This window comes from Giraffa tippelskirchi, chromosome 5 (genome assembly GCF_054371585.1).
Source record: "Giraffa tippelskirchi isolate mGirTip1 chromosome 5, T2T-mGirTip1v1.2.pri, whole genome shotgun sequence".
Lineage (NCBI taxonomy): Eukaryota > Metazoa > Chordata > Mammalia > Artiodactyla > Giraffidae > Giraffa > Giraffa tippelskirchi.
The window spans coordinates 178,152,770-178,224,858 of record NC_137279.1 but is presented as its reverse complement, the minus strand read 5'-3'; the positions used below and the strand labels follow the sequence as shown (position 1 = coordinate 178,224,858).

Sequence of the window (72,089 nt, the reverse complement as noted above, 5' to 3'; positions counted from 1 at the left end):
TCCAGCCATGCCATCCTCTGTCGTCCCCTTCTCTTCCTGTCCTCAATCTTTCCCAGCATCAGGGTCTTTTCAAAGCAGTCAGCTTTTAGCGTGAGGTGGCCAAAGTATTGGAGTTTCAGCTTCAACATCAGTCCTTCCAATGAACACCCAGGACTGATCTCCTTTAGGATGGACTGCTTGGATCTCCTTGCAGTCCAAGGCACTCTCGAGAGTCTTCTCCAACATCACAGTTCAAAAGCACCAATTCTTCGGCACTCAGCTTTCTTTATGGTCCAACTCTCACATCCATACATGACTACTGGAAAAACCATAGCCTTGACTAGACAGACCTTTGTTGACAAAGTAATGTCTCTGCTTTTTAATAGGTTGGTCATAACTTTCCTTCCAAGGAGTAAGCATCTTTTAATTTCATGGCTGCAATCACCATCTGCAGTGATTTTGGAGCCCAGAAAAATAAAGTCAGCCACTGTTTCCCCATCTATTTGCCATGAAGTGATAGGACCAGATGCCATATTAGTTTTCTGAATGTTGAGCTTTTAAGCCAACATTTTCACTCTTCTCTTTCACTTTCATCAAGAGGCTTTTCAGTTCTTCTTCACTTTCTGCCATAAGGGTAGTGTCATCTGCATATCTGAGATTATTGATATTTCTCCCAGCAATCTTGATTCCAGCTTGTGTTTCCTCCAGCCCAGCGTTTCTCATGATGTACTCTGCATATAAGTTAAATAAGCAGGGTGACAATATACAGCCTTGATATATTCCTTTTCCTATTTGGAACCAGTCTGTTGTTCCATGTCCAGTTCTAACTGTTGCTTCCTGACCTGCATACAGGTTTCTCAAGAGGCAGGTCAGGTGGTCTGGTATCCCCATGTCTTTCAGAATTTTCCACAGTTTATTGTGATCCACACAGTCAAAGGCTTTGGGATAGTTAATAACGCAGAAATAGATGTTTTTCTGGTACTGTCTTGCTTTTTTGATGATCCGACGGATGTTGGCAATTTGATCTCTGGTTCCACTGCCTTTTCTAAAACCAGCTTGAACATCTGGAAGTTCATGATTCATGTATTGCTGAAGCCTGGCTTGGAGAATTTTAAGCATTACTTTACCAGCGTGTGAGAAGAGTGCAATTGTGTGGTAGTTTGAGCATTCTTTGGCATTGCCTTTCTTTGGGATTGGAATGAAAACCGACCTTTTCCAGTCCTGCGGCCACTGCTGAGTTTTCCAAATTTGCATAGTTGTTTACAGTAACCTTATTAATAATTGTCAAAATGTGGAAGTAACCAAGATGTCTTTTGGTAGGTGAATGGATAAATTGTGGTATAGCCAAACAATAAAATATTTTTCAGAAGTAAAAAAAAACAAAGCTATCAAGTCATGAAAAGACATGGAAGAACATTAAATGCATATTGGTAGGTGAGAGAAGCCAATATGAAAAGGCTGCATACTGTATGATTCCAACAATATGCCATTCTTCCTAGAAAATGCAAAACTATGGAGACAGTGGGTTGCCAGGAGTCAAGGGAGGGGAGATGAACAGGCAGAGCAGAGAGGATTCTTAGGGCACTGAAAATACTTTGCTTGATAGTATAATGATGAATATATGTCATTATGCATTTGTCCAAACCCACAGAATATACAACAAGAGTGAACCCTAAGGTACACCATGGACTTTGGGTAATTATGCTATGTCAATGTAGGTTCATCCTTGGTAACAAATGTACCTCTCTGGTGGGGGATGTTGATACAGGAGGCAGGGAGTATGTGGAAAATCTCTGCACCTTCCTCTCAATTTTGATGTAAACCTAAAAATGCTCTAGAAAAAATTAAGTCTTTTAAAAAAAATTATGGCGTATTGTGAAAACATCAACAATGTTTTACTAGTTGCAGTAAATTACTGGGTTGGCCAAAAGTTCTGTAATATTTTATGGAAAAACCAAAACAAACTTTTTGGCTAACACAAAACTTGTGTTAATAATGCAATCATACTGAATCCAACATACCAACGTGTCACCACACAAGAGTGAAATTTGCCACAGCACAGGATTTTGGTGTTGTGCCCCTGAGAATTAAGAGGTAGAACTTATAACAGTTATTCATTTTGGCCACATTAATTTAAAATCTACAACACGTATACAAGTCTAGGAATAATCTTAAGAAGATTGAGGAGGAGACTGGAAGAGAGAAAGTCCAATTACCATCTCACCACTTCCCATGGTGCAAAATCCAAACTCATGAGCAGAGCATGGACGTCCTTTGCAGTCCACTCACAGCCTTTTCTCTAGGCTCATCTTTGCCAAATCCTATATCCTACCTACTCTGTTTCATCTGAAGCTGATCCAGTGCCTCCCAAACTTTTTCAGGTCAAGGCACACTCAGAAAATAATAATCTTTGAGGGTACACAGGGATAAATAGACAAAGGTCAATAAGGAGGCAAACCTGTACCTCTTCAAGGCACCCCTGGTCACCACAGCTCACTCTGTGCTGGGAAGTTCTGTTCTAATACACCAGGATCGTCCCTGCCTTCGTTCTCATATAGGAAAGCCCTCTCACTGAATCCACCTTCCTCCACCTCACAAAGTGCTGTTTCTACTTCAAAACCCAGCTCAGTGGCCATTTCATCTCTGATGTCTTTCATACCTCAGCTCTGCCATCCCCCCCACTCCACTGCATCCAGTACCAAGACCTATGTCACGGCTCTTGCTATCATGCTGGACTGCCATTGGAGCCACCCCACCCAGAATGGGATCTTCTGTGGTCCAGGGCAAACTGGGTCAACAGTGATCCAGCAAATATTTATTAGCCTCCTATGAGAGGCAAGGCATGGGACCAAACAGTCATAAAGATTCAAGGATGAATGAGGAGAGGGAGGGTCCCTGGCCTCCTGGAGCCCACAGTCCAATAGGGATGATGGATATTAAACTTTCACTCACACAATTAATTATTTAATTACAATGGAGGGGCAAATTTCCAAATCAATGAATGCGTCTAACAAGTAGACCTGATCTATGTTGAAAGTCAGAGAAAAGTGCCTTAAACGGGTGACACATAACTGATGAGATCTAAAAGATAAATAGGAATTAATTAGCTACGGGTTGAATGTGTATGAAAGCAGCACTCCATGTTCTAAACCAAGCATTCTGGCTCTTGACATCTTCATATCCATAGGACCTGACTCAGGCAGATTCTAAATAAATACTTAATGAATTAAATTTTTAAAAATGTTTGAGTACCTCTAAGCACTTTGTCTGTGTGTGTGTGTGTGTGTGTATGTGTGTGTGTGCAGTCACTCAGACATGTCCAACTCTTTGTGGCCCCATGAACTATAGCCCACTAACTCCACCTAGGAAGCCCCTTGGTTCTTCCAAATAATAATTGTTACTTTTGAAATCCTTTTCAACAATTAAAATGTAAAAGCATTTATTGAAACATTATGATATGCAAGCATCTAAATGCTTAAGACATAAAGACACACAAGAATTTTTCAGGTGAAGAAGACAGATGAAAGCCTTCTAAGTAAAGTCCACAGGAAAATCATGGAGGCAAGAAAGCAAACAGCATGGACTCTACTTCCAAAGATGTATGAGGCCTTGGTAAGGGACAAAGGCATTAGAGTATACATTAGTTATCAATTGTTGAATAAGAAATTACCCCAAAATCTGAGAAATTTACAACAGTACACATTTATTATTTCTGTTTCTGTGGGTTAAGAGTCTAGGGCAGGTTTAGCTGTGTCTTCATTATCAGCTTTAGGGTCTCTTCAGGCTGCAGTCAAGGTCCTCGCCCTGGGTCTCTCATAAGGCCACCATCAAGGCGTTTGCTGGGGCCCTAGTCTTCTCGAGGCTCAACCGGGGTGTGATCTGCTTCCAAGTTCACTCAGCAGTTGTTGGCACTCACAGGCTGCTGGCAGGATTCAGTGCCTTGCTGGCTATCGGCCAGAGGTCATCCTCAGTTTCTTGCCACAGGGGCCTCTCTAACAGCTGACTTCATCAAAGAAACAAGACAGAGAGAAAGAGAGTCTGCTAGTAAGACAGAAGCTACAGTCTTCTGTAACCTAATAATGGAAGTAACACCCATCACTTTTGCCCTGTTCTATTCATTGGAAGCAAGTCACTAGGTCCAGTCAGCACAGGGAACGAGGAGATGGGGTCACTGGGGGGCGTCTTATGTCTGTCTAAGATGGCATCTTACCATGCAGACTCTTGAATACCAGGGAGGGGAACTTGTATTTTACTAGGCAGTGGGGATCCCATGAGAGTTTTAGGGGCACAGGAGTGACAGGAGCAGAGTTTCTCTACGGAGAGATTACACGGTACTGTGTGGGAGGGACTGGAAGCAGAGAGTGTGTTTGGAGTTGGGGAGATCAGTTAGGAAGCAAAGAAAGGGGCAGTGTCATTTGCAGGTGTGACTTCTTGGAAGCAGAATTAGAACAGACCAGAGATTGAGTGGTCCTTTAGCTGCCTGTTTCAGGGTTGCATTCTGGAACAAGTAAGCCCATCAAGTCTGGCTATGAATTGGGAACTCCCAGTTGGGTTTCTGGTTTCAAATGCCCCCACCTGAGGCAACTGCTATCCTCTCTGAGCTTTAGATGACTCTGTCTTGGGGGAGGCTCTCCTAAACACATAACACATTCATTCCTGTTGTTCCTCTCCAAGGCAGTGTTATTCCATCCCCTGAAATCATCTGTTCTAATTCTGTCTCCAAGATGTCACACCTGCAAATGTCACTCTCCCTTTCTCTGCTTCCTAATGTAAATAAGATGTAACTTCCATCTCTTACTATCTTAAAAGTAAGGATGATATAAAATGTAGGCGACTTATTTACAAGCATATTCTTAGAAACCCTGACTCAGCCTATCTAAAGTTATTTCTCATAGTAAATCAAAACTGCTGTAAATATAGGGTCATTGACAATGTAGTTTGTTAAATTAAGATGAGATTATGCTGGAGCAGAGTGAGCCTCTAATTCAATATGACTGGTGTCCTTATAAAAAAGGGGAAATTTAACTATTTACAATAGCCAAGACATGGAAGCAACCTAAATGGGCATCAACAGATGAATGGATAAAGATGTGAGAGACATATAGAGGTAGATAGATAATGGAATATTACTCAACCATAAATAGAATGAACTAATGCCATTTGCAGCAACAAGAGGGGCTTCCCCAGTTCATGAGGTCACAAAGAGTTGGGCACAACTTAGCGACTAAACCATCACGCAGGAACATGAATGGACCTAGAGATTATCATATTAAGTCAGTCAGACAGAGAAGGAAAAAATCATATGATATCACTTACATGTGGAATCTTAAAAAATGGTACAAATGAACTTATTTACGAAACAGAAACAGACTCATAGACATAGAAAACAAACTATGGTTACCAAAGGGGAAAGGTGGGGAGGGGGATAAATTAGGAGTTTGAGATACACGTAAACACACTACCATATATAAAATAGATAACCAACAAGGATCTAGTGGATAGCACAAGGAACTATACTCAATATTTGTAATAAACTATAAGAGAAAAAAAATCTGAAAAAAATATATATATAGAATATATAACTGAATCACTTTGATGTGCACTTGAAACTAACACAACATTGTAAATCATTTATACTTGAATTAAAAAAATAAAAATTAAAAAACAGTAATAAGAAATTTGAACACAGACGTGTACACAGGGAGAAGGCCATGTGAAGACTCGAGTTACACTGCCACAAGCCAAGGAATTACAGAAGTTGAGAGATAGGCCTGGAACAGAGCCTTCCGTAGTGCCATCAGCGGGAGAATGGCCCTGCCAACACCTTGATTTCAGACTTCTGGCCTCCAGAAATGAGAGACAATAAATTTTTGTTGCTCTAAAAAGCTCAGCCACCCCATTTGTGGCACTTTGCTCCAGCAGCTCTAGCAAAAGAACATGACCATAGTACAGAGTGTCAAAGTTACAACTTTAACACCCTGACAGTGCTCACAGCTACCTGTTTAGAACTCAAGGATCAAGGAAGTAGGTGAGCTGAGAACTGGGAAGAGGGAATTTGGGCAGGTGGAGTGTGTAAAGTAGGGTGAGTTGACTCAAGTGGAAAAGGAGAGAGAAAGAGGCAGGGCAAAACCAAACAGAGGCATTCAGGACAGGGCCTGGCAGGGACAGTATGAGAATGATCACCATCCTTGGCTCCTGCAACTGTACGATCCAGAGGAGCCAGCTGGTTCTAGCTGGCACCTGCTGCTACCACCAAGTGAGGGAAATAACCACACTAGGAGAGCGAAGCGACCCCCAGTTCTTCCACCTCCCAGCTGCCTGCCTTCCTTCCTCTCTCGGCCTCAGGAGGTCCCAATCTGCCAGTCTGGGGAGGAAGCAGGTGCCTGCAAAGAAGTGAGCACTGTCCCTCCTGTAGCTCCCAGATGGACTGATGCTCCTACTGGAGCATGAACAAGGGAGGGAGAGCAGGCAGTTCCGGAAACATCAGGCTGTCACCCCAGTGATACCAAAGTCATTAATCATAACATTTGCAAATAAACTAGAGGCCTCCACTTTAATGGATTTGATAAGAACCTGCAATGTTCAGGGACTATGCTATAGGGGGACTAGATGCTGAGAGACTCAAAACTTAAGTGACAAATTCCACATTTCCTCCCTCCACCCAAAGGCAAAACAGTGAGACTCCCTGCTGTGTCTACCCATCAGTCTGATTCCTCCAGGAAGCCAGCTTTCCCTAATCGCATTCAGGGCAAGACACTTCTCCTTAGTGCTTTAGCTCTACAGTCAAATTTTAGAAGCATGGGAAGATTTGGGGTTGTGAACAATGTGTAGCTAAGGAATCATCTCACAGTCTCATGCTGTATAGTCAAGAAAAACTAATTGTATTTCCCACAGGCAATGGCTCTGGAATTTAAAAAATGAGTGGTTTGGGGCTGCCCTGGTGGTCCAGTGGTTAAGAATCCACCTTGCAATGCAAGGGACACTGGTTCGATCCCTAGTTCAGGAAGATCCTACATGCATGGGGCCAATTAAGCCCATACACCACAACTACAGAGCCTGAGCTCTGGAGCCCACAAGCTGCAACTACTGAAGCCCATACACCCTAGAACCCATACTCTGCAACAAGAGAAGACAGTCCAACAAGAAATCTGCACATTGCAACAAAGAGTAGCCCCTGCTCTCCACAACTAGAGAAAGCCCACAGGCAGCAACGAAGATCCAGTGCAGTCAAAAATAAATAATTTTTTTTAAATGAGTAGTTCCCAACAAAACTTTGTCTGTTGGTACTTTTATTTCTTTTTTTCAGTTAAAACCCAAGTTTATGTCTCTACTCAGTGTTTCAGTAAGAAACGAAGGAATCTACTTGATTGGAGGTTCTCAAACTTTATGGAACCCCAAGCTAGAAATATGACTCCTCCAGTCTGCAGCTGTGGTTCATGGTGATATGGACTAACTTCTGTCCCCCTGAAATTCATATGTTGAAGCCCTATCCCCTAATGTGGCTGTATTTGGAGAAGTGAAGTGAAAGTCGCTCAGACGTGTCTGACTCTTTGCAATCCCATGGACTATACAGTCCATGGAATTCTCCAGGCCAGAATACTGGAGTGGGTGGCCTTTCCCTTCTCCAGGGCATCTTCCCAACCCAGGGATCAAACCCAGGTCTCCCGCCTTACAGGTGCATTCTTTACGAGCTGAGACACAGGGAAGCCTTAAAAGAGATAATTAGGTTAAATAGATCATAAGGATGGGGCCCTAATCCAACAGAACTGGTGTCCTTATAAGAAGAGGATGAGGCAGCAGTGATGCACACACAGAGGAGAGGCCATGTGAGGACACAGTGGTGACAAAGTGGCTATCTAGCAGCCCAGGAGACAAGCTTCGCGAGAAACCGAACTTACTGGCACCTTGATCTTAGACTTCCAGGCTCCAGAAATGTGAGAAAATAAACTAATTTCTGTTGCTTGAGCCCCATATTCTGTAGTATTTTGTGACAGCAAGCCTAGTAAACAAATAACAAATGGTAATTCTCAACCTTTATTTATTTATTCAACAAATATTTAAGGAGCACCTACTAGGTGCCAGGCACTCTTCTGATTACCAAAACTCAGCAGTGAACAAAAGAGACAAAGCTGTAGGGGAGAGAGATGTGGACAGGTGGAGTTTGGAAGGGTCCCCATGAAGGATCTAATATGGACATCAGGAACCACCCTCCCAGTCCTGCCTCCAACCCCCAAGAATCATGGCACATAAACAACAAGGACTGACTGCATAGCACAGGGAAACTATATTCAATATCTTATAATAAAATACAGTGGAAAAAAGAATATAGATATATACATATATACGTATAACTGAATCACTCTGCAGTACACCTGAAACTAACACAACACTGTAAATCAACCATACTCCACTAAAAAATCATAGCCCTAGACTGGCAGGTCCAGGACAGGGACGGTATCTGCCTCACCTTTTCAAACAGTCTGGAATGTAGAAGGCATCAAGAGGCACCCTCTCTTCCCTGGGACCAGGGATCTGGTTCCCAGCAGCTCCTCCCCTCTGCACCTGTGGCTCTCAAAGCAGCATGTGCACAGTGGCCTCAGCGGCCCTGAAAGCACTAGAAATGCCCGTTTTCAGGCCCCATCCTGACCGCCTAGATCATATAAACACTAGGGGTGCCACTTGAGCCTCCAGGTGATTATTAGGCACATGGAAGTTTGAGAACCCCTGGTCTACACTCCATAGTGTTCACCTTGACTCAGAACCCAGTCTTACTGCCTCCTCCCCAGTCCTTTTCCAGCACCCCTGAGGGCCAGGCTCTGTACAAGGCATCCTGCACACTGGCCCCAAGCTGTCAGGGCCCACAAGGTGGACACAGCCACTCCAAGGTCCTGAAGAGGAAACGGGTTCAAGGAAGCCTCCTCCTTTCTAAAAGACTCACAGTCGGGGTACCAATGCAAGGGCCAGAACGCAAGCATTTCCTCAGGCCTTTCACCATCCTGTTCTCTCTTCCTATTACTATCAATAAATTTTTTTCTTCTTTTCCTTTCCTTTTTTAGGCTCTTGCAGCACCCTACAGTCAGATTCCACTGACCTAATGAGATTCAGCTCACCCTTCCTTGGTTTAGCCGTATCTGCATTTTGAAAGTAACTCTGATTGATGTCTACACATTCACAATGCTCATCTAAAAGTTAATATGAAAACCTCCTTTCTCAAGCACAGTATATTACTAAGTTCACTATACTATTCAGGAAATTGGGATACTCTTCCCTTCTTTACAGGAGAAAAAGGACCAAAAAAAAAAAAAAAAAAACTAAACTACTATAAAGAAAAAAACTAAATAGAATCCGCTACTAGTTCAGGAAGCAAGAATAAAAATGTTGGGAAGTTTTATTATCCCTGGCCATTTTAGACTTGCTTTGGGGGAGCAGAAATGCCCGAATGAATAAATCTTTAGTCCAGCGAGGGAACAATGCCCAGAAAAGGAACAGACTGAGTATCAGGCTTTCAAAATGTGTCTGAGTTTAAAACACAAGGGAACATATTGGCAAGCATGGGGAGGAACAGAACCCTTCCTAAATTGCTGATAGTAACGTAAAGTGGTGCAACCACTTGGGAAAACAGTTGGGCAGTTTCTTAAAAAGCTGAACATAAACTTATCCTATGACCCGAGCCACACCCCCTCTTAAGTATCTACTCAAGAGAAACGAGGATGTGTCCATATAAGACGTGTACATGAATGTTCACAGCAGCATTATTCACAATTGCCAAAAGATGGAAATAGCCCAAATGTCCATCAGCTGGTGAACGGATAAACAAAACATCGGCTAGTCACACAGAGGAACACCATTCAGCAATAAAAAGAAACAGGCTACCGATACAGGATACAACATGGACAAATTTCAAAAACCACATGCTTATTCAAGGAAGCCAGCTGTAAAAGAATATATACTGTATGATTCCATTTATATGAAATGTCCAGAAAACGCAGCTCTACACAGACACAAAGTAGATATTTTGTGGGAGTGGGATGGAGATTAACTGTAACTGGGCACAATAGATCTTTTGTGGGTGATGGAAATAATCTAAGATTAGTTATAGTGATAGCTGCACAACTTATGAAATCATTATGTTGCACATTTGAAACTGGTGAATCTTATGACATGCAAATTGCATCTTGATAAAGCTGTTTTTACAAAAGGTGCTGTCAATGGGACCACTTGAGGTGCACAGGCATGAGCTGTTGGACTTGGTACAGCTAAGGCTTATTAATGCTAACACACAGGTAAGCCCCAGAGAGAGGAAAAGCTGTCATCATTTTCTTCTCTGATAAATGCCTTGAAAGAAAACCTGGGGGAGACAGTTCCATGGAGGCAGAAGCTCTGCGGCTGAGCAAATATTCCAGAACAAACACAAGCAAGGTAGGGACAGACCGGCTGGAGTCTCAGTCCAGGGCGAGCCCTGCCCAGCCAGGTTCATGCCGCACGACTGAGCGGAGCGAGTCTTGGAGAAGCCTGGGTCAGAAGCACAGCCAGGATCCACTGCCTGCAAAAGGGGAGGCACCCAGTGATCAGAAGGTGCAGGTGGGCCCCGGCAGGTAGGGGCCAAGAGCAAGGGCTGAAGGGAAGCACTTCCCTCCCAGGAGCAGCCAGGAGCGTGGAGAGCAAATAGCAAGTGACAGGAGGCTTGTGGTCCCCAAGGCAGCAAAGCTCTTTCAGGGAGCTTGGCACCACCTCAGACTTCTCTTGGGCTGGGTAAGATGTTGAAAAAATACCTGGAGAAAGCTCATGGGAGCCTCATCAGAAAATAAAGTCAAAAGATGGCAGGACCTTGGACTACGGGGCGAGGGGAGGAGGTGGAGAGGAGAAGGCAGAGGCGTGGCTGAGTCAGGCCTGCTGGGCTGGGCATGGAGAGGGGAAACGAGACCCAAACGGCCACCATGCATCCTCCTCCACACCTGACTCATTCTGGGACCCTCCCCAACTTACAGAGCCATCGGGGCCCACCCCCCGTCATCTCCTCAGATGTGCGATGGAGATTTTATCCACTACAAAAAGTTTTTGTGAGGATTAACAAGGGAATATAAGGCACTGAAAGAAAAGGGTATTGCATCTTAATGAAAATGTAAAGAGTGTTTCACGGTTCCACCGCTGGATTGATCGTGCTGGGACTCCGATTCCTCTACATCCCCTTAAAGGTAATGGAAAAGAAAGGAAAAGAGAGAAAAGAAAACATCATATTTCACATTATGCCAAGATTATCATGAACCAATATACAGGAACTGTTAGAAAAGGAAGCATGACCACAGAAGCGAGTGATCCAGTAAAATCAACCACTCTGGAGGAAGAGAAACCCGCATTTAGTCAAGATGTCATTCTTAGGCCAATAGTCCAGTGAGGGTAAAGCCCATTGTATGGGGCTGCAAAACACGTTGAACATTTGGCATTTCCTCTTCAGAGAGTATGCCTATCTCAAATGGCTTAGCACAGTCCCTGGCTATAGAACCCATTCCCTGCTGAGACTGCATACTTAAAACTTAAACATCTTAATTTTGGAAGACTCCCAAAAGGCCTCTTTACTGTAAACCATGACTTTAATTCCACATGGGGAATGCAAGGAGGTCCAAGATCAACAAAGAGTTCCCTCCCACCTTTAAGGCATAAACTGCTAGCAATTAGCAGCTGTAGGAGATATGACAAAGGTGCCTCTTACCTAAAATTTAAATGGAGGGAGGAGCAGGTATTTCTGAAAGTCAAGAAATGCTTTGGGGATGAAAGGATAAGGGGATGGGAATTTATTTACTCCTCTGGTGAGTACCCCCACACATACATCAAAGCATGTACCTCTAAAGTGAATTGCCAATTGGTAGTATTTTATAAGCTTTCCTTGTTTGTTTATTTCTAATTAGCAACAAATGCACAGCACTGAAATTGGAGCCTAATATGTCATTCACGTCAAAAGGGCTGGAAAGGTCAGTATTGACTTGAATGATAACTATTACTAAAGTTTTCAGAATGGAAATTTTAAAAGGAATTCAAAGATAACAAAATCCTCCTTATAAACATCAACAGTTAAAGGCATTAGTGGAACTAATTCCTCGCCTATTATAGTGCTCCAAGTCTGGAAAAAAGGAAAACCGGCTCTTATTTACTTTAATAAACAGCTCCAGCTAGAGTGAAAATCAACATGGTCTTGAGAATGAATCTGATGATTCTTGTCCTTCAAGGAGAGAAATTTAGTTAATGCTGAAGGTTTTACCTCTTTTGACCTACCCATTATGAAACTGGGAAACTATAATTTATGTATCTAGTGAATGCAAAATTGATTAACAGGTCAGTGTAAATGTCAGCTTGAGGGAATTTAACAAATGTCGTTCCACAAGGGTCAGTTCTTGCCCAGTACTATTTAACATTTTCATTAATTACTTGCTGACAGAATAGGTGATAGAATTGGAGATATATCATTAAACATGTCAATTCAGAAAAAAAAATAGTTAAAATAAAAATAGGTGTTAATAAATTGGGAGACAAAGAGAGACCATTTGGTACTTCCAGGGCTCTGCTTGGTACAAGGCAGGTGTCCAATAGATGTTGGGTGAATCGAATAAATGCCAACAAAACAAAAGACCAACATGAGTGATTCCCTGAAGGAGGAAATGGTACTCTTTAAGTTTTCATAAATACCTACCATGCATTTGTGGTTCAGCTGGTAAATAATCCACCTGCAATGTGGGAGACCTGGGTTCGATCCCTGGGTTGGGAAGGTCCCCTGGAGAAGGGAAAGGCTACCCACTTCAGTATTCTGGCCTGGAGAATTCCATGGACTGTATAATCCATGGAGTCAGAAAGAGTCGGACACAACTGAGTGACTTTCACCTTCACTTTTCACCATGCGTTTATTTAAATTTTTTTTTTTTAACTTTTGGACCATTTTTGATGTCTTTATTGAATACGTTACAATATTGCTTCTGTTTTATGTTTAGGGTTTTTTTGCTTTTGTTTTTGTTTTTGTCACAAGACATGCGGGATCTTTGCTCCCTGACTAGGGATCAAACCTGTACCCCCCGCATTGGAAGGTAAAGTCTTAACCACTGGACCACTAGGGAAATCCCCTCAATTCAGTTCAGTCGCTCAGTCATGTCCGACTCTTTGCAACCCCATGGACTTTAGCCTGCTAGGCTTCCCTGTCCATCACCAACTTCCTGAGCTTGCTAGAACTCATGTCCATTGCGTTGGTGATGCCATCCAACCATCTCATCCTCTGTCATCCCCTTCTCCTCCTGCCCTCAATCTTTCCCAGCATCAGAGTCTTTTCAAATGAGTCAGTTCTTCGCATCAGGTGGCCAAAGTATTGGAGCTTTAGTTTCAGATAAATATTCAGCTAAATATTCCAATGAATACTCAGGATTAATTTCCTTTAGGATGGACTGGTTTGACCTCCTTGCAGTCCAAGGGACTCTCAAGAGTCTTCTCCAACACTACAGTTCAAAAGCATCAATTCTTCAGCACTCAGCTTTCTTTATGGTCCAACTCTCACATCCATACATGACTACTGGAAAAAACATACCTTTGAGTAGACAGACCTTTGTCAGGAAAGTAATGTCTCTACTTTTTAATATGCTGTCTAGGTTTGTCATAGCTTTTCTTCCAAAGAGCAAGTATCTTTTAATTTCATAGCTGCAGTCACCATCTGCAGTGATTTTGCAGCCCAAGAAAATAAAGTATGTCACTGTTTCCGTTGCTTCCCCAACTATTTGCCACGAAGTGATGGGACCAGATGCCGTGATCTTCATTTTCTGAATGTTGAGTTTTAAGCCAGCTCTTTCACTCTCCTCTTTCACTTTCATCAAGAGTCTCTTTAGTTCCTGTTCACTTTCTGCCTTAAGGGTGATGCCATCTGCATATCTGCGGTTATTGATATTTCTCCCAGCAATCTTGATTCCAGCTTGTGCTTCATCCAGCCTGACATTTCACATGAAGTACTCTGCATATAAGTTAAATAAGCAAGGCAACGTTATATATACAGTTAAGTATACAGCCTTGATGTACTCCTTTTCCAACCTGGAACCAGTCTGTTGTTCCATGTATGGTTCTAACTGTTGCTTCTTGACCTGCATACAGATTTCCCAGGAAGCAGGTCAGGTGGTCTGGTATTTCCATCTCTTTAAGAATTTTCCACATTTTGTTGTGATCCACACAGTCCAAGGCTTTAGCATAGTCAATGAAGCAGAAATAGATGTTTTTCTGGAATTCTCTTGCTTTTTCTATGATCCAACGGATTTTGTCAATTCAATCTCTGGTTCCTATGCCTTTTCTAAATACAGTTTGAACACCTGGAAGTTCTAGGTTCATGTACTGTTTGAAGCCTAGCTTGGAGAATTTTGAGCATTACTTTGCTAGCGTGTGAGATGAGTCCAATTGTGCGGTAGTTTGAAAATTCTTTGGCATTGCCCTTCTTTGGGATTGAAATGAAAATTGACCTTTTCCAGCCCTATGGCCACTGCTGAGTTTTCCAAATTTGCTGCCATCCTAAGTGCAGCACTTTCACATCATCATCTTATAGGATTTGAAATAGCTCAGCTGGAATTCCATTGCCTCCACTAGTTTTGTTCATAGTGATGCTTCCTAAGGCCCACTTGACTTCACACTCCAGAATGTCTGGCTCTAGGTGAGTGATCACACTACCATGGTTTTCTGAGTCACTAAGATCTTTTTTGTATAGTTCTTCTGTGTATTCTTGCCACCTCTTCTTAACCTGCTTCTGTTAGGGAAGTCCCCTATGATGCATTTAAAACTCAGTGTAAAATTTCTTTTAACAATGTAACCATGACCCACCAAAAGAAAGATCTAGATAACAAAAATGGACATGTATCAATAAATTGATACAGTATGCAAATACTGTATAGTAGGGAACACACTCAATAGTTCAAAACTTCCTGCACACTGCTATTCTTTTCCTTAAGTATAGACACATGGATAGATAGATCCACCCCTGTCTGGAAAGTGAATGAGAAGGAAGGAAAGGGATAAGATAATAACCAACAAAAATTAAAGGTCTCAGTAGAAAACAGGAACAGCAAACAGAGGTGCAGCTGGGTGGAGAAAAAAATATAGTCACACCAAGCCAAGCCTTGGAAACACAAGTTCCATACTCCTAAGTGGCTAGCTCAGCCCCAAGCAGGATGGGACAGGACACCAGAGCTAAAGAGAATCACTAGGACACCATGATTCACCTCCCTCTGAGTGACTGGGTAGCTCCTGGAGGTTTTATTTTGTTTGGGGGAGGGAGAAACTTTATTTTTAACTAGAAAGAGAGAAAAATAGAAGCATAGTTTACTGATGGCAACTACCCTACCTAAAGGCTCAGCCCTCAATCCACTTTCCATGGGCAGTGGAAGGACTTAACAAAAATATACACACTCTCACATGCCAAGTGGAATACTCCAGCATAGCCAGGTAAGGAAGTAGAGGAATCAAGACAAAAACTTCAAACTATTTTTTGGACCAAATATTAGGTCTTGGTAGAATTTTCTTTAGTTAAAAAAAAAAAAAAGAATAAGCAGACAACAGATAAGAGCTCTTCAAAACTACAAGAAAAAAAATAAGAATTTAATAATGTTTTGTTCTCTTAAGGAAACTTAAAAGGAGTATGACCTTAGTGGAGGGGCTTCCCAGGTGGTGCTAATGATCAAGAACCCACCTGCCAATGCAGGAGACATAAGAACAGTAGGTTCAATCCCTGGGTTGGGAAGATCCCCTGGAAGAGGGCGTGCAACCCACTCTAGTATTCTTTCCTGGAGAATCCCATGGACAGAGGAGCCTGGAGGCCTACAGTCCATAGAGTCGGAAGTGACCTGGCATGCACACACCTTAGTGGAAAAGAAAAACGAAGATGTCAATGCTGTGAAATCAAAGTTGACATGCTAGAGCTAATGAGAAATGAAGAAAAAAGCAATATGAATTCAGAACTGAAAAAATGCTGGAGAAACATCCAGAGGTGGAATTAACACTGCAGAAAATTAAATCTATGGTAAGGAGCCTGGCTTCAGAGGAGGGAAAAAAAAAAAATCACCTGAAAGGCAGAGGAGATGGATGAAGAGATAAAGGATAAATAGAGAAACTATGGAGGACAAGATGGCATAGAAGTTTTGTTTACTGTGAAAAAGTATATTCACCTCTAACACATCAATCTGATTTTGCTTCTGGGAAAGTTCCCTGCAAGCCACAGGAGAGAGAGTTCAGAGGTAACTCTAACTGAGGTCATTTAATTATATATTCATTCATTCAGTAGGTGTTTACTGGCTGCCTTTTATATGCAAGGAGCCCATAGGCTCACTAACTCAAACACAAGAGATTCCAGTCCTCCTGGGGCACATCATCTAGTAAAGGAGCAGAGAATGAATAAATTCATGAACGAATAATAAAGAAAGAAATAAAATGATTACAAACTGTCACAGGTCAGAAACAAACAAGGTGCTGAGACAAAAAACAAACAAAAAGAGCCTGCTTTTGACAGGGCAGCAGGGAGGGTCCTTCTAAGGAGACAACTTTAAACTGGGAAATGAAGAGTGAGAAGGAGCCAGGCCTGGGAAGAATGGAAATAACGCCAGGCTATGAACTATGAAAAGCATGGTGAGCTCCAGGAGGAGCTAGATTGTAGTTAGATTGTACTAGTGTAAGTTAATACGCAAGAAGTATGCAGGGGCCAGACTTCCCTGGTGGATCAGCGGTAAAGAACTCGCCTGCCAACGCAGGATAGTGGGTTCAATCCCTGGGTGGGGAAGATCCCCTGGAGAAGGAAATGGCAATCCACTCCAGTAAACTTGCCTGGGAAAGCACATGGATGGAGGAGCCTGGCAGGCTACAGTCCATGGAGCAGCAAAGAGTCAGACATGACTTAGTGGTGAAACAACAGTCAGGGGCCGGGTCATATGGAATCTTTGGGTTGTTTTTTTTTTTTTAGCATTTATTTATTTATTTGGCTGCACCAGGTCTTAATTGTGGCACATGGGATCTTCACTCTTCATTGCACCATGTGGGATCTTCAGCCGTGGCATGAGAGATCCAGTTACCTGACCAAGGATCCAACCTGGGCCGACTGCATTGGAAGTGCACAGTCTTAACCAGTGGACCACCAGGGAAATCCCAGTCACATGGAATCTTGGAGGTCACTGTAAAGAATTTGAATGGTCTCCTTAATGTCTATTTTGAGAAATGCTGAGTTCCCCCTGCTTGTTGGATCAGGGGGATGAGCAATAGGTAGAAGGAGGGGATTCTGTGCCATCCCACCCAGCCACCAAAGATAGTAGCTCAAAGGGACCTGTGTTAAATGTTTGCCCATTTGCCTGTGTTAGATGTAGTCAGCTGTAACTTTGCCTCCTCATAGACTAGCGGCTTCCTTGGTTGCTCAGTTGGTAAAGAATCCACCTGCAACACAGGAGACCCCAGTTCAATTCCTGGGTCAGGAAGATCCCCTGGAGAAGGGATAAGCTACCCACTCCAGTATTCTCGGGCTTCCCTTGTGGCTCAGATGGTGAAGAATCCGCCTACAATGTGGGAGACCTGGGTTCGATTCCTCGGTTGGGAAGATCCCCTGAAGAAGGGAACGGCTACCCACTCCAGTAATCTGGCCTGGAGAATTCCATGAACAGAGAAGCCTGGCAGGCTACAGTTCATGGGGTCACAAAGAGTCGGACATGACTGAATGACTTTCACTGTCACACTAGCAAAGCTTTCAGCCCAGGGCTAAGGTATCAAATCACTTCTATGAATACAAAAGTGAATTTAAAAAGCAATCCTTTCTAGACCTAGAGACTGTCATACAGAGCAAGTCAGAAAGATAAAAATAAATGTCATATATTAACACATATATGTGGAATCTAGAAAACTGGTACAGATGAACCTATTTGCAAAGCAGAAACAGAGACAACAGATGTAGAGAACAAATGTATGAATGCTGAGGTGGAAGAGGAGGGGTGGGTGAACTGGGATGCTGGGACTCACACGTAAGATTGAGACTGACATATATGGGCCTTCTCTGCTGGCTCAGCAGTAAAGAAAAGTGAAAGTGAAGTCGCTCAGTCGTGTCCGACTCTTTGCGACCCTGTGGACTGTAGCCCACCAGGCTCCTCCGTCAATGGGATTCTCCAGGCAAGAATACTGGAGTGGGTTGCCATTTCCTTCTCCAGGGGATCTTCCCAACCCAGGGATCGAACCCAAGAATCCGCCTGCCAATGAAGGAGACACAAGTTTGATCCCGGGTCAGAAAGATCCCCTGGAGGAGGAAATGGCAACCCACTCTGGTATTCCTGTTTAGGAAATCCCATTGACAGAGGAGCCTGGTAGGCTACAGACCATGTGGTCACAAGAGTTGGACACAATTTAACGACTAACCCACCAACAACCATGTATAAAATTGGTAACTAATGAGAACCTACTAATAAGAACCTGTGCTATAGCACAGGGAACTTTATTCAGTGATCTGTGGTGACCTCAAGGGGAAGAAAATCCAACAAAGAGGGGATACATGTATGGCTGATCCACTTTGCTGCATAGCAGAAACTAACACAATATTGTCAAGCAACTCCAATAACTATTGTTTTTAATCGATCCATTCATGCTAACCATGTCACAGACATAGTCTCTCTAGTTCAAAGTTAAGATCTTTATAGAAGAGGAGGCAGCCATAGCAGATGGGAAGTCTGCTGAGCTGAGACCTGGATCCTTTATCCCATTCTTGCTCTCTCTTCTCTGTTTCTGGACTGTATCATTTCTATATCTTAATAGCCTCTCTTAAGCGTGACCTCACTCATATCATACTACCTGTGCCTCAGTTTCCTCATCTGTAAAGCCCTGGAGAGAGAGAACAACCTGGTCTCTGAGCCCTCTTTAGAATTTAAAACATAGGAAATCTCTGAGAGAGGAGAGCCCACTTATATATAAACAGCTTATTGCTGACAGTTCAGAAGTGGAGGAGAATTTTAATGCCAAACTGAAGTAATCTGCTCAGGTTTTTCCTTGCACAAGATATCGAATATTATTTTAACAAAAACATTATCATATTAATTTCCCTAATAGAAAGTCTTCCCTGTATAACAAAGAGGTTCTATATTTGTTGAACTAGTGACATAGCTTTCCTATGTTGAATAGGAAAATGTTAGCTCAAATATATTTATTAAGCATTGTCCATTTAACAAACTATTTTAGAATATGCACTCAACTTCTGGCAGAGTATTCAATGCAAACTATTCAATTATATTTAATATATTTAACTATTCAATTATATTTAAATTATATATGTGATGTTTTAAAAACTGAGTTAGTAGTGGGGAGATAAAGAGGTTTTATTTTTTAGTTTAGCAGATCTATAAATGGCAATACATTATTCCACATGCTATTTGATTAAAAAAATCTGTCTGCTGTATTATTTTTTTTCTGTCTGCTGTATTATGGGCTTCCCAGGTAGCACTAGTGGTTAAAAAAAAAAACCCACCTGCCAATGCAGGAGATATAAGAAATTCAGGTTTGATCCTTGGGTCAGGAAGATCCCCTGGAAGCCTGGAGGAGAGCATAGCAACCCACTCCAGTATTCTTGCCTGGAGAATCCCATGGACAGAGGAGCCTGGCAGGCTACAGTCCATGGGGTTGCAAAGAGTTGGACATGACTGAAGCGACTTTGCACACACACAGGCACACTGTATTATATTAAATCAAGTCTAAAAGATTCTGAGTATCTGAATGTTTATTCACTCATACATGATAGGGGAAAGGGAGTCTCAACAAACACATAAGTGAGTAATTCCAAAGCATTCTCTATGGCAAAGAGTACCATGAATAAAATAAGGTGGGATAGAAAGTAGCACTATCCAGGGATAGTATTAGGTTGGTGCAAACATAACTGCAGTTTTGGACTGTGAATTGTAAATCATTATAACTAGGCTCAAACGCATCTTTATTCATCAAAATAGGAACCATTACAATCAATAGATTTTTGCCAATGAGAAATATGTTTGTTTATTCCTGTAACATAAAAATTCGTGCTTCAGGATTCAATGAACTTTGGAAACCATTTTCTGCCTCCTGCTGGTTGTGGAAGAGTTTTCTCTGCAAAAAGTTGTCAAGATGCTTGAAGAAGTGGTAGTCAGTTGGCAAGAGGTCAGGTGAATGTGGTGCATGAGGCAAAACTTTGTAGCCCAATTCATTCAACTTTTGAAGAGCTGGTTGTATGACGTGTTGAGGCATTGTCGTGGAGAAGAATTAGGCCTTTCTGTTGACCGATGCCTGCTGCAAGTGTAGCAGTTTTCGATGCATCTCATCAATTTGCTGAGCACACTTCTCAGACATAATGGTTTCACTGGGATTCAGAAAGCTGTAGCAGATCAAACGGGCAGCAGACCGCCAAACAGTGACCATGACATTTTTGGGTGCAAGTTTGGCTTTAGAAAGTGTTTTGGAGCTTCTTTTCAGTCCAACCGTTGAGATGGTTGTGACTGATTGTCATATAAAATCCACTTTTCATCACATGTCACAATCTAATCAAGAAATTGTACATTGTTGTTGTATAGAATAAGAGAAGATGACACTTCATAACGATGAATTTTTTGGTTTGTGGTCAGCTCATGAAGCACCCTCTTATTGAACTTTTTCACCTTTCCAATTTACTTCAAATGCCAAATAATGATCGAATGATCGACATTGTGTTCTTTAGCAACCTCTTGTGTAATTGTAAGAGGATCTGCTTCGAGAGCCTGTAAATTTGTTGTCAACTTCCAAAGGCCAGCCACTATGTTCCTCATCTTCAAGGTTCTCATCTCTTTGCAAAACTTCTTGAACCAGCACTGCACTGTACATTCGTTAGCAGTTCCGGGGCCAAATGCGTTGTTGATGTTGCAAGTTGTCTCCGCTGCTTTATGACCCATTTTGAACTCGAATAAGAAAGTCGCTTGAATTGCTTTTTGTCTAACATCATTTCCATAGTCTAAAACAAATATAAGTAATAACTCATTAGCAAAAAAACATAAAGCAAGAAATGTGCATTAAAATGATATATAACATAACCACATGTATTTCAGAATGTACTCCAATATCAAAGGCAAATTTCAATAATGTAAAAACTGCAATTATTTTTGCACCAACCTAATTTTTTTATATTTTATTATTTTTATTTATTTATTTGGCTGCACGGGGTCTTAGTTGCAGCTCACAGGATCTTCAGTCTTCACTGTGACATGTGGGATCTAGTTCACTGACCAGGGATTGAATTGGGGTCCCCTGCCTTGGGAGAATGAAGTCTTAGCCACTGGACCACCAGGGAAGCCCCAAGGATAGTATTTTATATTGAGTGGTTAGGGAAGGCTTCACTCATGATATCTGAGCAGAGATCTGTGGAGAGTTAAGAAATGAGTGGAAAGGAGAACTAGAGAAAGAGAAAAAGCAGGACTTGCAAGAAATCTCTCTGGAGAAGAGCATCTTCATCTCAAAGGATTCCCACAAACTATTTTTTAAAGGACAATGAGAAACTCACAAAAAAATCCACCAAAGCACCCTAGTAAACAATATATTATAAGCAGACAACATCAGCAGAAACACATAAGCAAAGATCACCATTTTATGAAATGTAAAGTATACAACAATCATGCTTACTTTGTTTAAAGAAATAAAGCACAAGTCTGACAATATTTGCAGGGAACAAGAATCTGCAGGGAAAAGAATGACATGAAAGATTTGGAAAATAACTAAAGAGAATCTCCAGAATAAAAAAAAAAAAGCACAAAAGATCAATGTCTGGGTTTAACAACAGATTAGACATTGTTGGAGAGAGAATTAGTGAAAAAGTCCAAAGAAACTACCCAAAATACTTCAAAGAGAGAAAATACCAGAGCAAATACAGAGACGATATTAAAATACAGAGAGGATACAGTCCAACATGAATTTATTTCAAGTCTCAGGTAGAGAAAAGAGAAGGAGTAAAAGCAATATTTTAAGAGAATCACTGAGAATTTTGTAGAACAAATGAAAGGCACCAATCACAGATTCAAAGGGTTCAGTGAAACACAATCCCAGTAAGTGAAAAGAAATCCACCACCAGACACATCATAGTGAAACTTCGTAAGATTAAGACAAAGAAAACATCTTAAATATAGCCAGGGGTAAAAAAACAGATTACTTTGAAAGACTGGCAGTTGTCTTCCCAGTAACAACCATGCGGGTCAAAGACAATGGAATGACATCTTCAGTGTATTAAGAGAAAACAATTGCCCATCTAGAAATATAGCCTCGTTGAAAACACCTTTTTAAAATAGGAGTGGACTTGCCTAGTGGTACAGCAGATAGGAATCCACCTGCTGATGCAGGGAACATGGGTTTGGTCCCTGGCTCTGGGAAGATTCCACACAGGGAAAATAAGCCTGTGTGCCCCAACTGCTGAGCCCATGCTCTAGAGTCTGTGCTCCACAACAAGAGAAGCCAGAGCTGTGGGAAGCCCTCGCACCACAGCTAGAGTAGCACCTGCTCACTGCAACTCAAGAAAGCCCACAGGCAGCAAGGAAGATCCAGCACAGCCAAAAATAGATAAATAAGTAAAATAACAAAATGGGAACAAAATCGTTTTCAAACAAGAACTGAGAGAACTTGCTACGAAGAGTTACTTGCTAAAAGAAATTCTAAATGATGTTTTTCTGAGAAGGGTAACCCCAGGTAAAAGATCTGAGCAACAAGAAGGAAGGAAAGCTGAAAAAGTAACAAAGATGTAAATAAATCTAAATGAACACTATTTCCCCAAAACTAAAAAAAATTTCTTGTTTTTTTTTTTTTAAGGAAAAAAATGCATGATAACATGATTTATAATCAGGAGGGAGGTAAATGAAATTAACGGGTTCTAAGGTCAGTGTACCATTCAAGAGAATAAAGAAATTTATTAATCAATTTTAGACGTTGATGAGTGAAACATGTATGTTATAGCTTCATGAGGAATCACTTAAAGAATATAAATGGAGTGCCTATATTCAGAACCAGGAAGGGGAAAAAAATGGAATGATATGAAAGTGAAAGTGCTAGTCACTCAGTCCTGTCTGACTCTTTGTGACCCCATGGACTGTTAGCCCACCAGGCTCCTCTGTCCATGGGATTATCCAGGCAAGAATACTGGAGTGGATTGCCATTCCCTTCTCCAGGTGATTGTTCCGATCCAGGGATCGCACCTGGGTCTCCTGCACTGCAGGCAGATTCTTTATCATCTGAGCCACTAACCAAAATGAGGCAAGAAAGGAAAGAAAACAAAATATAGAAATAGGTAGAAAAAACAGCAAGCCCAAATAAGAGAGGTAAACCTAAACAGATCTGAGGTAAAACTAGATATGAATGAGCTAAATATTTCAGCTAAAAATCAGACTGTTGGACTGAACATAAAAAATCCTGCTGTATGTATGCCATTTGCAAAATAATCATAAAGAAACTTGGAAAATATATATAATTCAAATACCAAATGAAACTTGATATCAAAATATAGATATAGATATATACACACACAAGAGCAGACACATACATCATTCAAAATATGTAAGTATTAAAGAGTTTATCTTAAGCAAAGGAAGGATGGAGGTGGGTTTAATGAAAGATGAGAGAGACTGTAATTGTTGGGTTATAGTTTCAGAGGTCAGAAGTCCCAAATGGATCTCACTGAGCTAAAACTGAAGTTCTGGCAGAGCTGAATTTCTTCTGAAGACTCTAGGGGAGAATTTGTTCCCTTGCCTCTTCCACCTTCTAGAGACCACCTGCATTCCTTGGCCCATGGCCCCTTCCACCATCTTCAAAGCCAGCAGCATAGCATCTTCAAATCTCTTTTCACCTCTAACACTCTTGCCTCCCTCTCATAAGGACCCTTGTGATTACACTGGGTCCACCAGGATAATCTCAAGATCCTTCCTCACATTGACAAAGCCCATTCTGTGAATAAGGCAACATATTCACAGATTCTAGGGATTAGGACGTGAACATCTACAAAGGGATGGGGGAAGGGCATTATTCTGCCTACTACACATTGGAAGTCACACTGTGTCACTCCTGCTCTACCCTAGCAATCAAAGCAACCACAGCTGGTCCCGATTTAAGAGGAAGGGGCACAGACTAGCCTCTCAGTGGAAAGAGTGCCACTGACTCTATGGCATGTTTTTAACATCCCACCACCACCCCTGTGTGGCAGCTCCATGCTTCCTGGGCAGGGAGGAGCTCCATTACTTTCTTCACTCAGCAGCAGCAAAGAGATGGACAATCTAACGATTCCACAGACACATGAGAGAAGGTGAAAGATACACAGTGCAGTTGCAGTTTTGGCTAATTTTAAACAGTGTCATATAAAATAATTAATCCCTCTGCTCTTTATGCACAGTCAAGCAAACCCTAGTTTAATTGTATTCCTCTGTGAGAATCAGACTTGAATTGTGTGAGTTTTGAATTATGTGAGTGCTTTCAGAATGCATCCCTTACATAAACTCTGAACACGCTGTACTTGTTTTGATTCTGTGAGGGTCCAAAACATAATATGACATGAAGAAAGAAAACAGAGGAGATGTGAAATTACAAGCAACTTTCAGCATAAGGATTAGAGAATCACCAAATGATTAACTTCCTTCAAAACACGAGTTTCCCATGCTGTTTGAATTGAAGGAATGTTTTTTGCTGTTGAAATCAAGCATTATTAGTAAACAGCAGTTGTGAGAACTCGAAGTGGCTAAATTGTAGGCTTTGTTGGAAACAGGCCTGAATAGAACATATTAGCATAAATTGTATTTTTTATGGTTAAGCTGCAGTGTTAAATATCAAACTGTGCTAAACAATTGCTCTCCTTACAGCAGCTAAATTGAACTACCTGTTGTATCAGTTTAGTATATTGTCAAAACTGGAGAAGTCAGCAATTTCAGTGGATGTGTTTGTAAAATACCCTAAGGTCCTCTGGCTTAACTTCAGTGAACAAAATGCTGCTTAGGGTGTTAAAAGTCTGCCTATTAAAAATAAGGATTAGCAATGGGGTAAAATATAAGACTAATGTTTAAAAGGAAACTCAGTATACTGTAAAAAAAATGAACATAATACATTCAGTTCACATTTCATATCAAAAAAGTCTTTATTCTGTCTTAATTTTCTCTAAACTAAGTATGGAATTCAATCATTTTTGTCTCACTCTTGTACCTTCAGGAGACTGGACACTGAATTTTGCCCCATTAAATGGAGTATCACTCTTTCCTTCCACTTTTGATCCTGGCTATTTCACACAAATGAGAAGGGGAGATCAAGCAAAATGTATACCCTCACGACTTCATGGTTTTTGCTCAATTGTATGTATTCTTTGAGAATGCTAAGTATTGCAAATAGGCCTCTGTCTTCTACCTTAAGCGAATGCTTGTATACTTCCCAGCAGATATTAATCATCCTGAGAGTTAAGTAGTTGGTATATGGCTTAGTTCTGTCAAATGTAAAGTTGAAATAGTTGAAAATAAGATCATAAACCCTCGTCTGAGGTCTGACCATTCAAAACCATTTGAAATATTTGAAATAATCAAGCATTAGTTCATAAATGGTTTTCTTATGACTCCTGTAGTACAGGAAGACTGCTAGAGGATCAAACAAGCTGTCCTTAGCACTTCCCTCAGGCTATTTTGCCACTCTTATTTTGATCTCATCTACATAATTTGGAATCATTTTTCATGTTTTTAATACTCTTGTCTAATTATAAAAGCAACACATGCTCATTGTAGAAAATTTAGAAAACATAAACCAACTAAATAAAAAAGTAAAAATCCTCCATAATAATTTTTAAAGCCTCTGAATTCAAAAGAAATTAGAATTGAAGCAAAAAGGTAAATATAAAAATTAACTCATAAAAGTGCTGGAGGGAGATACAGGTGGATTTTTTATGAGTACCTCCCCAGCAATCCCACCCCAAGGATCTCATCAGCATTTCCTCTCACATCAATGGGCATTCAAGCCAGTACCATCAGAATCTCAATGCCAGGAAAACTCCAGAGGACAAATGGGACATGTGGACAATTCATTAAAACATAATGCAAATTGAGATAGATAGAGAAAAATTAGAACTCAGAGAAGAAAGAAAAGAGATCTGACTAGCAGGATCAGAGACTGTGTCAGAAAAGAAGCATTTGAGTGGACCTGTGAATGATGACCTTAGCTATCAAGAAGCTAAGAAGTCAAAGGGAATGCACTCCAAAGGACAGGGAACACAATGGAAAGCACAGAGTTAGTTGTGACATTCAGTAAGGATAGTGATCAAGTCACAGAAGAAATGCCTTGGTGACCCACTCTTTAATCATCAAGAAAGTCAAACCAGACAGCAATTTGATCCATCCTTTTTTTTCAGTGTTTTCTTATGAGTCAATGTCAGCGTACTCTAGAAAATCTAGCATCTTCAAACATTTCTGAACTCTTCTAGATGGGGTTATTTTAAAGGCAGTTAACAGAAACTCAATTCAAACTAGCAAAAAACAGAAATTTATTAACTCACATATTGAGAAGTTTAGTGTGCTGACTGGTTCAGGTAAAGCTTGATCTAGGTGCTTATATGATGCTCATGTTTCAGTCTTTCTCTACTCTGCTTGTTTCTGCTTCTCTTTGCAGACTAGCTCCATTCTTTACTGCTGTAAATGGACTCTTCCCATATCACAGGACAGAGAATTTCTAGCAGCCCCAGGCCAACATCCTTACCACTTGCTGGCACAAGTGAAGAGAACAGTCTTCCTCCCTATATCTAGTAGAAGAGCCTCAGGGAGGCATCTTTGTGACCCATCCCTAAAACCACCCACCATGACTGGAAGGATATATAACACTACAGTTGGCCCAGCCAACTGTAGGTCACATGCCCCGCGTGAGAGTAGGAGGCAGTGTATGTCACCTTAATAGTCAGCCCCCCCAGGACCACATGAAGTGAAGGAGCAGCTTCCCAATGGAAGAAGAGGATAGGAGAGTATGTCTGGCACATAGCAGCTTTAACCATCATAGTCTATCTCCCAGATATTTGGGAGGATTTCTTCCTTCTCAAATATCTTCACAGTCCCCCAGACTTGAGTGTGAGTGTGCCTCACTGCTGGTGGATGGTGGCTCTCCTACAGTACATGCTACTGAGAGGTATACTATAGACACACTCAAGCTAGCACCTAAACAACTCCCCTGACAAAGATTTTCATGAAATACTCAAAATGGAAAGCTTCACTGAATTGCAAAATGGAGACCCAAAGGATCCAATCACTCCCTAACCACACCCCCAAGTATAAGAGATATCTATGTCCAGCTCTTGTGTCTTAGGTTAGAATATTTAAAATATGGTCATTTAAATCAGATCAGAGATCGAACAAGCATTCATATTGTTGCCAACCAGGGTTCCTGGCCTTCCCCAATCAACAGAAATTGATAAGAGGCCAGATAAGAAATTCAGGCAAGGGTTTTCTGGGGCTTCTGCTGCAGCAGGGGAGAATGAAAACAAGTAGCAGGTTCCCTTCCTTGCTGGCTCCCTGAGTCAGGGCGATGGGTTCCTCAAATGGGGTAAAAGTAGCAGTGTATCAGGGGATCAGGCCAGAGGGCTGGCTTAGGTGGTTTGCCCATCCTTATATGGTGTTGAGTGCAGCAGGCATGCGTAGACCCCTGCTTTTGCTCCTGACACTCTGGTTTTGCTCCTGGCTCTTCAGAAGTGGCAGCTGAAGTGTTTTTTGGTCTTTTTGTAATATGTTGTCCATAATTTGCCCCAACTGCAGGGGGAAGCAGTTATTTTTAGTTCCTTATAATTTCTTTGTTTTTTGTTGCTACAGGAGACATTTGTCCTGATGCAAGCACTGCAGCACTGCAGGAAAGGGTCGCTGGTCTCAGGTCCCAGCCTGTCTCAATATGTCCTTTTATATATGCCAGGCCCTGTCCTAAGTGTGTTACATACAGTAATACTTTCAATGATCCATGAGGCAGGATCTATTATTATTTCCATCATGGATGGGGAAGCCAAACCAGAAAGAGGCCACACTCACACACACCTGGATATGAGCCCAGGCAGTCCAGCTGCAGAGTCCGTGCTGTTAATTCCAACCCTGGAGTCACCCCACTCAAGATAGATCATAAGGTAAAAATGAAGATCCAGGGGACAGAAAAAAACAGTGATGAATACTACACTGAAAGAAGTAATCTACAAGAGAACAAGCAAGCAGATGTAATAACATAATCTAGACACAGAACTGTCAGCTCCACAGCATGAACCTATGGGCATAGTCCCAACGCTGGCTAGGACACCGGGACACACTGTCAAGAGAAGCTGGAAGCAATCTGCTTTAACTAATCCAGATTAAGGGCTCCTCCTACACCAAAGGCATGAAAACATCCTCTCCCTGCCACAGATGCTGGGCCCACAAAGGCAGCCTCGCATGTAGGGATAACCTTTTTACACAGGACCGAAGGCAGCTCATTGCCATGTGCAATAGTGTTCCTTGAATATTGTGGCACCTATTATTAAGAGAGTCACAAGGGCAGAGAGACTAGGTTCTGGGATCAAATATGTATTTATTGAGCACCTATTATGTGCCAGCCATGGGCTAGGTTCTGAGGACATAGGACAATGACTAGACAGATACAGCCAATCCCTCACAAAACTTTCCACCCAGCCCTGATTTGCTTCACATTCTAGCTGAGGTTAACTAGAGTTTCTAGCATCTTTTTACAAGCAGACCTGGGATCTGGACAGTATGCACCTGACACGCATACAGTTGGTAAAATACTGAATTTGTTACTCTTGTTTAGTCACTAAGTTGTATCCAACTCTTTGCAACCCCATGGACTGTAGCCAGCCAGGCTCCTCTGTTCATGGGATTTCGCAGGCAAGAATACTGGTGTGGGTTGCCATTTCCTTCTTCAAGAGATCTTCCCCACCCAGGAATTGAACCTGCATCTCCTGCATTGTAGGCGGATTCTTTACCATTGAACCACCAGGGAAGCCCAAATATTTTTCACTGTTTAGTAAATAGCCATTACCTAAATCTCTTAACTCCCCACTATTACATGCCCTAACCTGGTCTCCTTCTCAGGACCCCCTGGAATGTTCTCACAATCCATTATCTAGAGGACTAACCCAGGCCGGGCAGGGGGTCTCTAGGATGCTCTCCAGCACGTGATCTGCAGGCAGTGTGATTGCTGGGTACCCATGCCTCTGTTCATATGCACTAAAAACAGCCAAATTGCAAAAAGTGTCTTCCCCCTCTAGACAAGCTTTAAACACACTTTTCTGGTTGATTGCCAGTTCTCTTTAGAAACAGTAGTTCTTTATGTTTAAAAAAAAAAAAACAAAAACGAAAAGCATCAGACACACAATGTGACAATCAGCAACTGTCTGAGTACCGCCTGTTGATTCAGAGGACATCTTGCCAAGATGAGACCAAATTACCTCCTCCGCCCTTGCCTCCCACTGCAGCTCTTCTCAACAGACACCTTCAGAACAGAGACCTCAGTGAGCCAGACCCAGATGGCCCAGCAGTCAAGGTAACCAGAGGGGCCTCTCATGGCTCAGACTCCTACTGGCTACATCAATCACAAAGGAATGCAAATCACACCTGTCTGGGAGTTTTACCTGCCTGTTCATGTGACAGCCTCACTCACTGGGATATCCCCCTACCTGCCCAGTGCCAGGAAAGGTGAAGACTGGCCCTGAGAGAGGTCTGCAAAAGGCAGTCAGGTTCCCCGTTATTACTATGCTTTCAGTTCTGGCTGCCCCTTAAAATCATCTGTGTTCGTGTGTTAGTCACTCAGTCATGTGTGACTCTTTGCAACCCTATGGACTGTAGCCCGCCAGGCTCCTCTGTCCATGGAATTCTCCAGGCAAGAATACTGGAGTGGGTAGACATTCCCTTCTCCAAGAGATCTTCCAGGGATTGAACCCAGGTCTCCTGAATTGCAGGCGGATTCTTTACTGTCTGAGCCACCAGGGAAGCCCATAAAATCAACTAGAGGTGCTTTAAATATAGAGGCCAGGCCACAGCTGGGCACCACCATGTTGACCACCAATCCACTGGGACCTATTGTGGTGTAGGGAGCTCCAGACCTGTGAACTGACTCCATGGATGAGTTATACCCCAAGAATTCCCCTTTCCTACAGACAAGCCTGCAGTCCAGGTGGAAAGTGTTCAGATGTCATTCCGGCTGCAGGTCTTCCCCACCCACCCTGCCCATGCACTCATACAGCAGATTGAGCCGTGGGCCATAAGGTGCCCTCCTTCTGCCTGGTCAAGGTCTTGAGGCTACCTGGTTCTGGCATTTTGCTCACACATGGTGGCAGGACAGTGAAAACAAGAAAGACACTTATTCAGATCCTAAGATGAGAGTGCAAATTTTTTGTGCCACAAATTATTTATCTATCCTAATGTTTATGGAAACGGGTGGCTTCCAGTTTGGAGTTATTAAAAATCTTCTTGTACTTATATTTTGTTGAACAGATGTCCCCCCTTCTGTTGGATATGTATCTAGAGATGTGATTGCTTGGTCATAGAATAATGTGCATATATTAAGTTTCGGAAGATATCACCAAAGGGATTTTCAAAATGGTTGTACCAATTTATTTTATGCTCCCACCAATGGTATATGAGAGTTTTACATGTTCTGCATCTTTGCCAACACTTGCTGTTATTTGTCTTTTTAAAATTTTAAACATTAGTGGGTACATGGGTATTTGAATTTCTTGATGACTAATGCCATTGAGCACCTTTCTTAACGTCTACTGGCCATGGGGACAGCCCTTATTTTGAAGTTCTTGTTCAATAATTCTGGCCATATTTCCACTGTTTTCTATCTTTCTTTATTGATTTGTAGTTATTTATATATCCTTGATGCAAATATATGCAAATATATGTTTATATATCCTTTGTCAAATATATGTTATCTTCTCCTCCTCTGAGGATTACATTTCATTCTTTCTCTGAAATGTAATGAAATTACATTTTATTCTCTAATGGTGTCTTTTAATGAACAGATGTTCTTACTCTTAATGAAGTCAACATTTCTATCATGGTTAGTATATTTTGTGTCCTGTTTACTTATCTTTGCTTACTGTAAGGTCATAAAGATGTTTTCCTTTGCCTTTCATATTTAGATCTGCAATTAATCTGGATTGTCATAGTACAGATCAACCATATAGATAGACAGGTAGATAGATAGATACCAAGATAGATAGATAGACAGGTAGATAGATAGATAGCATTGTGAATGACCTAGAACCATTTATTGAAAAGACTGTCATTCCCTACTGCACTTAAGTGTCACCTTTGTCAAAAAGCCAGGTGATCATTTGTGTGTCAGTCTAGCTCTGAACTATATTCTGTTTCAATGGTCTATGTGTCTTTTCTAGTGCCATACTATAGCTTTAAAATAGATCTTGATACCTCGCACAGGACTTCACAAGTTGTGCTAGTGGTAAACATTCTATCTGACAATGTAGAAGACCTAAGAGACGTGGGTTCGATCCCGGGGTTGGGAATATCCCCTGGAGGAAGGCATGTCAACCTACTCCAGTATTCTTGTTTGGAGAATCAATGCCACAGACAGAGGAACCTGGCAGGCTACGGTCCATAGGGTCGCAAAGAGTCGGACACAACTGAAACGACTGAGCATGCAGGCATGCACAATACCTAGCAGTGTAATTACTCCAATTTTGTTCTTCAAGACTGCCTTGGCTACTTTTATTTAAATATTAGAATAAACTTGTCAACTTCTATTTTTAAAATGCAGCTCTTTTTAAAAATTATAACTGCACTAAACCTATAAATGGGGCTTTCCTGGTGACTCGGTGGTAAAGAATCCTCCTACCAATGCAAAGAGAGGTGGGTTCCATCCCTTGGTTGGGAAGATCCCCTAAAGGAGAAAATGGCAACCCACTCCAGTATTCTTGCCTGGGAGATCCCATGGACAGAGGAGCCTGCTGCTGCTGCTGCTGCTAAGTCACTTCAGTCGTGTCCGACTCTGTGCGACCCCATAGACGGCAGCCCACCAGGCTCCACCGTCCCTGGGATTCTCCAGGCAAGAACACTGGAGTGGGTTGCCATTTCCTTCTCCAAGGCATGAAAGTGAAAAGTGAAAGTGAAGTCGCTCAGTTGCGTCCGACTCAGCGACCCCATGGACTGTAGCCTACCAGGCTCCCCCATCCCTGGGATTCTCCAGGCAAGAACACTGTAGTGCGTTGCCATTGTCCATGGGGCTGCAGAACTCAGCAACTAAACAACAAACAACAAAAACCTGTAGATCACTGTGGAGTTGACATCTTTAAAATACTGACTTTATAATCTGTGAACATGGTATAACCCTCCATTTATCTAGATTTCTTTTATTTCAATAATGCTTACAGTAATTTCATATAGAGCCTTTGTATATCTTTTATTAGATTTATGGCCAACTGCATTATGATTTTGCACCATTGTAAATGATACTGTTTTTTAAATTCAACTTTTATTTATTTGAGGCTTGCATACAGAAATATAATTAATTTTTAAAATATTATCCTTGTGTCAGTAACTTTGATAAAGGTCTACAATTCTTTTGAATTATCTAAATATACAATTCTTATATTATCTGGAAATAATGGTGGTCTTTATGCTTCCTTTCCAATATGCGTGCCTTTTAATTCTTTTTAACTTTTTTCTTTTTATTTATTTTATTTTTTGATGATGCCATGCAGCATATGGGATCTTAATTTCGCAATCAGGGATCCAACCTATGGTCCCTGCATTGCAAGTGCAGGGTCTTAACCACTGGACCATGGGGAGTCCCTAATTATTTTCCTTGTTTTATTTTACTGGCTAGGCCCTCCAGTAAAATGTTGAATAGAATTGGTGGATAGCAGTCTTTCTTATAACATTTTTGATCCCATCACTAAGGATAATATTTGCTAGATGGTTTTAGTAGATACTCTTTACCAGAACAGGAAATTCCCATTTATTGCTAATTTGTTAAGAGATTTCTATCATGGATGTGAGTACGGGCTAAGTCACATCATTTGTGTCTGACTCTTTGTAACCCTATGGCCTGCAGCCTGGTACGCTGCTCTGTTCACGAGATTCTCCAGGCAAGAATACTGGAGTGGGCTGCCATGCCCTCCTCCAGGTGATCTTCCTGACCCAGGGATCAAACGCACGTCTTTTATGTCTCCTGTATTGACAGGCAGACTCTTAACCACCACCACCACCTGGGAAGCCCTTATCATGGGTGAGGAGATTGCAGATTTTAACAATATCATTCATTATTGCCTTTCAGGGATTTGGAGTTTTTTCCCTAACCACCAACTAATATTTTAATTTTTTAATGTTAGTGATCTATACAGAAATTATAGTTGACGTCTAAACAGGCTTACAGATATAGAGAATAAGCTAACCATTAACAATGTAGAGAGGGAAGAGGGAGGAGCAAGACAGAGGTAGGAGATTGAGAAGTACCAGCTTCTCTGGTGGTCCAGTGGTTGCGAATCTGCCCGCCAGTGCAGGGGACACAGGTTCGATCCCTGGTCCAGGAAGATCCCACATGCCTCAGGGCAACTATGCCCATGCAGCAAAACTACTGAGCCCATGAGCTGCACCTACTGAAGCCCATGCGACCTAGAGCCCATGCTCTGCAACAAGAGAAGCCACCACCACAAAGCCTGCACACAGCAATGAAGAGTAGGCCCCACTCACCGCTGCAACTAGAGAAAGCCTACATGGGGCAACAAAGACCCAGTGCAGCTAAAAATAATTTTTTAAAAAAATTGAAGGCAGAGGAGGAGGGGAAGACAGAGGATGAGATGGTTGGATGGCATCACCTACTCAATGGACATGAGTCTGAGCAAGCTCTGGGAGTTGGTGATGGGCAGGGAAGCCTGGCGTGCTGCAGTCCATGGGGTCGCAGAGTCAGACAAGGCTGAGCGACTGAACTGAATAAAAAAAGAAGTGCCAACTAGTATGTATAAAACAAATAAGCTACAAAAATATATTATACAGCACAGGGAACAGAGCCAATATTTTATTATAACTACAAATGAAGGATAACCTGTAAAACTTGTAAATCACTCAGTTGTACACCTGAAACATAATATTGTACATCAACTATACATCAATAAAAGTAAATAAATAAATGGTTTCTCAAAGATAATGTGATATGAAAGGGGGGAAAAGAACACATAGCCTAAGTGAGTCCTCGTTGTCTTCTGAGCCCCTCTGCCAAGCACACTGTGCTTAATTCAGCAAAGGGCTCCTTGTTGACACACCCTGATGCCAATGGATCCAGAGAGAGGGCCAAGGCAATGGAATAGAACCTGCTCTGGGAAGAGAGTCTTTCAGGCACTCCTTCCTGGCACAGATCCTGAAATCTTGCCCCTCCCCTGAGGCTGTCCAGATTGGCAGGGAACCAAGCCATGGTGCCCAGAACCTTCAAAGGTCTCCTTTCTAAAGAAAGATCATGTTTCTTGCTTTGCTGACAAGGAACCTAAGGTTCAAGGAAGTGAAGAGACTGATTCAATGGGCAAATGTCTTTTTAGGGCAAAAAATGTCACCCTCAGCACCTCAAGAGCACAGGAGAGAGAAAAACCGCTGTCATGCATTGGGCAGACGTAAACTTGAGATTTCAGTTAAATTAAACTGCTGTTAAATGTATGATTTTTCTGTCTCACAAATCTTGCCACCATAAAGGGACAAATCAATGCCAATATCCCAGGTTGGGCACAAACGCTGGGCAGAGTGACAAGGCATCCTGTGTGGCAGGCTTCTTCTGCATACTGTCAATGCTGACGAGGCCGGTCATGGGATACAGCCTGGCCACCCTTCCTAGCTAGAGGACATCCTTCACAGAGAGGACGACAAGCAAGTGAGGGGACAGGCCCCAGGGCATAACCAAGAAGGAGAGAAAAGTAAACCTATGAAATGAATCCGAGGACCAAGGGAGAAATCCAGGAGAACATGAGTTCCAAACAAGCAGAGCCTAAAGTGCATTCCAGGCCTAAAAATGTGGCAAAGAGAAAGCAGGGGTTTCAGAGCTGTGGTTTTCTCCGTTAAAACCAAAATGTGTCCCTCCCCCAGTTACAAAGCAAACCTTAAGAAGGTTTGCACCCCCTGGTTCTAGAAACAAGGCAGAGGGGAGACTTTAATTTTTATTACTTTTGCATAAGCAACTTCTCTCTTAAAACTTAAGTATGTGACTTGGGCAAGCCATAACCTCTCTGGATCTGGACAACCTCATTAGTAAAAATGGGGTTGTGGTGTTATCACGCTCAGTTGTGGCCAACTCTTTGCGACCCTATAGACTGTAGTCTGCCAGGCTCCTCTGTCCATGGAATTTTCCGGGCACAAATACTGGAGTCCCAGTTGCCATTTCCTACTCCAGGGGATCTTCCCGATCCAAGGATCGAACTCACGTCTCTTGCATCTCCTGCACTGGCAGATGGGTTCTTTATCATGTGCCACCCGGGATGCCCTACAATGGTAAGAAGACCAAATGGTTTGGCCAGATGACCTGTTGAGTTTCACAACATATCACTGTACCAACTACTGAGGTATTGACTTTATTCATGTGAAAGATATATCCCTAAACATATCAGCAAGAGGTTATACCTAAAATATACTGCAGACTTCACTATTAGAGAAATCCCATTGTCCATGGAGTGGTGGTTCTCTAAGGATGGTGACCAAAGAAGCAGCATCAGCACACCCAGGAACTTTCTAGAAAGGCAAATTCGGGAGCCCTCCACCCAGACACATTGGCTCAGAAACCATGGGGATGGAGCCCAGTAATCTGCGATTCCTGATGCACTAATATGGTGATTCACTTAGCAAACATGTACAATGTGCTAAGTTGCTTCAGTCATGTCCGACTGTTTGCGACCTTATGGACTGTAGCCCACAAGACTCCTCTGTCCATGGGATTCTCCAGGAAAGAATACTGAAGTGGGTCATCATGCCCTCCTCCAGGGGATCTTCCAACCCAGGGATCGAACCTGTGTCTCTTATGTCTCCTGTATTGGCAGGCAGGCTCGTTACCACTAGCACCACCTGAGAAGCCCATCTGTTTCAAGTATTCACTTTATCGGCAAGCATGTCTGTTATATAGAGTTCTACAGTCTTTACCTCCAACAGTATCTGTTTTAGGGAGGAAGAAAAAACTCCCCACAATAGTCCTCCTTGCTGTTCTGGATGCTGCCACCTTAGGGCCTTTCTCCTGGCCATTCCCTTTGCTGGAGAACTGCCCTCTCCACCCAACCCCCTACAGGACTTGACTCCAATGTCACCTTCTCAATGAGGCCTACCCTGTAAATCTGATTCCCCTCACCCTGCTCTACTTGTCCCAAAGTTCTTATCTCCTTCCAAAGAACAAAAAATTTCCTCATTACTATATAGGGTTTTCTGTATGTTGCTGTTGTTCAGATCATTAGTTGTGTCCATGGATTGCAGCACACCAGCCTTCCCTGTCCTTCACCATCTCCCAGAGTCTGCTCAAACTCATGTCCATTGAGTTGGTGATGCCATTCAACCATCTCATCCTCTGTCATTCCTTCTCTTCCCACCTTCAATCTTTCCCAGCATCAGGGTCTTTTCCAATGAGTCAGCCCTTTGCATCAGGTGGCCAAAGTACTGGAGCTTCAGCTTCAGCATCAGTCTTTCCAATGAATATTCAGGCTTGATTTCCTTTAGGATTGACTGGTTTGATCTCCTTGCTGCCCAAGGAACCCTCAAGAGTCTTCTCCACAGTTCAAAGGCATCAGTTTTTCAGCGCTCAGCTTTTTTTATTGTCTAGCTCTCATATCTGTACATGACTACTAGAAAAACCATAGCTTTGACTATAAGGACCTTGTAGGCAAAGTAATGTCTCTGCTTTTTAATATACTGTCCAAGAAGTAAGTTGCCTGACTATAGTTTATTCCGTCTACTAGGAGAGCCTGGAATAGTGTCAGGCACATAGTAGACCCTCATATATTTGTTGAATGATAAATGAGTCAAGCAAGTCCCAGCACAAACCTTGGGGGTACACAGCCTTCCTTTATTTTGTAAAGATTCAAGTGAGGGGCTACCTTTATGAATGCAAGAGGTTTCTATTTCCCTTGGAAGACTGGAGGACTGGTACTCTAGCACCTCAACTAAGGTCCCAGTGTTGGTGCCACAGTTTATCTTTCTGAAGCTGATCCTTCTGATTTTTCAGTCAATGTTAAGAAAGAATGAATTGTTAGAAGCACTCTGTGATTCAGTAGTTGAGGTGTTGAGTGTAGAAAGATTTGCCATCAATTGAATGCACCACGCATCTGACAAAACTTTCTCTCAAAGCATTCTCCAGTGTTTAAAAGTTAAGACTATTAGTTAAATTGCACAAATCATCAGAGTTAACTGAAATTCAGTGCTCTTGCTTCTAGCTTAAAGCGGGAAATATGACATGGGGCCAAATGCCTATGATCTTTTCTTGGCTAGTTCAACAGGAATGATTTGGAAGTAGGGTACTATCTTTCATAACTAACTTATTTTTTATGATTTTCCTAGGAATTTCCAGATCTAGATATTTTTCTATAAAATTATTCTACTCAGATAGCTTTAAGGTCACCACAGGGTAAAAGTGAAGGCCTACCAACTAAGAAAGATCACTGAATCATTGCTACATGTTTCCATAGTCTTTCCATTGCCCATTTGCTTCAAATGATCAAACCATAATAAACAAATTTTCCATAATGTATTTTAGTCTGGAAACCAAGATCTGATGCACTAGTGCATCTCACAGTATTCACAAGCTTCCACTCTCACACTTTTCATAATAGAATCTTCTTTTATGCAGGGTATCCTCCTTCTCCATGTATCCACCAGGTGTACTTCCTGACTGGTCTAAATCAATTATGGTTATCCTATTACTTAATGATTAGTTTTAGAATAAGTGTGTGATAAAATTTTGATCAAAACATGTAGGAAAGTCTGTTGGAGCTTCTGAATAAGAAACATTCTCATCTTCCTCTGGAGATTGTTATTTCTGGATGTGATGCTTGGAATGACTGGACATCTTGTCAACAGAGAGGAACCAGCCTGCGTACAAAGCTAACAAGTTGAGGTAGAATGAGAAGAATCAGGAATCTTGACCCTTATTTGCCATTATTAAGCTGATTAATTTACCAACTCTGGTGTTGTCCTATCTCTGAATTTCCTATAATGTAATACAATACATTTCCTTCTTGTTTAAGCCACTTAAGGTTTTCTTTCTGTTCCTTACAGTCAAAAACACCCTAATTAATACAGCTGGGTATAGAATTCTTGGTTCACTCTCCTTTAGAATTTTGAAAGCATTATTCTATTATATACTAGCATCTACCATTGATTACTGAAATGATATGCAAATCTGTTTCTCATTTCCTTGTGAATAATCTGACTTTTCCTCTTTCTGAGTGCTTCTATAGTGTTTGCCTTCATTCTCAGAGTAGTGAAATTTCATCAGAATGTGTCTTGGTTTGGATCTTTTCTCCCTTAATACTCAATGGCCTCTTTTAATTGAAGAATTTGATTCTTCAGAGAAAGTTTATTTTTTCTTTGATTATTTTTTTGTATCAATTATATAAATGTTAGACCTTCTCAAACTATATCTATTGTCTTTTTCTCATATCTCTTAATCTTGCCACCTTTTTTTGCTCTAGATTCTGAAAGATTTTCTTAACTTTATCTTCCTGGTCACTCATTTGGAAATTATCAGTGTCCTTTCTATTATATAGACATTTTTACTGTGCTTTCAAATTTTCAATAATTATATTTTTAATTTCTGAGAATTTTTTCTTGTCTTCTATGTCATTGTTTCATCTATGTGACATCCCTGAATTGTTTTTTACAAGTCCATATTCTCTCAGGTGACTTATTTGTTTATTTTCATCCTTGTCTTTTATGATGTTGATTTCCCTCAGACATTTGGTGGTCCTTAGTTAACCATTTATATTTACTGGTGAAGGACCTTGTGGGCTAGTGTGAGTAACATGTCTGACTTCCTTTTGTAGTTAAGAATTGTTTGTTCTGAATGTGAAGCAAACTGAACCTTTGTGTAGAGAGAGGTCCTTCTTTTCAGTGTATCTCGGTAGGAAACAAGCAGATGGATTTGGAAAACCCACCACTGTCAAAGAAAAGTGGTGCACTTAACTGCATTTCCTTCCTAGTTTGAGATGACTTTCTTTTTTAACCTTCTAGCTCTTCCCCAGAATTCTCATTTTATCCCATGGATCTCCTTCAAATATCAGCCTGCCTTGCTGCCTTGCTCCAACTTCATTACTTGGACTGTCCTTTTGCAAATCTTTTACAAGTTCAGAAAACAATTCTTAGAATTCAAATTGCTCTATGCACACCTAAGAAAGGAAGGAGCTACTTAGCCAAAATGTCCTGAGGACATCCTTCTAGTTAACCACCCAGATGCTGCCTCAAAGTTTACTCATCCTCTACATGTAACAATTCTATTAACTCTTTGAAGAAAGGCTCCCACTCCAACACAATTTCCCACTTGAGATCTAGGCCATGGACTCCTATTATATATTGCACACTTGAAATAACAGAATGCAAGCCGATCTCACTTCTATCTTCCAGAAATTTGACGAAATTTCTTATCTACCCCTGGCACATATTCCTATTTTCAGAGCTGTCATGGGTTCATTTTTTTCTACATTTCTTTAATTGTCATTTCAGTGGGTCCTAGGAAGGCAGGGAAAGAAAATGAATGCACTCAAGTTTATCATCTTAAACCAGAATTTTAATATATTTCTATTAACACAAACCAATGTTTTATTCCCATTTTTGACAATGTGAGAGGTTTCAGAGTATCTGGGAAGTCCCTGAAATTGTATGCCAAATTTGATATGTACATGCACACGTGCATTTTTCCAGGGAAAGCACTCAATTTTCATCACATTCTCAGTGACCTGTAATCCAAAGCCGATTAGGAAATCAAGAGGAAATGGATAAGACAAACAACTGAGTGTTTCGTGCAAGTGAAATTTATATAATGTGGGAGGTGACGGGTTAGAAGCAAAATTAGCGTTCTGTGAAAAAAATTTTAATCTAGATTCAAATGTATAAAGCCAAATATGTTTTTCTCAAGTAAATTTTAATCAGAATTAATTTGTCTTGAGATACCTCTCTCCTAATTCCCTCCAAATTAATTAATTAATTTCCCTCAGAAATTTAATCTAGGTTATTTCCAGGTAAACCCAGTCACTTTTGGGTAAAAGTAAGCATTTCAAGCTACAACTTGTCAATTCAAAATATCACACCATAATCATCCTTCTTGCCAGGGTTCTGTCCAGCATGGCTCAAGCATTTAGGAACATGGTGCCTGCTCTGGCCTCCATCACACTTACCTCCTTTCTCCTGATCTTTGGGTACTGGCCTCTCTCCTCACCAAATCCTTCACTAATGTCTGGTCCTCGTGTTAGCCTCTAAGCATCAAGTCCAGAGGGGTCATCTGTATTCTTTTAATCTCAGTCACAAATTTCAGGTTCACTGGCTCACTCATACTTCATCTCTTAGTCCACAGCTCTGTTTGCTACTTCAAAACTACCTTGAAGACCAGGAGTTTGGGATGCTATTGTGAGCCACACTCTCATATCAGACTTAAACATCCCACCCTGACGTTTTGTAACTTGCTGGTCCTGTACCGTGATGATACAAAGAACTTCTCTACAGGGCTTTTACCCAGGAAACAGCCAGAATGGGAAGTACAGTAGCAATAGTCTTGCTCTTGGATTCACCTCAAGCCACCTTCAAGGCTCAGCCTTGATGCATCAAGGTAGGACACTGGATCTCCTCCCTGAACCCATGGCAAGATAAGCTCTATCACACCTCCTCCAACTCATGACATCTTAACTTCGATAAAACATGAAATTTCCAATCTGTTGCTTCTAGTATAACTATTACATCTTGTGTCTTACATTGCTAGGGCTCCCATAAACTGTCTTAAACAACAGAAAGTTACTGCCAACAGTTCTGGAAAAACTGTAGTTTACAGTTCATAGAAAAAGCAAGAGAATTCCAGAAAAACATCCACTTCTGCTTTATTGACTACGCCAAAGGCTTTGAATGTGTGGATCACAACAAACTGTGGAAAATCCTTTAAGAGGTGGGAATACCAGACCACTCACTTGTCTCCTGAGAAATGTGTATGCAGGTCAAGAGGCAACAGTTAGAACCAGACATGGAAAAACAGACTGGTTCCAGATTGGGAAAGGAGTACATCAAGGCTGTATATTGTCACCCAGCTTATTTAACTTATGTGTATAGTACATTATGCGAAATGCCGGGCTGGATGAAGCACAAGCTGGAATCAAGATTGCTGGGAGAAATATCAATAACCTCAGATATGCAGATGACACCACCCTTATGGCAGAAAGCAAAGAAGAACTGAAGAGCCTCTTGATGAAAGTGAAAGAGGAGAGTGAAAAAGTTGGCTTAACATTCAACATTCAAAAAACGAAGATCATGGCATCCAGTCCCATCATTTCACGGCAAATAGATGGGGAAACAATGGAAACAGTGACAGACTTTATTTTTGAGGGGCTCCAAAATCACTGCAGATGGTGACTGCAGCCATGAAATTAAAAGACACTTGCTCCTTGGAAGAAAAGCTATGACCAACCTAGATAGCATATTAAAAAGCAGAAACATTATTTTGCTGACAAATGTCTGTCTAGTCAGACCTATGGTTTTTCCAGTAGTCATGTATGGATGTGAGAGTTGGACTGTAAAGAAAGCTGAGCGCCAAAGAATTGATGCTTTTGAACTGTGTTGCTGGAGAAGACTCTTGAGAGTCTTTTGGACTGCAAGGAGATCAAACCAGTCAATCCTAACGGAAATCAGTCCTGAATATTCATTGGAAGGACTGATGCTGAAGCTGAAACTCCGATACTTTGGCCACCTTATGCAAAGAACTGACTCATTGGGAAAGACCCTGATGCTGGGAAAGATTGAAGGCAGGAGGAGAAGGGGATGACAGAGGATGAAATGGTTGGATGGCATCACCGACTCGATGGACATGAGTTTGAGCAAGCTCAGAGAGTTGGTGATGGAAGGGAAGCCTGGCGTGCTACACTCCATAGGGTTGCAAAGAGTCAGACACGACTGAGCGACTTAACTGTACAGTTATGGAAGCTAAAGCTCAAGATTAAGGTATCAGTGAGGGGGGTTCCTTCTGAGGAATTAGGAAGAGACCTGTTTCAGCCTCTCTCTTTGGCTTATAGATGGCCATATTTCTATGTCCCTTCACATCACCTTCCTTCTATGAGCATCTCTGTATCCAAATTTCTCCTTTTATAAAGACACCAGGCTTATTGGGTTAGAGCCAATCCTAAAGATCTCTTTTTAACTTGAATACTTCCATAAATACTCTATTTCCAGATAAGGTTATATTCTCAGGTACTAGGGGTTAAGACATATGAATTTTGGAGGGATATAATTTAAACCATAACACCGTGATTCCTTCAAAGATTTGCTTTTGATGTTCAAATGCCAACACTTACAAATCAGAAGTCATTATGAATTTACATTTATTTATTTATAAATCTCAATAGGATCTCTGATTGTCTCTTTATCCTTACATTCCTGCTATAACAATCCAAAGTTAAAGTCACTCAGTCATGTTCGACTCTTTGAGACTCCATGTACTATACAGTCCATGGAATCCTCCAGGCCAGAACACTGGAGTGGGTAGCCGTTCCCTCCTTCAGGGGATCTTCCCAACCCAGAGATCGAACCCAGGTCTCCCATGTCGCAGGAGGATTCTTTACCAGCTGAGCCACCAGGGAAGCCCAAGAATACTGGAGCAGGTAGCCTATCCCTTCTCCAGGGGATCTTTCCAAACCCAGCAATCGAATCAGGGTCTTCTGCATTGCAGGTGGATTCTTTACCAGCTGAGCTACCAGAGAAGCCCCATAACAATCCAAGTGCTTCCCAAACAATAAATTAATAACAGAATAAGCAGGGCATAGGAAAACTTTAAGGGGTGGGGAGAAAAGAAATCTCTATTAATATTTCAAAATTTTCCCCAACTTCATTAAATCAGGCCAGGTGCCAAATTCACCGGGTCAAACCCACAACAATCTGCTGCTTCCAGGGACTGCTTTATGCGCTGCTCAAAATTCTTGACAGAAGTGCTTCTTAACAGCAGAGGAGTGGAAAGACACCCCAAGAATGCTGAAGAAATAACCCAAAGCAGCTTTACTCACGCAAAAAATTTTTGTATCTTCAGTTTAATCTTTAAATGCCATTGAAATTTTATGTTGCCCTCCAGAGTATTCTTCAGCTCATATGTGGCAATCGTTTTTACAAGGAAGAAGAACACAAAACTATTTTCCCTCAAAGTTTCAAGTGACATCCAGGAAGATGTGCCCAGTTTATCCTATGATTCCATGTGCCCCTGGCTTAATGCCCCATGTTTGAAAAGCACAGCTTTCAGTGGAGGAAATAGGAAGTTCCACAGATAAAGGGGTTTTGTTTGTTTCCAGGCGAGAGGGAGCTTCATGCTGGTACTGCCAGGAAGCCAGTCCTTTTCCACCAAAGGACAGCACTTCCTGAAGAGCAGATACATGTTCCTCCCCAGCCAGGGGAAGAGTCTGCGAGGTGAAGAGAAAAAGGCCAGCCACAAAATTAACAATGGAGCTGCTCTTGAGCAAGGATGAGTACATGACAGGGGAAGAATGGGACCAACCAGGGGACAGAGGGGCCAGGGGCAAATGGGGTAAGAGTTCAGGGAGGAGAAGAAAAACCAAAGCCCAGCACAAAGCAAAGAAGTCAGCAGAGTGTGCAAAGCATACGCAAGAAGGCAGAAAGGGCACAGGAAGAAGGGTTGAGTAGATTAGACTTTGTGGCAAAGGTCAGCAAAGTCTGAAATGGTACTGGGACAGCAGAGCACAGATACAGCTGAGCCAAGCAAAAACATCGTCGGCCTAAGCTTCAGAGAGTACCCAGAACTGCTACGAAGAAACAACTTCCTTGGGAATTCCCTAGAAGTCCAGTGGTTAGGACTCCAAGCTTTGACTGCCTGCCAAGGGCATGGGTTCAATCCCTGGTTGGGGAACTAAGATCCCACAAGTTGCCGGGTGGAGTGAGGGACAATTTCCTCTACTGTGTGTCCAGTGGCGCTATTCTGTCTTATTTCCATTAGCTTGTTGTCTTGTGACATCTACTTGAGTGAAGATTCTGGGCACTGATGATGCTGAAGTTGCCAGGTGGTTTCCAAAATTAAATTCTATGAATCAGTGCTAAGTCTAAGTTTGAAAATTACTCAACCAACCCTTGAATTAATGTTAAGTCCGTGAGAAGCACTGTCCTTCACATTCAGTAAGTTAAGAAATGATTCCTTGTTGGTTTTCATTTGCATCTCTTGGATTATTCAGCAAGCGCTTTGAGTATGTTCCAAGCTGGGATCCTATATACTCTTGTCCTAAAAAGTCCCATTCCACAGATTTCATCTTTCCCTGCTTTGCTTGTACACAGATGTGACAGAAAAGACATCTATGACTGCCAAATCGGTGTCGGCCTCTGAAGGTCCATGGCAGCTCCCCCCACTAAAATCAGCAAATCAGGACAAAAAGTGAGACAGCCTCCACAGGCCATACTTAAGGAAATCCCTGGGATCATGGCCAATTACATCAAAACCTAACAGCACCAAATGAAAGCAAAGAAATAAAACTGAACCTCTTCTATTTATAATGGAAACAATTCTCAGTTCTCAGACTCAGGTGTGTAAGGAATGAAACTTTACTGTTCTCTAATAATCTGATGTACTTTGAAATTCTCCATTTGGTAATTGTATGCAATTCAAAGTCTCTGCCCAACCCCATCTTCCTAGGGTAATGTCCAAATTCCATGGCCTTCCTTATTGTGTGCCAAGGTGCCAGAGGCAGAGAGGCTCCTGGTCCTGCAACTTATCCCCCACTCCTGTCTGCCTACAAAGGGTGGGATCACTGGTCCTCTCTGGGTACCATGGAGACCTTCTGCCCTAACCACAGGGCTTTCTCTGCCACTATCTAAGCCAGCCTTCAAGCCTTCCATGCCCCTTTAGGAGCACTTTCCCCTGTGCTGAGCAAGGGCCCTGGGAAGTGCTGGGGGGCTTCTCTGCCTCCCTAAGACTTAAAGCCATTTCTACTTGAGTCCTCCAAGGCCACATTGGTGATGGGAACTAGCGTCATAACTCCACTCCAGGCTTTGCCTAAACACAGGGGCATGGGTTTCCACTGCACTCTGGTTCCCCAGGCTTGTGAGCATCTAGTACTCACTGTCCTTTAGGACTCATCCTAGATGCATGGCACAGACTGCCTCCTCAAGGGCCATCAACATCGTCCTCTACTCCTCCCTCTCCAACATCCCCACCCCTCAGCAAGGGCATAATTACCCCACTAGGAGGGGGGATGTCTGAGGAGCACTTCTCTTACTCATCAGGCATCCTTCGAAATCTGTTGTCTATGTGCTGAGTTCTTTGGTGACCCCAAGAGGACCAGGCTTTGGAAAAGCAAGAGTCAGGTACTGATTTCTAAATTCCACTATGTCACTTGTCCCCTGAGGCAATGAATGTGAAATGCCCTAGCCGCCTAGACAGGGGGATGTGCCATGACTAAGAGGAACCAGAGGGACAAAAACCTCAGTGAATCACTTGAAATAGTATCCTGCCATCTTCCCCATCGTCCTTCAGCTGTCCACATGGCTAGGGCTCTGTCTGCTTTCCTTTGATGCTCTGTCCCTTTTGAACGTCTCCCATTCAAAGTCCTTAGTGAAAGCATCAAAATAATTAGATGTTGTAATTGCTGTTTGCACAGGGACTAGAGGAAAGGGCAAAGCAGGCTTTTGGCTAGTCATGCAGGGGTAAAACAGCGGGAACAGTTCAAGGAACAGCAAGCAATCGAACATGGTTAAGAAGTGTGGGGGCAAGTATCTCCTTTATGCTTTAAAAAAAGACTGTATTTGTACATGGACATACATACTTGAGCAAAGCTACAGAAAAAGATCTTGAGAGGGCAGCGGAATTGGGAAGGGAACTTCCATGCTTTTTCTCTGTATGCTTTATTTTCTTTACATTATTTCCATAGAGAAAGAATCTGTGTTCTGTAGAAAAATGAAAAGCAGGATGCATGTGGAAGATGAGTAGCAGATAAAGATGGATAGACAGCCAGGAAAGATGAAAAAAATGCCTTCACAAGGCGTTTGATCATTATTGTGAAGCTAGGAAAATACAGACAGAATTTGAGGGCCCTAATTAGTATCTTTTGATTATTAAATCAACACACACTTACTAGGGGATTTGGAAAATTCAAAGAAATACGAAAATAATTAGTAATCTCATCCCCAAGAAATAGCCAATGTTGATGACATTTTGGTATATTTTCTGCCAAATTGAATACATGTACTTAAATATTTTTACTTTTATGGGGTCATTCTGTATAAATAATTATTTTGCTCTTGTATGACTTTTATTTACATTATTTACTGCTTACAGAAATATTATGCTCATCATTATTAAAAAACTCAGATACCTTAGAAAGTGAAATTTCCCATAATCTCACTATCAGAGTTAATATTTTGGTGTAGATTTTCCCAGACTTTTCCAATGAAATAGACATTTATTGAAACAGGAATACACTGCACAAATGTTCACCAACTTACTCTTTCCATTTCACAATCAATCTCCCCTAGTCATCTGATTTCTTCAGTTGATAGAGATCAACCTCAGTTTTCCTACCAGACATAGTATGTTTTATTACATGGGATGTATCTTATTTAACTAGTGCCCATTGATAGACATTTAAAACATTTCCAGGTTTAACTATTACAAAAAATGCTTTAGTTAATATTTTTATATGTATGTATGTGTGTACATATGGATAAATATATATATATATATAATTCCATGCAGTTATTAAAATATTTTCTAAGATAAAATTTCTAGAAATGAATTGTTAGGTCAAATAGGAAGCACATTTTAAATGTTAAAGGGTGTTATCAAACTCCTCGAAAAATGCTACAGAAATAGACAGTTCCAGTAACAGAGTAGGAGAGTACCCTTTAGCCAAATGTCAGCAACACTCGCTATTATCAATCTTTTAATATTTAATATGATTGGCAACACATATTATTATTTTACAAATGCTTTCCTCAGGCTGACACTTACTTTGGGTATTATTATAATTTTAATTTTGCTTTACAAAGAAAACTTTACTTGTATGCAGCCCAATTTATGGTTCCAAGATTTAAAAATGTTCACCTATTTTTAATTGTATAACTTTTGTTTTATATTTAAATATTGAATCTAGCTACAATTTCCTTCAGTTTAAGAAATGAAGCAAAGATCCAGGTTGCTTTCAGCAAAAATTTTAATGCAATACAAGATACATACAGTGAAGTATGCAACACATAAATGTACAGGTTGATGAATTTTAACAAGTAAACTCCCCCATGTACCACACCATCCTGTTCAAGAGACGGAACACAATCCACACCTCAGAAGTCCCTTCATTTCTCCTTCCAGTCATTATCACCTCTGGGCAGCCACTATCATGGTTTATATACTCAGATATTAGTTCTGCCTGTTTGGGTGTCGGGCTTCTTTTTCTCAGCATTATACTTGTGAGATTCATCGAGTTTTTACATGTAGCTTAGATTACTTTTTCTAATTTCTACATATATGGCTAGAGTATGAATATATTATTATTTATTTATCCTTTCTACAGTCTTTGGGCATTTGGCTTGCTTCTAGTTTGAGGCTATTGTGAATAATATGAATGCTATGAACATTCTTATACATGTTTTTGGTAATCATATATATATATATATATATATATATATACATTTTTGTTGGGTACATAGCTGCTGCTACTAAGTCACTTCAGTCGTGTCCGACTCTGTGCGACCCCATAGACGGCAGCCCACCAGGCTCCACAGTCCCTGGGATTCTCCAGGCAAGAACACTGGAGTGGGTTGCCATTTCCTTCTCCAATGCATGCAAGTGAAATATGAAAGTGAAGTTGCTCAGTCGTGTCCGACTCATAGCGACCCTATGGACTGCAGTCTACCAGGCTCCTCTGTCCATGGGATTTTCCAGGCAAGAGTACTGGAGTGGGTTGCCATTGTCTTCTCCGGGGTACACAGCTAGGAATGAAATTTAGGGTAGGGTATAGAGTGTTCAGCCTTAGTATATACTACCAAACAGTTTTCCAAAGTAATTGTATCAGTTTACACTCCTACCAAGAATGTTCCTGTTGTTTGGTCACTAAGTTGTGCCCGACTCTTTGTGACTGCGGCATGCTAGGCTTCCTGTCCTTCATTATGTCCTGGAGCTTGCTCAAATTCATGTCCATTCAGTCAGTGATGCTATCTAACTATCTCATTCTCTGCTATACTCTACGCTGTTTGCCTTCAATCTTTCCCAGCATCAGAGTCTTTTACAGTGAGTTGGCTCATTGCATCAGGTGGCCAAAATATTTGAGCTTCAGCATCAGTCCTTCTAACGAATATTCAGGGTTGATTTCCTTTAGGATTGACTGCTTTGATCTCCTAGCTGTCTAAGGCTTTCTCAAGAGTCTTCTCCAGCACCACAGTTCAAAAGCATCAATTCTTCGGCACTCAGTCTTCTTTATGGTCCAACTCTCACATCTGTACACGACTACTGGAAAAACCATAGCTTTGCTTTTACAGACCTTGGTCAGCAAAGTGATGTCTTTGCTTTTTAACCCACTGTCTAGGTTTGTCACAGCTCCCCTTCCAAGGAGCAAGCGTCTTTTAATTTCATGGTTATAGCCACCATCTGCAGTGATTTTGGAACCCAAGAAAATAAAACCTGTCACTGCTTCCACTTTTCCCCCTTTTATTTGCCATGAAGTGATGGGACAGGCTGCCATGATCTTAGTTTTTGGAATGTTGAGTTTTATACCACCTTTTCACTCTCCTCTTTCACCCTCATCAAGAAGCTGTTTAGTTCCTCTTCACTTTCTGCCATTAGAGTGGAAAAAGGAATAGCAAATCACTCCAGTATTCTTACCACAAGAACCCCATGAACAGTATGAAAAGGCACTAACAATATATGAGATTCCAATTATTCCACATTCTTTTCAACACTTGGTATTGCCTGACTTTTTAATTTTAGCCATTTTGGTGGATACTAAGAGATACTTACTGTAGCTTTAATTTACATTTCATTGAGAATTACTGATGTCGGGTACTTTTTATTGACCATTTGAACATCTGCTGTGTAAAGTTTTTTGTCCATTTTTCAATTTAGTCTGGATTACTTGCCTTTCTCCTATTGATTTGTAGTTCTTTGCAGTATCTTCCACTCTGTGGCTTGTTCTTTCATTCTCTAATGATGTCTTTTGATGATGAGTTCTTAATTTCAGTCTAATCTAGTTTATCAATATTTTCCTTTATAGGTAGTGTTTTGGTGTCTTATTCAGGAGATGTTTGTCCATTCTAAGGTTGCAGACATTCTTTTACATTTTCTTCTAAGAGCTTTATTACCTTACTACCATATTTAGATCTACAATGAATCTGGAATTGAATTCTATGAATGGTTTGAAGAAGGGGATCAAGATTCATTTTTCCTACATGGCTATTAAATTTGAACCAGCACCACTTATTGAAAACATATCCTTTCTCTACTACATTTTGGCATCACCTTTGTTGTAAATCAGTGAGCACATGAGAATTTCTTCCTAAACCCTCTACCATGTTCCATTGTGCCGTTTGTCTATTCTGGTATATACATCACAGTCTTAATTACTATAGCTTTATAATTAGTCTACATATCTGACAGTTCTCTCAACTTTGTTCTTTTCCTTCATGTTTGTTTTGGCCCCTTTCCTTTTCACACAAATTTTATAATCAGTTTGTCAATGCCCATTTTAAAAGCCTACTGGAATTTTGAATGGTGCATGTAATTTATAGATTGAGTTGAATAAAACTGGCATCTTTACAACATTGAGTCATCCATTCTATGAACATGGTATATCTCTACATTTCTTTAAGTCTCATTTAATTTCTCTCAATATGTCTTCTTGTATTCAGTGTAGAGATCTTGTACATCATTATTACATTTATTCCTATAAATGTGATGTGTGTGTGGGGATAAGTGGTATCATTTTTTAATTTTCACTTTCTATTTTTGTTACTAAAACATAGAGGATAATTCATTTTTATATATTGACCTCATATTCAGCAGCCTTGTAAATTTACTTATAAATTCTAAGAGTTTACCTTTGGTTTTTCTAAATACACAGTTATGTTACTCCTAATAATCACAGTTTTATTTCTTACTTTCCAATGCCTCTTATTTCTTTCTCCGCCCATGCTGCAATAGCTAGGACTTTTAATGCAAAATTAAATAAAAGTGGTGATAGCAGATATCCCAGGGAGAAAACCTTCAACATTTCACCCTGGGATACTCCAACTTCAGAAAATGGGAAGAGAGGATCTATAACAAAGAAAACAGAGGAGCATCCAGTGGGGTGAAATTCTCATGTGTATTCTGAGCCTGTTTCTGAATTCTCCACTCTGTTCTCCTGATCTTTTTGTCTGTTCCTGTGTCGGTTTTCATTCTTTTAATTCCAAATAACAGACAACCCAACTCAAATTTACATCAGCAACGAAAGAAAAACCAAGTGTGACTTCAATAATATCTGCTATGCTCTCCCCCATGGGGGCCTCATCCTTGGTTTCATGTAATAATGACAGAGTTGGAGTCCCATGAGCAGGAAAAGAGTGAATTCTGCTGGGCACAGAATCCACAGATGTCCACCACAATTACAATTCCTCTGGAACACCAAAGGGGTTTACTTACTTTACCTATGGATACACTTTCAATAACTAGTAAAGATTTTAAGTTAACATCACTATGGTTCTTTTAAAAAAAAATTTCCAGCTATTCACTCATATTTATTCTGAAAGAATCTATACTTCTAATCTGTCTCCTCCCATTCTTGTCATAGAGGCCTGCTTCCCCAAAGCACCTTAAATTTTTCTTGCCTACAAGCATGCTTCATCCTCATCCCTCCTTTAGAATATCTCCTTTTCTCTTTTCCTAACCATAAGTTGCTGCTGCTGCTGCTGCTGCTGCTAAGTCGCTTCAGTCGTGTCCGACTCTGTGCGACCCCATAGACGGCAGCCCACCAGGCTCCCCCGTCCCTGGGATTCTCCAGGCAAGAACACTGGAGTGGGCTGCCATTTCCTTCTCCAATGCATGAAAGTGAAAAGTTAAAGTGAAGTCGCTCAGTCGTGTCCGACTCCTAGCGACCACATAGACTGCAGCCTACTAGGCTCCTCCGTCCATGGGATTTTCCAGGCAAGAGTACTGGAGTGGGTGACCCTCCATCAATACACAGATCAAATCTCCCCCCCTCCATGATATCTTTCTCAATTACCACATCTGGAATTGTTATCTCTGTCTTCCTATGTACTTAATAGCATAAAAAACATTTTTTTAATGATCCAGATTTGTCAAGTATCTTTTCCTATTTGTCAGTCTCCCAACTAGACTATAAATCATCCAGGAGGAAATCCTTATTTTCATATTTCTATATAAGCTTCTCAGCAATCTGCCCAACCCTAAACACATAGTTTCTACACTGAATATTTTTAAACTATGGGCTAGTTAAGCTATCACACCTATCTTTTCTCCTCTTCCTTTCAAAAGAATGAAGAGCAGTAGAAGAAAGTAATAAATAATGCATGCGGTTTATGATGTGGATTCTGCTCTGTAGGTGAACCTCATCATTTGGGAATGGTTGTAGGTACTTAGTACATTGCACCCTGGATGTTGAAGTTTTGGTTTTAAATACCATGCAAGGTGCTGGAGTATAGTGATGAATAATATAGACATAGTGCCTGTCCTCATAAAGCTCAAAAATTTCTTTTCCAGTGCTGTAATTAATTATTACATTCTTTTCATAATAGTTTTAATTAAAATAAATTCTTACTTTTAATCTAATCAATTTTCTTAATCCTTTCTTAAATATAATGCTCTTTGCATCTTATTTAAGAAGTCCTTCCCATGCAGAGATTATGAAGGCATTCTCTTGTTTATCAAAATGTTTATAGTTTTTCCTATCATGTTTAATTTTTTAAATATCTTTGAAATTTATTTTTACATATTGTATACAGTGATAGTAAGATTGTGTTTTTCCATATGCATATCCATGGGTCGAGTACCATTTACCGGAAAATTCAATGCTAACCTGTAATGTGTACTTCGCAATACACAAAACGTCTATAAATGCACAGTTTTGTTTCTGGGCACCCTATTTTGTGCTAATTGTTAAGCTACCTTTGAATCAACTCCACTGTTTCAATATTACTACAGCTTTATAATAAGACTTGATATCCATAGAGCAAGTCCTCTGACCTAGTTCTTCTTCAAAATGTTTTAGTTATGATTGCAGATATTTCTATTGCTCCTTATAGTTCTGTCATCCTTTTCTTTATATATTATGCTATGCTATTAGCATATATTTAATATTTCAAACTGATATTTTTCCTAGTAAAAATAACTTTTTATCCCTAGTGATGTTTTTAACATAATATCTGGTTCACCTGACACTGTGCTTATTGTTTGACAGTATACATTTTACCATTCTTTCCCTTTCATTCTTTGTGTAGTTTTAAGTTACAGATAAGTCTTTCTCAACTAGCTGGGATATCATACACTCTGTTTCCATTCTTTCCCTGGTTATTCTAGAAAATGCAACATACATTGTCAACTTATCAGTCTAAGAATAATTATTAATCTTTACTCTCCTTAAAGGAAATATCAGGATCTTAGAATGCTTTCTTAACTTATATGCCGTGGTTGTCGTATGTTCAATTTTCTATATTTTAATGTATGCTGCTGCTGCTGCTGCTGCTAAGTCGCTTCAGTCGTGTCCAACTCTGTGCGACCCCATAGACGACAGCCCACCAGGCTACCCCATCCCTGGGATTCTCCAGGCAAGAACACTGGAGTGGGTTGCCATTGCCTTCTCCAATGCATGAAAGTGAAAAGTGAAAGGGAAGTCGCTCAGTCGTGTCCGACTCCTAGCGACCCCATGGACTGCAGCCTACCAGGCTCCTCCATCCATGGGATTTTCCAGGCAAGAGTACTGGAGTGGGGTGCCATTGCCTTCTCCGATTTTAATGCATAAGGTATTAAAATTCTATTTTATATTTCATTTTTCTTATGTTTACCTACATATTTACCTCTTTACTATCTCTCATCTTTTACCACTGGAATCACTTTCCTTCCGCCTAAAGGAAAAAAATCAGTGAAGTTTGTGGGAGGCAAACTCATAAAGTGGTAGCAAACTACATTTTCTTTACATAGAAATGTCTTTATACTGTCATCTTCTTGAAAGATAGTTTCTCTGCATAGAATCCTAGGTTGTCAGCTACTTCATTACAGAAAACATTTCACTGCTTTCTTTCTTCCATTGATGGGAAGTGTGTAATTTTTCATTGCTGGAAAATTACTCTTTTCAAGGCAAATTGTCTTTTTCTCTGGATATTTTTAGAATTTTCTCTTTGCCTTTGGTGCTCTTCTTGTGAACTTTTGGCTTGATATATTTTATTAATTCTGGAGAAACGTCAGTCATTATCTCCTCAAATAGTTGCTTCTGATCCATTCACCCTTTCCTTTTGGAACTTCAATTAAAAGTACATTAGAACTCCTTGCTTTAACCTCCAAGTCTCTTTTTTAATTTTATTGAAGTATAGTTGATTTATCCTCTAGACGTCTGTGACTTCTCTTCCACATTTTCTGTCTTTTTGTCTCCCTATGCAGCATTTCGGAGAAGGCAATGGCACCCCACTCCAGTACTCTTGCCTGAAAAATCCCATGGATGGAGGAGCCTGGTAGGCTACAGGCCATGGGGTCGCTAAGGGTCAGACACGACTGAGCGACTTCACTTTCACTTTTCACTTTCATGCATTGGAGAAGGCAATGGCAACCCACTCCAGTGTTCTTGCCTGGAGAATCCCAGGGATGGGGGAGCCTGGTGGGATGCCGTCTATGGGGTCGCACAGGGTCGGACACGACTGAAGCGACTTAGCAGCAGCAGCAGCATGCAGCATTTTGGGTAATTTCTTATAATATAGCATCCAATTCACTATCTCTCTTTGCTTTGATCTAATATGTTGTCTAATGGTAATCCATTCAGTGTTTAGATTTTAGTTTTGTATTTCTATTTCCAGAAGTTCAATTTGGTCTTTTTCTAACCTGTTAAGTAACTCTTAACTGTTAGTCATTCTCTGAAGACATTTATAAGTTTGCCTTAATTATTATGGACATAATAAGCATAGTTATTTATTTGTCCCTGATAATTCAATACATAAAACATTTATGAGACTTTTTGTTCACTCATCATGTTTTGTGTCTGACTGTTACTGCTCACTGGCCCTGGAAAACTAGAAAGATTACTTCCTTTACAGAAGATTCATCTTCTGCCAGGTTAGGGGAGGGGAGGGGAAGGGAGCACTAGCAACCTGGAACTATCTTAAAGCTAATTCACGGTTTGAAGTTCTCTGAATCAAGGTGATATAAAACCATCCTCAAAATCTGTACAAAGGCCAGCCAATGACTGCAACCTACCTTTTCTTTTTCCTCTCACTCTTCTCAGTACCTGAGCACCTTCCCTGTTGTCACTTAGGATGGGGAGACATGGTTTTACTTCTGATTCACCTTTACCCTGAATAGTTCCAGCTTTGTTTGGAGACAATCTCCTATGAGACTATCCACCTTGAGCAACCCCTGAACTCTGAGCGCTAAATTCCTTGTCTTCAAGGCTGCCAAAACCAAAGCCCATATTTATTAGGATCAACAAATCTTCTAAGGATAAAAGCTACTTAAGTGCTCTAGTGATGTGTACATCTCTCTCTATGATTTCACTTGATCATAGATTTTGGCCTGACAGTTCTTTTTTCTCTTCTCAGCTCTTGAGAGTTTTTGACTTAATTTTAAATTTTAAAAAATATCTCCAACATTTTAATATTTTTCAAAGGGAACTGTGGTCCAAATAACCTTAACTATCATTATCAGAAACAAACGTCTACCATTTCCTTTCTTCATGATCACTGAATTTGTTTTTCTTAACAGCTACAGTATTTGCATGAGGTTCCTCTTGGCAGGAGAGGGGAGGATGACCAGGATACCCTTTCAAATTTCCTGTTTTCACAACCCAAAGGCTCTCTTCTTCCTTGCTACCATAGAGACAGAATACTTCCTACAGATATGGCTACTTTCCTATGTGATTCTGTAACAATCATTCTTCCTTTTCCTCTTTGAATCAAACTATGTCAGGAGACTCCTTCTACCAGCTATACATCCAGTTTCCACAAAAATTACTGCAAGCAAGGGATATAGCTTTTACACATCATGGTACACTTTTCACCTTAAAGAATGTGATGTTTATGGTACTTATTAAGATCTGGTCTTTGTTGCTGCTCTCTCTCTCCGTCTCTGTACTGCCTTCTTTCACTTCTTCCCACCTGGCTTCCCCCTGATCTCATCTATTTGGGACAGTCTTTACACACATTTTGAAGTCTATAGAATAAATTTCTCTCCTAGTTGAGCTGGAAATGGAGTTTGCAAGATTTTCATTATTACTTTTTCACCTTTCTTGTTGTTTTTGAATGTTTTCAAGGGAGAGAGGGGAAAACGCTAACTACTGCAATAATGTTTATACTCAAAGGTCGGAATCATCTTGATATCTCGTGCTGCTGCTAAGTCGCTTCAGTCGTGTCCAACTCTGTGTGATCCCATAGACGGCAGCCCACCAGGCTCCGCTGTCCCTGGGATTCTCCAGGCAAGAATACTGGAGTGGGTTGCCATTTCCTTCTCCAGTGCATGAAAGTGAAAAGTGAAAGTGAAGCCGCTCATCATGTCTGACTCTTAGCAACCCCATGGACTGTAGCCTACCAGGCTCCTCCGTCCATGGGATTTTGCAGGCAAGAGTACTGGAGTGGGGTGCCATTGCCTTCTCCAACCTGTATCTCATACCTAGTACAAAAATACATCATTAAGTCCTGTCAACTCAATCTTTGAGATATATTCATAACTTGTTCACTTTGACCTCCTTCATCTCTACCCTAGTCCAAGTCACCACTGTATTTTATCTGGTTTATTGCATAGCCTCCTAACTAGCTGTCCTACATACACCTTAGCTGCTTTGTAGTCTATTCTCCATAAGGTATTTACATTTTTAAATTTTTTAATTGAAGTATAGTTGATTCACAATGTTGCATTAGTTTCAGGTATCCATCAAAGTGATTTGGTTATACTGAGAATACATATATGCCCTATTTCAGATTCTTTTTTCATTGTAGGTTATTATAAAATATTGAATTTAGTTGCCTGTGTATACAGTCCTTGTTTACCTATTTTCTATATGGCAGTTTGTATCTGCTAATCCCAAATTCCTAATTTATCCCACCCCTCATTCTGTTTCCCTTTGGTAACCCTAAGTTTATTTTCTATGTTTATGAGTCTGTTTATGTTTTATAAATAAATTCATGCATATTATTTTTTAAACTCCATATATAAGAGATATCAAATGGTATTCATCTTTCTCTGTCTGACTTCATTCATTTAGTATGATAATCTCTAGGTCCATCCATGTTGCTGCAAATGGCATTATTTCATTCTTTTTTAGGACTAATATTCCATTGTATATCTATATACCAAATCTTCTTTATCCATTCATCTGCCGGACATTTAGGTTGCTTCCATGTCTTGGCCACTATAAATAGCAACATTTACATTTTTTAAGACATAAGCCAAATCATGCCACCTATCCTCAAAATCTTCCAATGGCTTCCTATCTCACTAGAATAAAATTCAAAGTATTTAACATAGCTGTGAGGCCCTAATCCCCTCTCTCCCTTCTCTCCTCTCCCACTGTTGTTGCATTCCAGCCACAATATCCTCCTTGCTGTTCTCCAAACAGGTCAAGCATATATCTACCTCAGGACCTTTGCACTTGCTAAACTGCTACAACCTTAGTTTCCTCATGGTTCACTCCTTCTCACTTCTTTCACATCTCTGCTCAAATATAACTTTGTCAGGAGGTCTTCCTTGAACAACTGCTCTCACACATCCACTCCATGTCTCCTTACCCAGTTTATTTCTCTTCTTGGCACTTATCACCACCTTATTTTTCTTATACTTACTTGCTTTTTTGTTTGGAGTTGTTTTCTACAACCAAAATATAAGCTCTATGGAAAGAGGGCCTCTGTCTGTTTTTGTTCACTGATGTATCACAAGCATGTAAACAGTACCTGGAGCCATAGTAAGCACCCAATAAATGCCACTGAATGAATGTTATGGCTACAAAGGAACCTAACTGCAAGAAGTACAGTGAAAGCAGAAATTGCGCAGCTCCTCCATCTTTGCTGCCACACTGTCTCTCATTACTTGCCGTCCAGCTTCTCTGCTCATCAGCCACCTCCAACATCCTCATTTTCAGCCTGAGTCTACAAGTCTTTCCCACCTGACGTTCCTCAGCTCAGTGTCTAAATCCCAAATATCTGACTGGTCTGCCTTAGTCCAAGAACCCAACCAGAATCCAATTAACCACTGTTGAGGGACAGATAGGGGGTGGGGGGGTAGACATGTCTATTCACATGCCAAGTACAGTCACCTTCTCCAAACTCTCTAAAAATGGGAAAAATGCTGGCGATCTTTAATTCAGATGCAGAACAAGCCTCCACTAACACATCCCTGACATCGGCAGAGAGAATGTACGTGAATTCTACTGATACAAGGGTGCCTCTAACAAGTGCCTTCAGAGTCCTGCTAGTAACATAAGTGAGTGAAGAGGGCAAGGTGGTAAAGATGGCAAACTCAGGAGTCTCTGCTATATCCAAAGAGGTGCAGCTACTAGAACTAACTCCTGCCAAGGAGGAATGTGGGTCTGGAGTTGCCAGATCTTCTGATGGTTCAAGAGAAGCCAAGAAATTTGGAAATTTGGAAACTGTAGTGTGAAATCTCCCACTTTAAAAATGATGACAACTAATCCAATTTTTGAAAAACAAAACACCGTGCAGACCAAATAAAACACATCTGCTGATCAAATTTGGCTCAGGGCTACTCATGAGCAATTCTGTTTTATATAGTCATCTCAAAAATAGGACACAGGTAATTTATCACACTCAAGAGCAATGTTTCCTGAGGGGTTCAGTGTGAAGATTTCATTAGCTGGAGTAACCAGAACTCTTGGTCCCCTTTTACAGCACCTGCCCTATCTTCTCTGCCAGTCCTGATACAAATGCCCACCAACTTTTACCCATGAGAGACACGGCTTAGTGGAAAGAATTACAGCCTTGGAATAAAAAAATTGGGTTAAAACCCAGTGCTACCTCCTAGCTTTCCCTAACTTCTCTAAAATTCAGTTTCTTCATCTGCAACCTGAGAATACTAATTCCTACCTAGAAGCATTCTAAGGAATGAAATTAATATAAGCAAAGTGCCTGGTACATAATAGAGGCACAGAATAGGTAACTTTTATTAATAGAGTAGGAGCCAGTCTTCCCACAGAAGGTCATGATAGCTGAAAATATACAATTGTGATACAGGATGTTCACAAGCTCATACTACCTAAATCTTTTTGTGGGATAAGTAGAGGGAAAAGATGCATTTAATAAATAAAATGCGGATAAGAAATACAGTCATGCAAGGGCCCAGGTCTTCACACTAATGGAAATACTGGTGAACCTAGTCCAGAATGAATACATTTGTAGAAACCAGCACTAATTAAAATTCATAGACATCAATTATCTGATTATTCAAGAACTCTCCCAACTTTTGAAGCCAGGTTTTGTATGCATACTACAACACAACACTGAGTCAAGTAGATGCATGCCAATTCTCCAATGGCCTAAAAAATGTAATCCTGTAGTTCAAGGAGACATAACCAGGAGGAAAAAACCCTGCTGGCCAGGTGTAAAGGGCAGTGCTGACTCCATCTGGTGTGGGCTGCCAGGGGGCTGGAGCAGGACTGTCCAATATCTACCATCAAATGCAGGGGAGCAACTGCTACGGGAGGGAACCCAAAGCCATCAGGAGGAATGCCTCTCTCGCCCACGCTTTCCCGGAAGGAGCCAGGTGCAGGCGGGAGGGCCACACAGCACACACCTAAAGGGTCATGAAACAGGAAAGGGGTCATACTAAAATCAAACATGTAAATGAAGCTCACTGCAGGAACCGAGAGCACCCTGGACTGCAGAAATCAGAAACACCTTTCTCCTGGCAGGGGACTCTAAATAGATTTTTCCCTCCATGAGGTTTAAAAAGAGTTTTGTCTCTGATTGGCTGTGCTTCCCCACCAAGGAAACCTGACCTCCCCCATCCCAGATCTGCCTAGGCCTATTCCTATTCCTCAGGCCCTCATGGCTGTTATAATCATGCACGTCCATTATCAGCTTTCCTCCAGGGAGTACCAAGCACCAGAAAATCACTTATCTCCTTCACTGTCAAGCCTCCCCTGATAGGCAGGCCATCAGTAATTATTTAAGCTATTTTCCAGATTTAAAAGGTGGGGGTGGTGGGTAGTCTAACATGGGTGGAGTATAGATCAAGATAGACAGGAATTGACAATCACTGAAGCTGGGCATTGGGCAAATAGAAGCTCATTATACTCTTTTTTTCCATTTTGGGGTATGTTTCAAATTTTCCATAATATAAAAGTTTTGAAACAAAGGTTTCAGGAAAACACAGCTACAACCTGAAAACAAAATCAGGTGCTCAACCCTCTCCATTCTGTGTCTGGACACAGAAGAATCTGGAAAGTGTTCAGATCGACAGCCTCCAGGGTTCCTGCACTCCCAGGACAGAGATTGTATCTTCGAGGCATTACACTCAGTGTCCTCAACAAACCACCTTTGAAAAATTCCCTAGAACTTTTCAGAATTATTCTGGCAAGACCCAGCTTCCCTTCTTGGCCTATAAACCCTTGTGCCTCCACAAATTACCCTGACAACCTTGTCCCACTCCAAGGGCCTCTACTTCCTGTTCCAAACTACCGTGTTGAGCAATCCAGTTATTGAAATAGCTCCTGGGTGGCAGACGAGCGCCTGTTAAGCTGTTTCTCCCTCCTGCAAGTCAGAAGCAAGGGTGCTGTTATCACTTTCAAGGAGCCAAGGAACACTTCATATTTTCTTCTTCCTCTTCCTTCTAACCTCAATTTGCTCCTAATAAGAAATTGTTTTCATCATCTAAAGTGGAGTTTTTCAACCCCTACCCTACGAACATCTCAGCGTTTCCTGTTTGGGGGGCCAGCCTGTGCATTGTGGGGTATTCAGCAGCTTCCCTGGTCTCTGCCCACTGGATGCCCATAGCACGTACACTGTCCCCAGTTGCTACAACCAAAAATGTCTCAAGACATTGCCAAGAGTTCCTTAGGGGGCGAAATTGCCCCTGGTTGAAAACCACTGGTCTAAAAGATGGTGAAAAACCGAGATCAATAGTGTCCTGGCAAAAAAAAAAAATTGAGACATACAGTTTATTTCCACATACACTATTAGATAACATATTTCAATGTATATATTTATAACTAATAATATTGAAGAAATATCACATCCCAAGTCAGAAACACATAAAGGAACAAGAGAAAAATGAACTCATAACGCTTGCAACTATTTCTTCTGTCTTTGTGGCTTCCTGTGTAAATCTTATTTGTTTCCTCCAGATTATTCTGTTTTCGAGCCAATGCAGAAAACATTTCATGGCAAGTCCTCGCTGAAGTGCCACACCATCTGTGTTGGGAGGGGAAACTCCTAATGTCCCTCTGAGCACTCCCTGTGAGGTGTGCTGGCCTTTCAGCACATAGTCGACAGGTGTCACTGGAGAACAGAAGCCCCCAGAGAAGATTTCCCCAAGAAATCAGAAGAAAGCGCCCAGAATACATCCTCCCAGTAGAGCTTCAAATATCAATAGATTGCCATCATGGCCAAGAAGCAAAACAAAAGGCTAAGCAAGCAGCATGCGAGGTGACAACACCCAAGGGGAAGTACTACTCTATTTCTTCATTACACAGAGGGAGTTTCCCGTGGTACACTCCCCTCCTAAGAAGAAAGAAAATCTGCTCTCTGCTCTCTGTTCTGCACAGGCCCTTACACTAGTCAGTCTATTATTCAGCTTCAGAGGATTTACATACAAAGCTGTCTCTCCTAGCTCCACTCCCAATGGCCCCCTGACTCCAGGCAGATGTTAACATCTACCTCCTCTCTGATGCTATGGACAGGCAGGTGCTGGGCACAGGGGATGCTGTCTTTTGGGCTCCATTCCTCCCGCAATCCCACTTCACTGCTTGTCTCAGCCTGGATCCCCTCCATCCTAAATTCTGGCCAAGGCCTCCTAAATGATCTCCCTGGTTGAAAGTTTTCCTCCTAACCCAGGTTTCACATGGACAATGATCTTTCAAGGGCACAAGCCAGAAGGGACCAGAACCCTTCTGTGGTTTCTCGCTCCCTATCACTGGATACAATCCCAGCTTCTTTGGCACACATTTGCAAAGCACACCAAATGGATGGCCCAGGAGGTGTCCAAGCAGGAGCAGGATGAGCATTGAGTGAAACAGGTATGCGCCTGTGGGGGGTTCATCCACTGGATAGGTGGTGAAGGGAGGAAGGGAAGAGGGTGATAGATGCAAGGACCTTAAAGTTTCCTTTCAATCCTGACTTGCCAGGATGCTGGGAACTCCTGGATCTGCCATTCAGGTCCTGTCATCTGACCCCAAGCCTCCTGCAATGTGATACTAAATGATCATCCATGAATGCTCCTGAAGTAGTCCAGCACATGGTACCCCACTTCCATAAGATAACTTCTTTTCTGCTTGTCTTTTTTTTTAATTACAAAGGAATGGTTTTAGCGGTCACAGAATAAAACAGTACTGAAATATTTTAAGATGAAGTGTCTCAACGACTGCACTCCCGTGGTGAGTACTTGCAAGCATATGACACGTACCTTCCACTCCTTCTCCATAACACATACACACACACACGGGTACACACCCCACTCATTTGATACTTGATCTTATACTGGGCCTTAGGGAGGAAAAGATTTAATTCTTACATGCATTGACTCATCTCTCTAGCTCCCCTAGAGGCTAAGCCTGGTTAGTTCACCTGGTTCGATTGCAATTATCCCACCAATGAGGAAATGGGAGGCAGGGAGATCAGGTACCCGCCTCAAAATCACAGATTAGTTGGCAACAGAGTTAAGACCAGAATAAGAACTCCTATCCCAGTGTTCATTATTACACTATAAGTGCTCTTCTCCACATAGCGCAGAGCACATACAGGAAGTAGAAATGAATACTTGGGGAAAAAAATAACCTACAGAGGCAGGATAGCACAGCGGGTAAGTACTTGGGCTCTGAACTCAGGCTGCTCTCATTAGGATGCAGCAGTCATTCACTGGGGGCTCCCCTGGTGGCTCAGACAGGTGCAGGAACCCTGGAGGCTGTCGATCTGAGCACTTTCCAGATTCTTCTGTGTCCAGACACAGAATGGAGAGGGTTGAGCACCTGGTTTTGTTTTCAGGTTGTAGCTGTGTTCTCCTGAAACGTTTGTTTCAAAACTTTTATATTATGGAAAATTTGAAACATACCCCAAAATGGAAAAAAAGAGTATAATGAGCTTCTATTTGCCCAATGCTCAGCTTCAGTGATTGTCAATTCCTGTCTATCTTGACCTATACTCCACCCATGTTAGACTACCCCCCACCCACTCCCTCTGCAATGCAGCAGAACAGAGTTCAATTTCTGGGTCAGGAAGATCCTCTGGAGAAGGGAATGGCAATCCATTCCAATATTCTTGCCTGGAGAATTCCATGGACAGAGAAGCCTGGTGGGCTACAGTCTATGGGGTTGCAAAATTTACTTAACTATGTGACCTGAGTCAATCAACTGGGCTTCAATTTCATTGTCTGAAACTGGGGTAATAATAGTACCTCCCTTATAGGGTTGTTGTGAGAATTAGATAAGTTAATACCTATAAAGCACCCAAAACAATGCCTAGTACCCATACTAATAAAATCAGCATCATAGTTCCAACATAGCCCCCAAAATACAGTGAATATCATCTTTCTTAAAATTAAGTCTAGAAAGTCAAAATTAAATCTTGTTAACTTTGTTCCTTGTTCAAAAAGAAACCAGCATGGGGGAAAAACTCACATGCTATTAGTCCACAAAAATTTAAGTGACACAGTGACTGCAATCATTTCTACAAAGAGGAATGACCTCATAATGACCTCATAGATCAAATGCATTGTAATACCTACCGTGCCAAAGAATAAAAAACCTTAACAGCCTCTAGCAGTAATTATCTAAGTAAAGTGGGCTGCAAATCTGTTGGAGAATTGTTTTTGCCATGATAATATTTCGAGTAAATTGCTGCTTCTATACTAAAAGTACTGGTGTTGCAGAACTGGCATACTAATAGAAAGATTATTAAAGAAACACTATTAAAATGAATTAGGTATTATTAAAGATTCAACACTACAACAGTGCCTGATTACAAGAGATTTCAAGCTATATTGCTTAATGGGCAGATAAAAGTGCTAATTAAGCCCACTCTTAGAGGATGTCCCTAGCCAGGTCTACAAACCACAGGCAGTAAGAGGTCTAAGGACTAAATGAGGAACAAGTAACACCAGCCCAGTTGGATACAGTCCTACCAGGAAGATGGGGAGAGACAGAAAGAGCCAAGGTTTTCTGCACAGGAGAGGTAACCTGGTAAAGCACACAACCATCTAACTTTTTTGAATCTCAGAATTCTTGTTTGTTTTTTAACTGCTTTGTCAGCAACACTTCTAATTGCTCCTTTGCTTAAGTGAAGAGATCCAAATAACCCACCATAGATTGGCGACCCAATAATAAACAGTACAAGCAGGGAGAGGCAGAGAAAGCCTTGCTGTGATCACCAAAGCCTTCTCAGGCAACCAGAAGACACTGAATAGCTCTCATGGCAGCACCTCGGCCAAAAACATCTCTCACCTCAAACAGCCTAAAGATCTCAGTGGTTCTTAAAAGAGTTGCTAGACTAAAGGCATTAGCCATGCGTTTCAGGATCTATTTTGCTTTCCCACCTTGTTAATTAACTAATCAGGGATGGCAAAGCGCCTCACAAATATAAAGTGTCAGAGAAATGCTAAGTAAATTCACCTACATGTTCTATCAACGCTCAATTAGGAAAGGGGGAAGAGCTAGAGGCTCAGCTGTCCCCAGGATGCTGCAAGCCAAGGGCCAGCTAACGTGAAGGCGGAGAGACCCGTGCGCCCTGCAGCAGCCTCCAGCCCAGAGCAGGGCTCTCGGCAGGACTTCTGGAAAGGAAACCTGGACCAGGGCCACCCGGGGCAAAGGCAAAGCTGCTGGAGAGGCGCATCCTCGCCGTTCAGCCTCCATCTCCCCGCATCGCTCAGATGTCAACAAACCCGGACCACAAAGTGAAACTTTCCGGGCCCCCGCTGTCGCGCTGGGTGTCTGCCCTCTGCCTGGGAGCGCGGCGCGGGGACAGGTGTGGGGCCGAGGCTCAGGAAGGGACCCCTGCCCCCAGCCCCAGCGATTGTGTAATCGACCTGAGAAGGGAGTTCTCGGGACCAGCCCCACGCTGGGATGCGGAGGCGCGGCCCGGGGACCCGTCTGCAGGCGCGGCGCCGGGAGGTGTGAGGGGGATGGGGAGGACGGTCGTCCCGCCCCCCGGGACCGCCCCCGGGAGGCAAGGGGAGCCGCGGAGCTGACACAGCCCGGAGGGGGCGCCCGCGCGGCGGACCGCTGCCGAGCTTGGGGACGCGATGGCTCGGCAGTGCGGCCGGCCTTACCTGCGCGCCGGCCCGGCACGGTGGAAGGCGGTCGGGATGCCGAGGCGGCGGACGGCGGTCGGCAGCGCCGGCAGCCACCGGGCCACGGCATGTAAGGAACCGCGGCGGCAGCGGCGGGCGCGGGACTGACAGCCCCAGGCCCCGCCTCCAGGCCCCGGGCCCCGCCCCCTCCGCGGCCGCGCAGCCGGCCCCGCCTTCTCCGCCCACCGCCGGGGTCAAGCTCGGTCCACCGGCCGGGGGGGGCGGGGACCCTCGCTTCCGATTGGTCCGGGAAGTAACCGCCCCGCCCACTCCCCCGCCCCACCCTTGGCCGCGAAGCGGCGCGTGCGCAGTGGCTACGATGGGCAACGCATAGCGCTGAGTGCTGGCGTAGTTGGTCCGCCACCTCATGTGCTGGGCATCTTATTTTATCCGGCACTACTAGGAGCCGTGGGTAACCTGAAAAACCAGAAGTCAGACTCAAACTCCACGATGAATTGTCTTTATTCACCTATGAAGGAATCGACGGGAAAAAAAAACAGAATGGGCCAGGCTCTAACCAAAGGAGACCCCCAAACTAGAAACTGCTGCAAAAAAAACGTACCACTGGCCCGGATGCATCTGCGACAGGTCTGGGGGTGCTTTATTCACGCGCTGGATTCGCTCCCTGGTCAACAAGTTTGATGTGTGTGCGGAGGGTCCAGCAGTTGTGAAGCGAGGTTAGGGCATTAAGCTTGTGCCAACAGAGAAGGAGAGGGATGCTGAAGAAAGTAGCCCTTCTCCAGCACCAGCTTCCTTCTCCCCAGCCCCTCCCTATATCTGTCACCGCTCCCTCTGCGCCACCCTCAGCCTGTAAACAAGCCCAAGTCTCTCCCAACAAGAATCAATTTTGACCCAGCCGTTCCACTCCTAAGTATTACTCAAAGGAATTGAAAACTTATATCTACCCAATAACTTGTACACAAATGTCATAGCATAATCATAATGACCCAAAAGTCAAACACTCGAACGTCCATTGTTTGATGACTGGATAAACAAATTATTATTTATCCATACAATGGCATTTCTCTGGGCTATGAAAAGAACTGAAGTATTGATCCCTGCTATAACTTGGACGAACCTGAAAACTAAATGAAAGAAGCCGGGCACAAAAGATCAGATTGTATGTAAGTCCACTTGTATGAAGTATCCAGAACAGGCAAATCTATAGAGACAGGAAATAGGTTGGTGGTTGCCAAGGGCTGGGGGAAGGGAAAATGGAGAGTGATTGCAAATGGGCATGGAGTTTCTTCTGGGGTAATGAAAATGTTCTGGAGTTAAGAGTGATGATGGCACAATTTTGTGGATATATTAAAAACCACTGAATAATACATTTTAAAAGAGTGAATGTTATGGTATGTGAATTATCTCAATTTTTTTAAAAACCGAACTACAATTAAAAAAAAAAACCACACCTAACTACCTTGAGGCTGTACACCTTCCAGTTACCATGCACTTTCCCACCCTTTCTCATCCAAGATTCTTGCAAGGGTGGTCTGCGTGTTTTTATTCCTACTTCCTTATCTCCCATTTATGTGTTAATTCCATAGAATGTGGCTTCTGCCTGCACTAGAGCTCAAAGCTGCTCTCTCCCTAAATCCTGCAGCTTTCTACGACTGAACATTCCTAGTTCTCCCCCTTCTCTCCATTCTATCTTTTGACCTTCCTTTCCTTGGCAAACCTATTTTAAATATTGATGTTTTCCATGGCTCATCACAAAATCCTTCCTAGATTCTACCATCGACGTCCATGAGTTCAATTGTTGTGCTTCAAATTTGTACATCCATCTGATGTCCCACAGGTTTCTCAAATTTGATGTGTCCTAAGTAATTTAGGACAAACCCCAACCTCCAATCCCCCACGCTACTGTCTTTCTAATAGTGATATCTATCACTGCATGCTGGGACCTGGGAAATCATCCTGGATTCTTCCCTTATTCTTCCAGAGTCAACCACCAGTCTTTATCCAAGTAGATGTCCTTAAATCCCACCGTTCTTCTTTGTTGCTACTACCACAGCACTGGTCCACATTCCCTTATAATTTAATTCTCTTCGTCTTTTGTCTCCTTCAAATCCAGCTCCCAAACAGCTGTTAAGGTAGTTGCCCGCTGCTTTAGCTGACATAGCGTGCATTCCTCTTTCTTATGATGGTTAGTCACTCAGTTGTGTCCAGCTCTTTGCAACCCCATGGACTGTAGCCTGCCAGGCACCTCTGTCCATGGAATTCTCCAGGAAAGAATACTGGAGCGGGTTGCCATTCCCTTCTCCAGAGTATCTTCCAGACCCAGGGATCAAACCTGGGCCTCCTGCATTACAGGCAGATTCTTTATCATCTGAGCCACCAGGAAAGCCCTCTTATGATGGTAATACCCTGATTTTGCTTTAAGAACTCACTCTTCCCTTCCCTTGGTGAGACTGCCAATCAAGATGCCAACTTTACCTGGTTCTGGCTGGATGTGCCCTCAAGCAATACAGCATCCTTCTTCTAAAATTTGAATAAAATAATAGTAAAAAAAAAAAAATGAAAGTGTTTGCACCTGATTTTCCCTGACCAAGGAGACTACCAGTCAATTCCTGATAATTCTGTCCTGGAAAGTCCTTTCAGAGCCTGGGTGCTGTAGCTTTTCCTTCAGTTTTCTGAATGAATCCCATAGCTCTCCAGTGAATTCCATTCTCAGAAGTTAAACAGAGTTGCCTGCAGTCATAGAACCCAAGGCATACAGTAATATGTTTAAGACACAAACCATGCCTTTCCCTACCTAAAACAGTCTAGAGGCATCCTATCCCCATGGGATAGACTCCAAGTTTCTTGACCCAGTCCCTGCCTGCCCCACCCATGTCTTCTTTCTCTGCTCCTGCCTGACCCTTCCAAATTACTTGGAGTTTCATGAAAATTTGCTGTAAGGCTTCAGGCCTCAACATCTATGAGTCCCCTCTGTAGAAGAGCCTTCCCTATTTTCCCCCAGCTAACTTCAACCATTCTTTAAGGAGTTCTCCTCAGAAAGCCTTCCCTACTCCCAATATTCTGCCTCCTTTATGTCCTCAAAGCACCCGATTCTTTCAGCTGTCACTACACTTAATGCTGTAGTATTTTACTTACCCATTTAATTATCTTCCTCTACCACTAAACCTGACCTGCCTCATGAGAAATCTGTATGCAGGCCAGGAAGCAACAGTTAGAACTGTATATGGAACCACAGACTGGTTCCAAATAGGAAAAGGAGTTTGTCAAGGCTGTATATTGTCACCCGCTTATTTAACTTATATGCAGAGTACATCATGAGAAACTCTGGGCTGGAAGAAACACAAACTGGAATCAAGATTGCCGGGAGAAATATCAATAACCTCAGATATGTGGATGACACCACCCTTATGGCAGAAAGTGAAGAGGAACTAAAAGGCCTCCTGATGAAAGTGAGAGAGGAGAGTGAAAAAGTTGGGTTAAAACTCAACATTCAGAAAACTAAGATCATGGCATCTGGTCCCATCACTTCATGGGAAGTAGATGGGGAAACAGTGGAAACAGTGACAGACTTTATTTTTCTGGGCTCCAAAATCACTGCAGATGGTGACTGCAGCCATGAAATTAAAAAACGCTTATTCCTTGGAAGGAAAGTTATGACCAACCTAAATAGCATGTTTAAAAGCAGAGACATTACTTTGCCAACAAAGGTCCTTCTAGTCAAGGCTATGGTTTTCCCAGTAGTCATGTATGGATGTGAGAGTTGGACTGTGAAGAAAACTGAGTGCCGAAGAATTGATGCTGTTGAACTGTGGTGATGGAGAAGACTCTTGAGAGTCCCTTGGACAGCAAGGAGATCCAAGCAGTCCATCCTAAAGGAGATCAGTCCTGGGTGTTCATTGGAAGGACTGATGTTGAAGCTGAAACTCCAATACTTTGGCCACCTGATGCGAAGAGTTGACTCATTGGCAAAGACCCTAATGCTGGGAAGGATTGAGGGCAGGAAGAGAAGGGGACGACAGAAAATGAGATGGCTGGATGGCAGCACTGACTCTATGGACATGAGTTTGGGTAAACTCCAGGAGTTGGTGATAGACAGGGAGGCCTGGCGTGCTGCGATTCATGGGGTTGCAAAGAGTCGGACATGACTGAGCGACTGAACTGACTGACTGGCCACTAAGCTTGGCATTCCTAGGGGCTATGCCCTTCTCTGTCACATCCTTAGTGCTTAGCACAGTGCCTGGCATATGGCAGGTGCTCAGACCTTTCCTTTCTTCTTCTTTGCCTCTGTAATTCCTGAATAAGTGAAATGGATCTCACTGAGGGACATTAACAAGCATTTTCCCCAGAGATATGAAAAGCAGAAATTCAGGCCTAAAGCACCTTATACAGTTGCCCCCAAACTGTATTCCAACTCCAAAAAATGTTCCAGAAGGTGGCCAAAATCTCAATATAATTAAAGGGTATTTATTTAAATGATACAGCTCTCATCTCTAAAATCTACTCAATTTCTCCTGAAAGCCTTCATGGCTTAATGAGATGTAAAATTAAGTAACTTAAAGACAATTGTATTCTTTATTGTAACTAAATAGCAAGGTGTGTTTTTTGTGTTTTTTTGTAATCATAGCTGAAGAATAAACAACATGAAAAGCAAATCCATAGTTCTATCTTGATGTCTACTGTGAAACATGTACTACCTGAAGAGGAATTATAGAACCAGCCATATGCAGATGTTGAGTGAGAAGAGCTGAGTTCTAGTTTCAACTTAGCCATGACCATCTACTTGACCTTGGCTAAGTTATTGCTCTTAGATGCTTGCAGTCAGCCTCTCCAGTATCTATTCCTCCATTGTCCCACCACCAGAACCACAAAATTTCTTTGGTAAACCACTTTTTCTCCATTCAAATCCATATAGTCTCACCTAACCTGACCCCAGGCTTCCCTGTTGGCTCAGACGGTAAAGAATCCACCTGCAATGTGGGAGACCTGGGTTGGATCCCCGGGTTGGGAAGGTCCCCTGGAGGAGAGCATGGCAACCCACTCCAGTACTCTTGCCTGGAAAATCCCCATGGACAGAGGAGCCTGGCAGGCTACAGTCCATGTGATCCCAAGAGTTGAACACCACTGAGGGACTAAGCACACACAACCTGACCCCAAACTCCAGGGGCTTAAATCTATCATTACACATCATTTAGCTACAGAAATTAGCTCAAAGGCAGACATGAAATTCAGTCAAAGCAATGAGATTTAAGAAGACAGTTTCAAGGGCTTCTGAAAAAAAGAAGATTCCTCTCCTGCTATAGCTCCTATCAATTATATAAGGTCTAGAATTAATGCAAACACATGTGACAACAAGGGTAGAGACTAGACTGCCAGACAGTGGATGAGTCTTGAGAAATGCATAATGGGAAAATGGAAAATAAACAGAACCTCAGCTACATTGTTGAGTACAGAGCAGCTAGATCAAGCCACACCTGAAACTGTTAGCCCAAACTTTCCAGTTATATGAGTCAATAAATTCCCTGCATTGTTGGAGTTTGGTCTTCTGTCTATAACATAAATTGTCCTAAAAATAACACCTAATAACCTCTATGGGTCTCCATATGCTCATAAATAAAATAAAGGTAATATGAATAATCTCTAGGAATTTGCCAGCTCTCACATCGTGAGTCTCCAAAGGGTTAATATATTTATAAAGATGTAAGTGCATTATAATTTACTAGTAAGCACTAAGGAAATTAAGACTTTCTAATTTAACCCAACAAAAGACAGCTGAGACTAAAAATGCAAGCAAAAATTCTGAATCTTTAACCTATGCCAAGGTTACCCTGATCTCCACCCTCTCCCACTATACTTCAGCTACTTATTCCTATACTCTGAGAATACCTATTGAAGAACGGGGGATCTGGAAAGAAAGCACCTAGGTGGCCCTGCTTTAGAAGACCTCAGATTCTTGTTGGTGATGCCCATGGCCTTGGACCCCTTGTTCAGATTCTAACCTCTTCTACTTGAACTCTTTGACCTGAGCCCTTCCATGTGCCTTCTCTCTCTCCCCAGATCTGACCTCTCAGTCATATTTTTCTCTTGCCAGCCTTCCCTCACGTCTGCATTCCCAGCCCTGACCACTTTCAATCAGCCGGAAGTGGTGATATATTAACCAACAATTCCAGAGCACAGATTCGTTTACTTGTAGAAACAGGACTTAGAGGAAGGAGACTGGGATGGTTATTTAATGGAGGAAAGTCACTTAATAAAAGAGATTAAGCACCTTAGAAGCCCAAAGGGTTGAGCAAATTGTTTGATACACTGCACCAGCAATTATGTGTGAAAGCTTTCACGTATGGGATATGTAACTCATTTACAATAATGCATTGGGACATGCAATTGTAGTCAACATCCTAATTTGAAAAAGCATTGTCTGGGTCCTTGTTAGGTATGGCATTGGGGCTAAAGGCACTGGGAACCCCAGGAAGAGGCGATATGGAAAGAATCCAGGTTGCTTTCCTGGAAATGGAAATTAAGAGCATGCTGCTAATGAAGTTTGTCCTTTGTTCTGGCTCTTCAAGATTCATGGGGAAAGGTCTTCAGCATAATTTTGATTGATTCCTTTAACATTTTATGACCAGATCATCTTTGTATACTGAGACAACTAAGACAATGTTCCTATCCTCCAAGAGCTCAGAAACTGGAGCAGGAAATGACCACTGGATCAGACAGGTTACAGCACTGGCTCATCTGAACAGAAAACCCATCAGCCAGGGAGTCCAGATGATACAGTTTATAGGGATCAGCCTCCTAGGGAAAGAATAAACAGAGAAGGAGGATAGTGATGTTATTTAGTCGCTAAGTCTTGTCTGCTCTTCTGCAACCCCCTGGACTGTAGCCCACCAGGCTCCTCTGTCCATGGGATTTCCCAGGCAAGAATACTGGAGATACTGGAGTAGGCTGCCATTTCCTTCTCCGGGGGATCTTCCTAACCTAGGGATCAAACCTGCGTCTCCTGCATTGGCAGGCAGATTCTTTACCAGTGAGCCACCAGGGAAGCCAGGAGAATGGAGAATAGCAGCATAAATATAGAATAATCAGTTCAGTCTACCCCACTTACCATCCAGCTTCCATTTCTGCTTTTCATTTGAGTGATGAAAATCTCATCCCAAACACAAGCAAACACAAGTGTCATCAGCCACTGTATTATCATTGGTGATGTCAAGTGTACTCCCACCTGGAATCTAAATTTTGTGGTTAGGTACCACCAGTATTCTTCATATAAAGTAGTTGGGAATAAGGAAGAGAAAAAAGGAATAAATTAACATAAATATGACAATTAGAGT

At 41.8% G+C, this 72,089-nt stretch overlaps 1 long non-coding RNA gene across 1 annotated transcript; it reads right to left on the bottom strand.

The window, feature by feature from the left end:
• Nucleotides 1-19,699: 19,699 nt before the first annotated feature.
• On the bottom strand, nt 19,700-64,922 carry LOC145506873 (uncharacterized). The gene is made up of 2 exons (XR_014054408.1): nt 64,780-64,922; nt 19,700-20,953 (listed from the first exon to the last, which is right to left on the bottom strand). It is a non-coding gene; the product is annotated as an uncharacterized LOC145506873 (long non-coding RNA).
• Nucleotides 64,923-72,089: the final 7,167 nt, after the last annotated feature.